Genomic DNA, 72089 nt, shown 5'->3' on the forward strand with positions numbered 1-72089 from the left:
TGTTTAGCAACACGGGTCTTAGACCACCATCTACTTTTACTCCATCCTCCCAAATGATGCCACATAAAGTTATGGCGTATGAACAAATGGTCATGGGGATATTAATAAATTACTTATCAATAAGAAATATGTTAAGTATAACATTTCTAAACAAGAAGGCACAGCCCTGGAAAGTCTGAAGACCAATCTGGACATAGTGATCAAGCCCGCCGATAAAGGCGGGGCTATTGTAATCCAGAATAGAGACGATTATAAAACAGAGATCCCTTCACAATTGTCGCTAGAAGGCAATTATAAGAAGTTACAACTTGACCCCACCAAAGACATTGCCCTAACCATCAAACCTTGACTGATAATGCATATCAGGAGGGATTCATAGCAAAGCATGAATGTGAATACTTAAATAATATCCATCCGCGTTTACCGACGATTTATACACTTCCAAAAGTGCATAAGAGACTAACTAATCCTCCGGGGAGACCCATCATCTCCGGCTGCGGTTCGATTCTCGAACCACTGTGTAAGTTTGTTGATATATTTATAAAGCCAATAGCTGAAGACACTGCATTCTATCTTAGGGACACCATGCAGGTGATCAAATTGGTGGATGACCAAACTTTCAATCGAGATAAAGAACTATTGGTGACCATGGATATTTCATCCTTGTATACTAACATCTCGCAACAGGCTGCACTTGAGGTAATTATGAAGGTATTAGATGAAAGACCTAGACCCCATAGGGTCCCCACGGGTTTTTTGATTGATCTCCTTGAAATTGCCATGAAGCGTAATTTCTTTATCTTTGAAGGGGAATACTATGTACAGACGAACGGAGTAGCAAGGGGGGCAAGCTTTGCCCCCAAATTGGCTATCATTTATATGGACGCCTACGAACACAGCTCTGTCCTCTGTGAGAACAACCCCTACAGAGATGGTATCCATCTTTGGCGTCGTTATATTGGCGACGTGCTTCTCATATGGAGAGGCACTAAACAAGATCTTGTGGCGTTCCATATATGGCTCAATGAGAGGGATAGGAACATTCAATTTTCCCTGGACTGTAGCAGCCGAGCTATACATTTTTTGGACATCACAATCAAGGAAGAGGAAGGTAGACTACATACTACACTCTTTAGGAAACCCACCGAAAAGAATACACTCTTAAGATATTCGAGCCATCATCCACGCAACCTCAGGGATAATCTCCCATACGGCCAATTCCTGAGGTTGCGGAGGAATTGTAGTCGTAAGATCGACTATTTTTCAGAATCATCTATATTGATGGAACGACTAGTTGATAGGGGCTATCCTAGAAGTGTCGTGAAAAAAGCGCGAAAAAGAGCGTGATTTTGCCATAGAGAAGTGTTGCTAGAACCTAAGGCCATAAAAGAGAAGGACAGTAAGAGAATGACATGTGTCACGACTTTTAATACCCGGAGTACAGAAATAAAGAAAATTATCAACAGCCATTGGCATTTGGTGGCAGAGGAAACTGGACTACCGGGTCCACCTATGCACGCCTTCCGGAAGGGTAGAAGTGTAAGAGATTATGTGGTACATTCTTTACTACATAAGAATAACATCAACAATCAAACAACTCTTTGGAATCTTCCGCCATTGATAGGGCACTACAAATGTGGGGCCTGCAAGGCATGCTCTATATCTGTGGAGACCAAACAATGCACACATAATAACTATACCCATACCCTACGACATCACACTAACTGCAATACCATGGGGGTGATTTATGCCATTCTATGCCCCTGTGGGTTCATGTATATAGGCCAAACTACACAGAAGGCAAAAAACACGTATCCTGCAGCATTGCAGCAGAGTACGCTGTAAGGTACAGGGGGCACCTCTGGTGGACCACTTTATAAGGTTTAAACACCAACCAGAAAGCCTTAAGTGGTGGATAATCGAGAAAGTGACGCAGAATTTACAGGGAGGTGATTTCACGAACATCTTAAGTCCCCGAGAATGTAGATGGATGCATTTTTTCGATACTGTCAATAGGGGACTGAATGAGCATGAAGAGGTTGCCAGACAAATGGCATCCATCTATAATGGCTAAATTGATTACCTCTGAATACTGTATATATATATATTGACTGGATGATTGATGTTAACATTGCATACTTCTTTCCTATATCTTACCAACGTACAAATGTTTAAGGAGGTTGAAGTATGCCCTTCCTGATGTGTAACATATCAATCACACAAATGTCTCTGTCTAAATGATTCACATATGTATGAAGATTATTGTGTATGGATTTCAGTCTTTGAACATTATTCCAATTAATTCAATTGTCATATGTTTCAGTTTGGTTCATTATTAATGCACCTATGTATATATTATTTGGATACTGAGCTCGTTAAGAGTATTTCATAATTTATTGTTAATTAATTGGGTTTTTTATTTCTGTCCCAATTATCGCAATTGTATGTCATCCATTATACTTCGTTACTTGATTTCTGCAATCAGAGCACCCGATTTAATTTCGATCGGATATCCCTTTATAAACTTGGGACTCGATCATACAAGCGCGAAGTATTGCTTCTATGTTTTTTACTTCGTGACGTCTTATGCACCACGTGACCTTACGTGAGGTGCAGACTTGCCCGATACTTTTGGGAATACGTTGGCTTTCCCGTGGCTATCCGAATTCATCGCGGCTTAATTACAATTCAACGGTCATATCCGATAAGGTAAACATGGTATCGGGTAGAATAACTAGGGTTGCTGAAGTTATTTAGTGACCAACGCAATCCGCTCCCCCCCTTTTTAAAAAATTCCCCTTTTTTCGTGACAGGACGCTGGGTTTCAATAATAGTACCGCCTCCTTCTGACCCCGCTCCCGTCTAGCGCAACAGCTCGGGTAAGTCAAGTTATTGAACTTCAGTGATAACTTACTCGCCATGTTTGATGGTCTTTAGATAATGTGCAATTGGTTTACTTGCACTTACTGTTTCTCCCGAGGCCATATGTACTTAGTCTATTCCTTTTCTTTCATTTAGGGTATTATTGGAATTCGTTCACTGTTTTTAATGGAATATACATCTGGACCAAAATAATGGAATAAGCTTGCGCACACCACTTACGGGTGAGTGCCTATTTAATTCCCTGTCTAGAGTGACAGACAGGATATGTCACATTGTGCCACTAGGAAATGGGCACTTAGCCAGTTGTTCCTTTTTTATTTTCCATGTAGGTTGCCCTCATTCAGATATTGTTGGGACGCGACCGGCTTATCACCAGTTCTCTGGTAAAGTACCCAACCATTGATTAATTCATATTGGTATTTCCCAACTATATCGGTAAATTGAGTTATTTTAAAATATTTTAATTACCTTATAGGTTCCCTTGGCTCAACTTCCCCCCCTCCCCTCCAGTCCTGAAGAAGACCCGCAGCAGAGGCATTTAACATCCCGTTATTGCGTCAGGGTCGAAACGTCGACTTTTTTTACCCTTATGTTTTGAGGCCTATACCCTATTTCTTATGTCCCCTCCCCTCCTTGGCTTAACCATTAATGTATATAAATTTGTGTGGGTAGCCCCCTGTATTTTGTTTAATGAACAGAAGTGTATATAAAAATTGACCCTTGCCTTTTGAGCTTTCCCTCTTTTTCAAAATTCACTTGAGCACCTCTTTTGTCCTTACTGCAATCTTGCAGTCTTTCTTTCTCTAAATTGCCAATTGTGTTTTTTATGAATGATGAAAATAAATTTGAAATATAATTATTGACCAAAGAGATTGGTTGTCTTTTGGATTGATATATGTTGGGTACGACATATTAATATCTAATACTGGCTTTCAAAATAGCGATATTTTCTGTGTTTTGCTGTGGATTAATTTCAGTAACTTGTAAATAACGAGTTCCACATTCATTGTTATTTGAAGGCATATCAAGGACCATTGTTGTTTTATATCAATTGCTACCCAGGTCCTTTGATTTATTGGGGAACCCCATTGAATTAATGGTTTGCTATGGCAGAGCGGGAGCCATGCGGCTCCCGTCCTGTCATAGCAAACTTGCTTTGGATTTTGGAAGCGAGAGCGGGGAAACCTGCTCTCTCTTCCAAAAACCAAAGCAGATTGCTTTTCCACACGGGGAGCTGCATGTCAGCAGCTCCCCATCTGGAAAAGCAATGCTGGCTCCTGCAGGATGCGGGGAGCCAGGGGGACCTTGGGAGAATTGGGGGCCCCCCACAGTCCTCAATGGATAGGGCTGGCCCAGGGGGATGGGGTCACCAGGGCTAGAAGTGGCCCGGGAGGGGGGCAAAGTGCCCCCCCCAAAAAGAATGGACAGCCCCAGGGGATGGGGTCCCTGGGGCCAAAAGAGGTCTCAGGAGGGGGGGCACACAGCCCCACTCCATAAAAAAAGAAATATATGTGGCCATGCCCCGGGGATAGGGTCCCCGGGACTAGAACTGTCCCCACGTGGCCCACTCTCCCAAAAAAATAAAAATAAAAATAAAGGCCGGCCCTGGGGGATTGGGTCCCGGGGGCCAATAGAGGCCTCAGGAGAGGTGCCACGCAGCCCCCCTCCTTAAAAAGTTAAATAACTCTGGCCATGCCCCGGGGGATGGGGTCTCCAGGACCGGAATTGGCCATGGGAGGAAGGCCTACACGGCCCCCTTCCCATTCAGATTAAAAAATAATTTTTAAAAGGGTCAGGCCCTGGGGGATGGGGTACCCAGGGCGCAAAAAAAAGGAAAAAGAAGGGGGTCTACACAGCCCCCCTTCTAAAAAAAAGAAATAAAAAAAAGAGCGGTATCGTGCCGGAGGCCCTGTCCCCTCCCAGCAACCCTCGGCAAACACGCCCTGTGGCGCATTTTAAGTAGGGGAATTAACTCCCCTTCAATACTGGGGGTCCCTGGGCGCCAACTAGCCCGCCACGTACCTTCAGTATTCGCCACCCATATAGACACTCATGTAGCTACTGACCAACCCATGCAGTAGCTTACACAACAACAAACAAACTAATACAGACATTCAAACAGTTTAGTCACTAACCCATGCATTCACTAAGACACATTTAGTCACTCACTTAAACAGTCAGTCCTGGACCTACTAAATCCTCCATCCAGCCACTTATACACCCACTCATTCTTCAATACACCTTGGCATATATATATATATAAAACATATTTAAACTTTAAACATACACATAGTCACTGGATGATGTCATCAGTGATGTCATCAGTGATGTCACTGACCATGTCATGAATGATGTAATATGTGACATCATCAGCAGTGCATTGCGGGGGCGCAAGTTATAGTTAGCTGAACTAATTATAAGGGCCAAATTTCTCTGTTTTTTTACGAGTGAAATGTCCAACTAACTATAACGTGCTTGAAACCTGTGTTTTTTTTCAGTGAATTTCTAAGGTTTTTTAAATGCTAATTTCTAACTATAATGTGCCTGAAACCTATGTTTTTTTCAGTGAAAAAAACCCCAATATATATATATATATATATATATATATATATATATATATATATATATATATATTAATTCAAAATCCCGACTCCCTTCTCGGTAAGGAAACACACGGACAACTTCTTGCTGAAGACGCGTTTTATTGCAGATTCAAAGCAAAAATACTCGACGCGTTTCAGGAGTTCACCTCCCTTTCTCGTCCCATAATGCTCAATTGGCGTATAATCAAGGCCACGCCCACTTAGGGCGGCGAAGCGAGAATGAAATAAAAGAAGTTTTCGCAACAGGTGAATGATCAGTGTATGTTTGGTATGCCCATGAAGAAGAGGCGTGTAAGCCTCGAAACGCGTCGGCATGGCCCAATATTGATGGTGACTGAGAGGCGAGCTAAAGCGCGAGGCAGCAGACCGGATGGTAGAGACGTCTTCGTGTGCCCTTTCAAAGCTTTTGGGCGTTTGGTGAAACATTTTGTGCACGGCTGCCCCAGCCGTGGAAAGGAGCACCATTTCATCTCAGATGAAAGGCTGTGGAGTGGAACTTTTCTACGCCGCTTGTGCAGGACGTTTCAGCGTGTATGAAGAGCCCGCCTTGAAGCTGCCAGTCCTACTAAAGGATCGTAAAATGAACTTTGAAATGATTACCAGCATGACTCTGAACCTACTTAAGGACTAAATAAATATATACATTCACCATTTAGGACTGCATGTCCCATAATGCTCAATTGGCGTATAATCAAGGCCACGCCCACTTAGGGCGGCGAAGCGAGAATGAAATAAAAGAAGTTTTCGCAACAGGTGAATGATCAGTGTATGTTTGGTATGCCCATGAAGAAGAGGCGTGTAAGCCTCGAAACGCGTCGGCATGGCCCAATATTGATGGTGACTGAGAGGCGAGCTAAAGCGCGAGGCAGCAGACCGGATGGTAGAGACGTCTTCGTGTGCCCTTTTAAAGCTTTTGGGCGTTTGGTGAAACATATATATTACCTACTGGCGGTCGCCAGTAGGTATATATAGTTAGGATTTTTTCCCTATGGGATTTTTGAAAATTCTATGTCTAATAACTTTGGCGTTTGTGGACGGAATTGGCTGAAATTTTCTGGAAAATGGAACATTTTGTTTCTGAGCAGCCCCTGGAAATTTGGGGGGGGTTCGTCAAGGGGGGGCCGAGAAAAAAGGGGGGTCCCAAAACGTGTTTTTAACATTGAGTTTTCCATAGGGCGGTCTGTCGCACTTTTAGCCCGAACGGCTGAATGGATTTGCACGAAACTTGGCAAAATTGTAGAGACTGGTAGCCCGATGTGCCTTTTGTAGGTCTCAATATATGTGCTCCAGTGGATTTTGAGAAATTAACGTTTAAAAAAAGATATATATCTGTAACAGCGGACTGGGCAGCTCCCGGTTCGCGGACCGGGGCGCGTACCAAAACTTCGCGTAGCGAAGCTGATTGGCTCTCCGGTGTCTGTCAACATTCTAAACAGTCCGGAGCGGCCGCCATCTTGTCTCTCGGTAGGATTGAGAGACAAAAGGAGGCCAAAACAAAGGTGGAAATAACCATAAGGGGGCATAGTAGATCCTCCCTGACCCCCTAGGTTTAATGTGGAGGCTTTAAAAGGGCCCCGCGGGGCAAAAAAAATAATATTTTTTTTTTGTTTTTTTGCGTGGGTAGCGCCCGGTCCGCGAACCGGGAAACGTTCTGGGCAGCGTACTGCAATGAAAAATGAATGATAGACTTTTCAAATGCTGTATGTTAATTGATTGTTGGTTTTGTTGATTATTTTTTATTTATTTTTATTTTTTAAGCATTTTTTATTGTGTTTCATAATTTATTAAACTTTCTAACGCGGCGCGTCATATGACGCATTACGCGACAACGCAGGTCCAGAATATAGTCAAAATGTCTCCACCAACCAGCGGTCGGAACACAACCCCTTTCAGCAGGCTAAATAGTTCTGTTAAATGACAACAGAAGGGACAGGCAACAAGAACCATCAGTCAAAGAGGGGAGGGCAAGTTCTTCTCTACCGGGTCACGTTGGGGCGCTACCGGAACTGATCGAATTGGTAGTCTACAGTGTTTCTGGATGTTTCAGACTGAAGCTGGCGTTAGCATGAGAGCACCACCATTTCGTAGCTCCGTCGTGGCCATTCCACGAGCAATCATGCTAGGCGCTCCCCACCAGAAGCCTGCGGGAGTCGGGGGCCCCCAAGACTTTTGTAGAATCTTCAAGGCTGAGGGGACGCTTTCGAGAATGGAGCCCAAGCTCTAGCAGACAAGCGTCCGAGTTCCAAGGTGTCGCAGGCCCATTTTAGTGGACCACGCCCAAATCTGAAGAGCCGGCCGCCATTTTGAGAGTCCTGTGGCAGCCGCCTATCGCTGCACCGCAAGAGCGGGAGCAACTCAAGTACATGGTGAGCGAGACGCTGTAGTCGAAAGAGCGGGCGGTAAACAGCTGAATAGCGGAAGAGGCACAGTGTAGCAAAAGCGGGCTGAATGGCAACTGAAACGGAAAAGGGGTGCCCCACTACAGCGTGTCTTTAGGTGAAACGGATTGTGGGACAAGGTGAAGAATGGAAGAGTCACCAAAAGGCATAAAGTTCCGCTTGACCCCGGGAGCCGGCCACCTATGTCGGGGGCGATCTCAGGCCACACCAGGGCAACACGACTTGGGGAGGGGGCCGGAGCCAAGCGCCCCCTCCGAGTCCGCGCCATGACACCGTCCCTCGGGGGCCTCCGTCAAGCGGTTCAGGGTGGCACCGCATCACAACAGCCCCCACTTACATTAAGAATAGTGAAGCTGAAGCAAGTGCAAATAGGCTTCAGACAATGTTACAAGCACTCCTCAAAACTTTGAACCTTCAGAGTGCATGAGTTTCATGCTCGATCGATTGAGCTAGCCGGATCGGGCAACAAAAAGTATAAAATAGTTATGTAAATAGTTATTTAATAAAATGTTTTACCCTGTTACTTTGCTGGTGTGTTGTATATATTTGTAATATTTGCATAGAGCTTATCGTTATTTTGGGCGGGGTGGGTGGCGGAGCCGAGCTGTCTTGCATACATCATGGTGTGGAGTTCAGTTCATCTCACTAGTTTCGTATTTCTCATGAGGGGTTGTTCCTAATGTTTCTATTTTAGCGAGGTCAAAAAGAGATCCCATTAGTGGCCTACTGATTTTGCTCGATTCTTTTTGTTTTTTTACACGATTTTTCGCTATCTGCAAAGACTAAACAGAGTATTGCGACTATGTGCTTGTTTGTAAATAGAGAATGAACCAAAGAGAACCAATTCTAAAATAGTAAATGCTTGGATAACAATCAATCAAATGGAGAGAGAAGCAGGCACGACGGATTACAACGGGGGCAAAGGCCTGCGTTAACTACCCTTCACTATCTGCAAAGAGAGAGTACTCCTAATAGAAATGAGGGGGGGGGGCAGCATTCAAAGCAGATCAGTGTGCATAAACACGAAAATGTTTTTACTTACCACGTACTTGACATTCGACAGCTTATGATATTTGCTATTAAAAAACCATTGAAATTCACTGAAAAAACCATAGGTTATAGACCATATATAGTTAGGAATTAGCATTTACAAAACCTTGAAAATTCACTGAAAAAACCATTGGTTATAGACCATATATAGTTAGGAATTAGCATTTAAAAAACCTTTTTTTACTCACACAAAACCATTGAAATTCCATATATAGTTAGTTGCACTAACTATATATCGCGCACCCGCAATCCACTGCTGATGATGTCACATATTACATCATTCATGACATGGTCAGTGACATCACTGATGACATCTCAAATGACATCACTGATGACATCACTGATGATATCTCATTTGACATCAATGGTCACATCAATGATGATATCATTAATGTGACAATACAATGCATCTCCTCACACTTTAATATAACCTCTGTTACACCGAGTGTTAAATACAGAATATAATTTTTGAAACCATTGACACACCAATACTAGTTACTACATACGCACTCACTGATTCTTACGTCTACACACACATTCACTCATTCACCCATACAATCATTCATACATACAATCACTCATCTTTACAACACTATCATATGCACTCATACACCTATATAGACACTCACACTCTGCCACTCATCCATGGAGTTACTCACACACCTAGTCAGTCCTGTAAAGAATCAATCACACTTCCATTTTCTAATCTATACAGTTAAACATAGAGCACCTTACATTTTCAAACATATACTAACACATACTTACTCTCTTATACAATCATTGATACAAGTACACATTGATCTGCACAGAGTCACACACCTCCCAGCCAGCCACACACACACTCAGTCTCCCATACAAATACTTGGACAATCAATCAATAAGCCATATAGTTACTCATATAGCTACTGATCAACACATGCAGCAGTTTACAGAACAACAGACATAATGATGCACAAATTAAGACAGTTTAGTCACTAACCCATGCACTCAGTGAGACACATTTAATCACTCACTCATACAGTCAGTCATGCACCTACTAAATCCTTCGTCCAGACACTTATACATCCACTCATTCTTCAATATGTAAGACATATTTAAACTTTACAGAAACATAAAATCACTGGATGTTGTTATCAGTGATGTCATCAGTGATGTCATTTGAGATGTCATCAGTGATGTCATCAGTGATGTCACTGACCATGTCATGAATGATGTAATATGTGACATCATCAGCAGTGGATTGCGGGTGCGCGATATATAGTTAGTGCAACTAACTATATATGGAATTTCAATGGTTTTGTGTGAGTAAAAAAAGGTTTTTTAAATGCTAATTCCTAACTATATATGGTCTATAACCAATGGTTTTTTCAGTGAATTTTCAAGGTTTTGTAAATGCTAATTCCTAACTATATATGGTCTATAACCTATGGTTTTTTCAGTGAATATATATATATATATATATATATATATATATATATATATATATATATATATATATATTCCCCACAACAAGTCTCAGTTTCACAACAGAAACAACTCAGACACTCTCCGTGCTGCAAAAAATCCAATGTTTTAATGGTAAGTAGAACAACGCGTGTCGGCTTTACGCCTTGATCACGCTTAAAGGAAGCTCATTATCACCATGTTTATATCTACCACATACAAAGCAATAGAAAGAGGACTAATCCTCCTAGTGTATTTACAATACTAACAACTGTGGTGGCCATTTTGTAACGTCTACAATTGAATCACAATATGCATGGTTTATGTTGCTCCAATATCAACTATACAATCAATTGCAACATTGTCATTGCGGACTCAAATATTGTGAAATGCCACATCATGATTTTATATACATCAACAGTATCGCCCCAGTGGGCTAATATATCCTGTGTGCATCCCGATCTATGACGTCCCTCACAAGGATAAAATGAATCATACCGTAAATGTCCTTCAACCTATTGCTACCATGTACTAATAAGGTTAAGCAAAATATATACATGCCTACCGGAAACATTTTAATTGATTATTCATCAATGAGTAAAATCGATCTTGCCCCAGTGGGCACACATACAATGTATTCATGTTGGCAAATTGCACCCCGTTTCCCAGATTAGTACAAATTTACTTCTTATCACCAGAAAGGCGATGATAGAGTCATTGCTATTCAGCTCCAGTGTGCAAAAATGACCAGCATACACAAACCATGTGCAGAGCATCAAGAACAATTTCACAACTAGTTACACAATCCATTGTATCTAAATTTGAACCAAAATTGGTACAATGCCCCATAAGTCCATAAATTCAAGGTCCACATGATTAAATAAATGAATCCCCAAAGATTCGTACATCTGGCCACAGATGGTTGTTTCACAGTTGATAGTAGATGTGCCACCTAAAATATGAACAGTTAAAATTACTGAAAGCATCTGCTGCACTGTTAAATAAAGCACCATTATGACTCATTCAGATGGATTGCCAGTTCTTCACTTGAATTCAGTCCCTTAGGTGTCAAACTCTCCAAATCAATGATATAATGTGATTCAAGGTTTCTAAGAGACAATTTCCTGTTGCCCCCTCTAGCTCCTAAATGCACTGAGTCAATTATGACCATGCGAACTAGGGATTCATCCTAAAAGTGATTTGCATAGAAGTGGCGAGCTAACAGGTATTGCTTGTTGTTGTTTCTTATAGCCCTGATATGCTCCAACACTCGCTTTTTGGCCTGATGTTTCATACTCCCCAAATATCACTTGTTGCATGGACAGATCAGCAAGTATACACAATATGTTGTGTTACACGTGAGGCTTTTCCTGATCTGAAACTCCCTTCCTGAGTTGGGTAATGTCAATTTGTCACAGTCTACACTCCCTCTACAGGCTTTACAGTTTTTACAACATCTGAATCCGGGTTTGCCTTTCAGACTCCCCCTTTCCCCCTCTGTCACATGATTATGACTCAACTCATCTCTGAGTGATCTGCTTTTTCTAAATGTGATCTGTGGGTTACTTCCAAGATCTTTCTTAAGATGTTCATCAGTCAGTAACACATGTCAGTGTTTATTGAAGGACCTACATATTTCCCTGGCCTGTCCCGAGAAGGTTGTAATGAATCTTATACAATCACTACTTTCATCTTTCCTTCTAGGATGTAATAGATCATTCGTTGTCACATATCCAACTCTTGTTTTAGCCTCAAGGATAATTTTGTCACTGTAGGGTCGCTCTTTAAACCTTTCACACATTGTAGCCTCCTCATTCTTGTAGGCCTCCACTGTGCTACAGTTTCTTTCAGCTCGTAACAGTTCCCCATAGGGGATACTGTATACGAGGCTCCGTGGATGTGCACTGCTAGCACCGAGAATACTATTGCCCGCAGTTTTTTTGCGAAATAGTTTTGTTTCAAGAGTGTTGTTTTTAAGTTCAAGTCTTTTTTATTAAGAAAGCAGGTTTTACAAAAACAAGGAAGCAGGGATTAAAGACAAGGAAATACACTGAGGTACATTTGTGAAGATAATGCACCCTAAGATACACAGCATGGGAGAAATATGTCAAAATCATATAAACAGAGGGTTTTCAATCGGTAAGCAATGAACATTGTATCCAAACAAGTGCAATTTGATCATGAAGGATGGTTGCATTATGAGAATAAAAGATAACGAAGGAAGAAGAGAAAGAAAAGGCGGGGCTAAAGGAAAGGAAAAGAAACGAGAGGAAAGGAAAAGAAACGAGAACAGCAGCAACGTAGACTTATATTAGGTAACCTGAGTCAAGACAGTGGAGTCACAGCGCCTATATATGTGTCCATATGGGTGACAGAAACGAGATATGCATCAAGGGGTATGACTACTAATCAAGCCTAAGGCAGGTCGTAGCAAAGTTCCAGTGAATCAAGTGAACTCCAGAGTTTGGTGTGTGATTTTCGCCACGGCAGTTGATAGAAATAGAAAAGAAACACTGCTTCCATAGTGGCAGAAAGACAGTGAGCATATAAGAGCAATAGTGGTCAAGCAATTCAATCAACATTGCCCAACTCCCCCCTCCCCACATTCCCACCCGGATCCCAACCCCCACCCTGCACGGTGTTCACATTGTCCAGAAACAGGAGCCTAAGCATCATGATAGCAGCGCTCAGGGGTAGTACAGACGTGGTCTATAGCAGCGGTTCGGGGCACCGGGGGGTCCAGCAGCAGGCCCCTGTAGTCTGCCCATTTCTTCCAAATTCTATAATGTTTCCTGGGGCAGCCCCTGGCCTCAAAGATCGGGCGTTCCAATCCCATACTAAAGTCCATGCCCCGCTTCCACACCCCCACCAACGGGGCCTTGGGGGCCTTCCAGGCTTGGGCTATATCCCGTTTGGCTACCGTAAGTCCCAGTAGGAGCAAGTGCCGTTTATACAGATTACCCCCCACTTGTTCCATAACGTGAAGAAGGCCCAGCTGCGGCGTGCGAGGGAGTTCCCATGCCAACACTTCCTCCAAGCAGTCCCACACACCGGTCCAAAATCTCTGCAGCCGTATACATCCCCATACTGTATGCAAGAAGGAGCCTACCGCACTGCCACACCTCAAACAATCCGGGGAGGCTATCAGCCCCGCCTTCCACAATCGTTCCCTCGTGTAATATGCCCTGTGAAGGTACTTAAATTGGATAAAGCGCAGGCGCACTGTTATCGCTGCTCCCCTAGGAGCCTCCAGGGCTTCTCTCCAGTCCTCCTCCTCCAAACTTCCCAGATCACTCTCCCAGACCGCCCGCAACTTATCAAGAGAAGGGGAACAGTGTGTAACTAAGGTTTGATATATGGTTGAGATTTTCTTCGATTCCAACTCCCCCATAAAGACTTTCGCTTCTAGGGGACTAAACTCCGGCAGGGAGGGCATGCCCGCTATTGCGGGGGCCAGGGCGTGTCGGAGCTGTAAGTACCTGAAGAATTGGGACCGGGGCATATTGTATTCATCCTGCAACGCCTGGAACGATTTGAGGACTGTGCCCTTCAGGACGTGGCCCAGCGCCGAAATGCCGATAGCATCCCAGCCCTCGAAGCCCCGGAGTGCAGCCAATCCGGGCAGCCTCCCATTATGCCACAATGGAGTTTCGCCCGTGAGCCTGTTCCACCATCCCATGCGGCGGAGCGCATCGCGCCACACTTTGAAGATTACTTGGGTGACCCTCGGGAGTCTCTTCCGGATAGTCGCTGAGTATAAAATAGTATGGAGCGTGTGCGGGTCCATCATATACCTCTCCAGGGCATAGGTCGGGTCACTGCGATCCCCGTACCACCATTCGTTGAGGACAAGTAAGTGCGATGCCTGATAGTAGGACTGGACATCAGACGTGGCCAGCCCTCCACAGTAGGTCGACAGGAAGCAGGTGCGGAGCGCCACTCTTATCGCTCCCCCGGTCCATAGGAACCGACCCAAGGCTGAGTTCACTTGTCGAAACCACTGCTGCGGAACTGGGTAGGGGTGATTCTGCAATTGATATAGAATACGGGGTAGGGCCACCATCTTAAAAATGGCCGAGCGGCCATAGACATTCAGGGGCATCCGAGACCACATCAGCATATCCGAGCGGATCCTGTCCCAAACAGGCACTATGTTACGGGACCACAACACTCCCTGCACATCAGTCAGAAAGACCCCAAGGTACTTGAGGCCTCCCGCTGCCTCCTGGAGGACCGAGGCCCAGGGACCCAAAGTCCCCCTGTCACCCAGGACCCACAATTTCGACTTCTGTGAATTAAGCCGAAGACCCGATACCTCACCGAAAATGCACATTATTTCAAGGACCCTCGGCCCCGATTTATTGAGGTCCGTGAGAAAGAATAGGACGTCGTCTGCATAGAGTGCGATTCTGTCAGATGGGCCCCCTACCCACTCTACATCGCGCAATTGGGCATCCATCCTCACCCAGGCCGCAAGCGGCTCCATGGCCAGGGCAAACAGGTAAGGTGAAAGAGGGCATCCCTGCCGGGTGCCTCGACCGATGGTGAACGAACTGGAGGTGGCTCCCGCTATTCTGACCGCTGCCGTCAGATCCGTATATAACAAATGAATGTATGACAGAAAACGTGGGCCCAAATTGAGCCGAAGGAGAAGGGCTCGGAGGTATGACCAACTCAAGGAGTCGAAGGCCCGGTCCATGTCCGCCAGCAGGAGGGCCGCGGGAATGCCCGCCGCTCGAACCGCCTCCACCACTAGGTGAGCGCGTCGTATATTGTGTCTCGTTGCCCTGTGAGGCATGAAGCCCGCCTGGTCGGCATGGATCAGGTCCGTGATGTAAGGGAGAAGACGGTTCACCAATGCCTTCGCCAGTATTTTCGCTTCAAAGTTCAGCAATGAGATCGGACGATAAGATTCCGGACTGTCTTGGGGCCTCCCCGGTTTGCAGAAAACCACGATCTCGGCGTGTCGCCAGTCCGCTGGTAGTCTGCCATGATCCCGAGCCGCCTCCAGTGCCTTCTTATAGCGCATCCCCAATTGGAGATGAAACAACTTCATGAATTTGCTGGGGAACCCGTTGGGCCCAGGGGCCTTGCCCGTGTTCAGTCCGCCCAGAGCTTCTCCAAGCTCCTCCGCCGACAGCGGGAGGTCTAGTCGGGTCCGTGCCTCATCCGAGAGCGCCCGGGGTGGAAGGTCTGCGAGAAATCTGTCAATTTCCTCCGCTGGGAGGGATTCCCGGGGGGCATACTGAGTCTCGTAATATTGGGCAAACAGCTGGGCCAGGACTTCAGGGGCCGAAATAGGGCCGCCCGCGACATCTCGGAGACCCGGCAGGGGCTGGGCTTGATAAGTATCTTGACATAACCTATATAGCATTGTGCCAGATTTGTCCCCCCCTGATAGATTCTGCTCTGCGTAGCGAGCCAAGCCTGTCGGGCTTCGTCTAACAATAACGAGGTGTACGACCGCTGAAGGTGCAGTAGCTGGTCCACGGCATCTCCACTCTCCCCCGTCAGGCATCTCGCCTCCTGGCTCCGCACCTGAGCAGCCGCCTCCTCTACTTCTAGCCTGCGGGCCCTACGATTTGCGGCGCACCACGCAATATCCACGCCCCGAAGGACCGGTTTGAGGGCCTCCCACATGGTCATGGCATCTATACTCGGGTCCTCATTCTCCGTCCAGTAATGCGCTATAGCCTCCCTCATGCGCGATTGATAGTCGTTGCGCTGTAAGTGCCACACCGAAAGGCGCCAGCGAAACGGTTTTCGCCTCACACCGAGGCTCAACGTCAGTGCGATCGGGGAGTGATCTGACAGGCCCCTCGGCAATATGGAGGTGGAGTCAATCCTGCCTATCCAGGGTTGTGGGACGAATAAGTAATCCAGGCGTGAAAAGGATTTGTGGACCGCAGAAACAAATGTATATTCATGATCGCAAGCATGTTGGTGTTGCCAAGTGTCAATCCATCCCATCCCCCGCGCCATCCTACTCAACCTCGTAGTGGCATCCGACATTTGACCACCCCCAGGCCTACAGCGGTCGAGTCTCCCATCCATCACATCGTTCCAATCGCCACCCACTACCGTCAGCACATGCGGGACATCCGTCCATACCTCAAACAGCCGTTCAATCAGGGCGTCCTGGAGTGGGGGTGGAGCATACACACTACCGAAAACCACTGGCTCACTCCCCAGTCTCCCCTTAATGAAGACATATCGACCATGCACATCCAGCCATTGTGTATCATGTGTGTACGAGACCCTACGGTGTACCAGAATTGCAACTCCCCTGGACCCTCTTGTAAACCCCGCATGGAACACCTGATCATACCCGTACCTACGTAAACTAAGGACCTTGGTGACCAAGAGGTGTGTCTCCTGGAGGAACAAGACATCCGCTCTTTCAGTCTTCCCCAGACGTAGAACCGCACTTCGTTTAATTTTGTCGAGCATCCCTCGCACATTCCAGCTCAATATCCGCATCGAGGCTAGCGGGGGGCTCGCCCCCAGTTCTTCAGCCGCCATCAATCTGCCAGATTCCGAAATCATCAGGCCACTGAGGCCACACACACATGCTCAGTTGCCTCCAGGTTCCCGTGTACACCGTGCTAAAGCCAGCCCCAACTTCCCTCCACACCATCCCCGGATCCCCCAAACCCCCACCCCCTCCCTTGCAAACCTTCCCCAGCCACGAACTATACCAACAACCCCCCCTCCAACCCCCCACCCCATACCTCAGCAACATTGAAGTACCTGTCGCGGTGCAGGCAATCTCAGCCCTCCAACGGGAGGCCCAAGACCCACTGCACCAATGGATCCCGCCCAACTACCCACAAAGTGTCTAACTACTTCCCACCCTACACGCGGGAATGAACTCCGGGAGTAGGCCCGCTCTCGTACGAGCGCCTCCCGACCAACCGTCCACCCATGAATTAGGAATCATGGAGTCAATCAGCACGTGGCATGTCCAAGAGCAGCGCCAGACCTGCTCCCGCCATCAAGGCGTTTCACCAACCCTTCAGTTCCATGTCTAGAACCAGTGCGAGCGTGTGGGTCTCACGATTTCGAGGGAGAAGGATCTGTTTCCTCCGGTGTTTCCGCCGTTTCATCCTCAGGGGGTGGGCGCTTCTGAGAGCGCGACCTCCAGTTACTCTTGCTGCGTGATCGTCTGGGCGTTTTCGGGGGTCTTCCGTTGGTTGACGAGTCCGAGCCCCTCCGAGGGGGGGTGTTCACCTTGACTCGCACTGTCTCGTCCGTCCACTCAAACACTTCCTCCGGGGAGTTGAAAAACTGAGTGCGAGATTGGAAGACCACACGCAGGCGAGCCGGGAATAGTAGAGCATAAGGAATCTTGAGCTCACGCAGCCGTGCTTTTGCCGCGGTGAACGACTGTCTCTGCTTTTGGACCAGTTTCGTGTAATCCGGGAACACAAGGATCTTATGGTTCTCAAACATTAGTGGGTCCTGGGCGCGGGCCTGCCGTAAGATAACGTCCCTATCGTGGTAGTTGAGCAGTTTGGCAATCACCGAGCGAGGGCGAGCCCCAGTGGGCGGTTTGGGAAGAAGTGCCCGGTGTGCCCTCTCCACCACAAAGCAGCACGACAGGGAGTCCGGGGGAGCCATCCCTCCAGCCATTGGGTCAGGAAGGCCCCATATGTCCTTTCTCGCAGTCCTCCGGGAAGCCTACAAAGCGCAGGTTGTTTCTTCTGGCCCTCCCTTCCGCATCCTCCACCCGCAGCGCCAGTCCCTTCTGGATCCCTTCCATGGCAGCAACTCTCTTTTTGAGATTCACCACGTCGTCCTCGACTTCAGTGATTCGGGATTCTGTTTCGGTGATACGCGCCACCGCATTGCGCAGATCCTGTCTGAGCAAGGTCACGTCGGCTCCAACCGCTCCAATTTTCGCGTCCAGCATGTCCCTCGATTGTGTGATCGCCGCCATCAACGCCGCGTTGTCCGGCCCGGTGCTCTGGGGACCTCCGGATGCCCCAGCGCCCCCACTGGGCCCCGCAAACTTGTCCATCGGGCCCTGTTTGGGAGCATTCCCACTGTTGCCCCCTCTCGTCATGTCGCTGGCGGAGTGTTGACCCCAATCGTGGGGGACCGACGGCCCAGGGGCACCCCCGGCTGGATGGGTGGACTCTGGCGGCGAGCGTCCCTGAGGTAGCCCAGGTATATCGTGGCCTCGGCGGCAACCGGGCGCGGTGCATCCCTCGATGAAATGACCGCCGTCCACCACACTGCCAGTGGTCGGGGAAGGTGCTGCACCGCGCCGTCAGACCACGCGGTCAATGGGGGGTCGCCCACTCCACAGTATAGTCCACCAGGGACACCCCAGAGCCCGCGCCACGTTCTCCGGCGTCAAAATTGAGTGGCCCCCGGGGGCTGCCTGCCGGTCTGGTGACCTGTAATAGTCTGGGGGGGGGGGTTATTCCTCTCAGCCCTCTCCCCTCGCCGCGGTCCGAAGCAACCGCCGAGTGGGTGCACTCCAAGTGTCCGGTGCCCGGGGGTGGCCCAATGGGGTCACGCTTCAAATGAGGGGGGGGGGGAAACAGGTAGGAGAGCCGGTAGTGCGGCCGCCCTCCCACTGTTCCAGCACTACTGTGCCCCGCGGCTCGAGTCCGCCGCCGAGAGGGGCCAGACACGTCCCCTCCCCCGTTTGGCTGCGCTGCTGCTCCTTACCCCACCTCGACCTCCGCTCGGGCTCCGACTGCTCTCCTCTCCAGCCGCTGTGTCCGCCTCCGCTCCGGGTGTTCGAGTACCCGCAGGGCAGCCCAGCCTTTTTCCGGCCGCTCCGCCGTGTTTTGTGGCCAAAGCGGCACTTCCGGCCGGCGCTCCCCGGCTCTCCGCTACTTCCGGGCAGACCACACAGCAATTGAGGTCCCGGCTGCGGCGTGTGGTGCAGGCCTCGTCGCCGGTCAGGCTCCCAGCCGCCGTAATTCACCGATCCCGGACCGCCAGGATGACAAAATCGTTGTCGAGGGGTCCCCTCCGGAGCTGCCCTCCGCCACTCGAGTCAGGGTGCAGGTTGGTCAGGGCGACGCAGGATTTAGGGAGGATAAAGAATCGGCGGGACGGAGCTCACTCAAGCTGCGTCCGCCGTGGTCGCCGTCTTGGCCACGCCCCATCCTGCCGAATTTTAAAAGAAACATCAGAGGCACTTTTCCATTTAGTCAAGATGACTTTACATGCAAGTGTAAGCATAAGATCCAGCAGGTATTGGTCATGTTCACTCGTTAATCTCGGGTCTATTGCCCCCAATAAGACATATGCGAAGTCCCTAGCAGTGGAAGATTCGTTGAATGTAGTTATAAATCTTGTCCCAGAAGGTTTGAAAGAGCATATGGGCCAGGTCACCTACGTGGGATTTGCAATTCCAGCATAGGGGGCTTTCAAGAAGTTTAAGCTTAAAGAGTTTGTATGGAGACCAATACGCTCTATTTATCAACATGAATTTGGTCTGAGAGAGTATCGGAGATATTTTATTGGAAAAAGGGGTAAGGTGTATCTTGTCCCAGTCAAATAGCACGCTAGAGGAGTTATGTTCATTTTCCCAAGCAATTTCGCACTTCCTATGTGCTTTCTGAGGGTTCGGGGAGAGGAGTTTGTAAATTTTTGAAACCATGTGGCCCAGTGACATGATTTGAAGTAATTTACTGGAGAGTGTTGGTTCGTGCGGTGAGATGGCTCTGGCAGAGACAAGGGCTTTGAGGCGTAAGAACCTATAGAAGTCAAGAGGTTGAAGATCAAACCTGGATTGCAAGGTGGCAAAAGGCAGAGGCGAGGATCCCTCGTAGAGATCTTTCAGTAAGTTCAATCCCTCTTTAGACCAATTTTCCCAATAAAGGTATTTGCCTTCATCTTTGAAGGCCGGGTTAAACCATAACGAGGTTAAATTGGATTTGTTTAGTTTGACTTTAACTTTACAGTGTCTTTCTAGGTTAAGGAGAGCCCTTTTAGTGTTAAGAAATATGTATTTGGAGTGAGGCAAGACTGTGACATCCATCGTCATTATAGCGGATAACGGTAAATTGTTGATGATGGTCTTCTCGATGTGAACTCATACAGGAGTGTAGTCTGAGTGAGCTTGGAACCAGTTCGCACCTTGCTTACAGAGGTATGCCGTCTGATAGCACCTAAAGTTTGGTAAACCTATGCCCCATTTATCCTTTAGTAGTTGGAGTTTCCGCAAGGAGATTCTTGGTTTCTTGCCTTGCCACAGAAAAGTGTTAAAAAGTTTGTATATCTTGGCGAGGAATTCATCAGATAGTAGCATAGGCAGCATACTTACAAGATAATTGACAAGGGGTGTGATCATCATTTTCAGAGTTTCTACTCTGCCCCACCATGACAAACATTTCGGGGACCAACCGTCCAAAAGGGAGGATATCTTTTTATGAAGGGAATGTTCATTAATTTTGAGAGTGCTAATTAAATCTTTTTCAATTCTATTTAAAGCTTTTAGGTTGCCAGAACAAGCCAGATCCATCAATAATGCTCTTGTCACCTATGTTATTGAGTAGTTTCACCTCCGTCTTATCTTTATTAAGCTTGTAGCTTGACACTTCCGCAAAGTCTGCAATAGAGGACAACTCTGCATTTTCAGATACTTCTAAAATGTCGTCCGCATAGGCCGATATTTTGACTGTGAATCCTTCAAAGCAAATTCCTTTAATTTGGTCATTATTCCGGAGAGAGTAGAGGAAGGGCTTGATAGCAAGTAGAAAAAGGGAGGGAGAGAGGGGGCAGCCCTGCCTTGTACCTTGTTCCAGGCTAAATAAGGACGAAAGGCATCCACCTGCTCGTACTCTCACCGAGGGGTTAGAGTATAAGGCCATTACCATTCGAATAAAATCTGTTCCTAACTTAAATTTATGTAGAGTGGCTTCCAAGTAAGACCAGTCGATCTTATCGAAGGCCTTCTCGGCGTCTAGAGTCACGGCCACAGTTGGGGAGGTAGTTAACTTTGCTCTTTCTAAAATACGTGCAAGGGTGCGTGTGTTGTCGCTAGACAATCTAATTTTGAGAAATCTTACCTGTGACGGGTGAACGAGTTTGGACAAAACCTTTTGAATCCGCTTGGCCAATATCATTGCATAAATTTTACAGTCAAGGTTGATCAGCGATATTGGCCTGTAGTTCTTCGGGGATGTCGGATCCTTCCCATCTTTTGGGATAACCGCAATAATAGCCTCTGCAGGGGTGCCATGGACTTGACAACTATTGGTGAAGTGTTCATATAGGTCCTTGAGAGGCTCTACCAGGGCTGAGGAGAAGCTCCTATAGAACACAGCACTGAACCCATCTGGGCCCGGAGCTTTCCCGGTTTTGAGGGTTTTGATGGTGTGATCGATGTCAGCAGTGGAAATGGGAAGGTTGAGTTTGGTCTGGTCTTGCAGCGAAAGAGAAGGAAGATTGCAGTTGTTTAGATACTTCCCTAATTTTGAGCCATCAAGGTCTTTGTTTTTACTGTGCAGTTCGCTATAGAAGTCTTTAAAGATGTCAGCAATTTAGGTGGAGTCTGAGTGCGGTATCCCTGATTTGTCTACTATGCTCTTAATAGCTGTTTGTTGTAACTTGAATTTGAGGTAAGATGCAGGGCTCATGCCTGCTTTTTTAGCGTGACAGAGCCTGAAGTTCTTGTGGTTCTTAAGCCAGATTCCAGCTCTCTCACTGACTATTTTGTTATATTCGCATTTTTTGTTCATCATGTCATTTAGGACCAGTGGATCTTTAGAAGCTATGTGTCGCTTTTCTAGTGTCGAGATCTCCTCCTCTAGACGCGTTACAGTGTTGTTGGCTTCCCTATTCATGGCTGCGCGAATTTTGATTAATATCCCTCTAACTGTGGTCTTAAGAGCCTCCCATCTTGTAAAGTCCGTAGTGTCTCCTTTTTTATTGTGAACAAGATATTCTTTTATGGCTGCCTCAATAGCCACTCTATTTGCGCCTTTCTTCAAGACCGCATTGTTGAATCTCCATAGAGTCGATTTTTTAACCACATTATGCACTGCCAGAGTCATCGTTATGCATGAGTGATCAGAGATTACACGCAGTTCAATAGAGGTTTCCTCAATGTCGGCAGAGGAGTGACCAGAGGCGAGGAGGTAATCGATGCGTGAGTAAGAATTGTGCGGGGGTGAGTAAAAGGTAAAATCTCTCCCTTTTGGATTCATCAATCTCCAGGAGTCGATCAAATTGAATCGGGAGCAGAGATTGAGGAGTGCTTTGTGTGAGCTGTTCGGACGGAAGGGACAACGAGAGTCTCTATCTAAAAGAGGATCCAGAGGAAGATTGAGGTCACTACCATAGACATGTGTTGTATTGTCTGGTATCGTATTGATGTGGTTGCATAGCTCCTTCCAAAAACTTGGATCGTCCTTATTGGGGGCATAGACGTTAGTTACATAAAATTCTTTGTTGTCCTTCGACAATTTTGTAGAGACCCATCTACCTTTGGTTTCAGCAGTACTCTGCAAAACGTCAATGTTGGCCCTTTTCCAATTAAAGTTAAGACCCCGTTTCTTTTCCCCAGGGCATCAGAACCAATTGCCTCGCTATATCATTTATTCTTCATAGAGTTAAATTGTGGCTAATCAATTTAAGTTTCCTGCAATAATATTATGTCACCCTTTTGTTTGTGTATATAATCAAGTATTATCCTCTTCCTGATTGGGTGATTGATGCCTTCAACGTTAAGTAACACTATTTTAATAGACTGTCTAGTTAGGGCCATGAGAAGGGAGGAAGAGTGATAGGTAGTGCACCACGGTTTGCGTGTCTTGAGGTGTGCTAATCGCTAGGCGCCTATCTAATGTGAGGCTAAAGGACCTCAAACTGGGCGAACAGTGGAGAAAGGTGTACGCAGGTTGGGCACTGTCACTGTCACTGAGACATAGAGCGCTGCTGCGTAAGTACAAAGTCAGGCGAAAAAATAAGAACAAAGGAAAAATAAATAGCAATGTAAACAAAATCCCCCCAAGCCCCCCCCACAACCCAATCCCGCCCTCCCCACCCCAAAAGTACACTAAGGACATGGCGACCAGGGAGAAAAAGCAACAACACCAGCTGCTCTCCCCCGTGGCAGCTGCAGGATATTCCTGCTTAAACTTTGCAGAAATTGGAACAGCTAACGTTAACGTTAACAGGCATTAACATGCATTATATACATTATGTGCATTATGTACACAACCTGGGTACATCGCTTTAAATAAACGGTCAGTACTAAGTACGAAACACAATTTACATCAGAAAATGCAAACATTACTGCCTAAATTAGTCATAAGAGCCATGAATGGAACACTGGTTTTAGCGTATTTGGTGAACAAGCAGTACTAAAGCTAGGATGTTAGCTTACATCAAAGAATGCGAGAAACAACCAAAACAACCACAGTACGTTCAAAAGCGCGCCATGTGGCAATGTGGAACACATCATAAAGCAGTGTGCAACTACAACGCATAACCATCATAGGATCTACGAGTGTAGCACTGACACATGTAGCACTCACCTCGTGTAAGTGAACAAGTGAAAATCAAGTGAAAATCAGTAATAGTACCCAAATATCGTACTGGCACGCAGTGGAGAGTGGTGTAACATTAGATCAGTCATATTCTAATGACAAGTGTGTCCTACCACACCGCAAACCACCCCTGTACCATAGGACAATTGAGACGTACAGTCGTCATAGTTCCATGAGTGAGACAACCTTCATTTCGTGCCAACTTTAGATCTAAAACATAGGGACATAAACAGCACCATGAAGTGACTATTACTCAAGGATGAGTGTCAATCGGCTCACTGGCGGATTATTATATGAACAACATGAGCCAAGTGATCTAGGTAATTGAATCTGTATTACCCCTGTGCACTCGTTCTGAATATTATGTTTTCAAAAGTTTAACGCTCTGGTTGGCACTGTGTCTGTTGCACGTCGTCAATCCGTGCCTTGAAATTTTTTTATTATTTTTTTTTTTCTCTCTCTCCACTATATTCTTGTTATTTGATGTGTTGTGCCATGTGTTTACACCGTCATCATTTATTTAGGTAGAATCGTTTAATTTGGGGTTACCGCAATGCATAACATCTTCGTTAAAACCGTTGATTTGAAGCCGTTATACCCGCATCATGTGACCGATATCACATGCAAAGGTTCTCGTCAGCTATTGGTTAAAAATGTTATTGAAGCTGTCCATCATGGCCGCCGAAGCGTTCACGGAGACGCTCTGCTCCCAGTCTTTGAGCAAATTGCACATCACGCTCTTAGATCACATTTTTGTGTTTGAACGCATCCAACTTGAATCGCGCATTTCTAATGGTTCTTATTCTTGTCTAATGTGTTTATGTTCAATTCATGAAATATGCCGACAATTCGTTTAAATAATTGCTGCCAAGAGAGAGCTTGTGTTTTGCTTCACTAGAAAACGATTAGTTTACTTTGGGTGGGACTCCACATAAGGAGGGTCCTAACGGTTCATGTTATGTCGTGTGTATTGGTGTTTCCTTCATACCATTATGTTTTTACTGTGGAGAGTTAACTGTTGTGTATGAACTTATTAAAAATGAAGACTTGATTAGATATAATGCAGGTTACTAACCTGGTCCTGTATGATTTCCTTACAGACCCCTGAGGAAGGCTCCATTGTTGTGGTGATCCGAAATGCATTGGGTTTTTTGGAAGATTGGGAAATGAATTTAATGATGAAAAAACATCAGATGAATGCTATGAATACTTGAAAGATGAAAATAAAACGTTGAAATCATAAAAAAAATCGAGTAATAATTTGGATTACAATTAGGTGACATTTGAAGGAACCTCCAGTTCCATGTGACATTGAGCGCGTATCTTGTGAGGAAATTGTTTCTCACTCCATATCACCAAGTGATCTAGGTGCCATCACCAGGAGCACTCGATGCAGCTGTGTCCATTGAAGAATCTTCCAGGCCGTCAAGAAATTTCTTCAGATGTGTTGGGTCTGTGAATATTTGCGGCACTCCTTGAATCAGGACTCGGAATCTTGCAGGGCCTACAAAGCCATATTGATAATTGAGCGTGCGGAGCCGTGATCGGAGGGCCAGGAAGTTCTCCCTCAAGTTAACAGTCTCTTTGCAGTAGTCCTGGGAAATGTATATTTTGCTAGTCTTCCACAATATGTGATTATGTTTGCGCATGAACGACAAGATTTGCTTCACATGCTGGTACCTAAGAGGTTTACAGACAATCGGTCTGGGGCCCCTTTGGCCTGGCGTGATACATGTAGGAACTTTGTGAGCTTGATCAAACTCAAACAGATTGCTGAAGGAGAGATTGGTGGCCTGCGGAAACCAGGACTCCAGGAAAGTTATGCATGATCCATCTTTATCCTCTGCACCTTCCGGAATACCAAAAATACGCATGTTCCCTCTGCGATTTCTATCTTCCAATTCAGAGAGGCGCAGTGACATGGAGGTTGTTGATAGTGAGAGCTCTTTGAGGGATTTGCTCACCTTCACCTCCAAGTCCTCAAGTTGATTGATTCTACATTCTGTCTCAGAGAGCCTGACGTTTGTGTCTTTGATGTCCTGCCTAACTGCAGCAATCTCATCTCTGGTTGACTTCGCGATATCGTGAACCTCAGCAAGTTTGAGTAGTATTGTGTCCAACGTCGCGTTAATGTCACGCTTTCCTTTGGTTGGTGATTCTGGGTTAGGCGGTTCAGCTTTCAGCCTTTTTTTCTCCCATGGTGCAGGTGTTGAAATCTGCTATAGCAATAGGCTTTACTAGGTGTGATACAAAGCAGTGGTAGCACAGCGATAAATCTTGGTGCGACGTTTGTTTTTTGTTGTACTCAGTCACATAGACGCAGACTGTGAGGCATAAACTGTGGACTAAATTGAGGGGCCTGGATAGCATAGCGAGACCGTGGCTCACCAGTGATCGCTTAAGATGTGATTACCCACATGAAAACGGCCCCAGTGTCACTACCAATCAAAGGCTGCAGAGAATGTCCCAATCGTCGGCCATCTTAGGGTCAGGCAAGGATGAAAATGGAGAGGAATCCTACCCCTCGTCTCAGAGAAGGCCAGGTAACAACAAACCACCTCATGAACTCCAGGCAGGTAAAGCAGCATGAGACATGGCACAGGCTGAGAGCAGGTGTGAGCACGTGGCATGAAAGACTGATTAGATGCGCTAAGTGGGCAGTTTGAGGCAGCAGCAGGGAGCATAAGTGTATGAAGGATCGGCCGCCGCTCCGCTATATGAGCTACAAGTGGAGGCAAAACAGATGTCCGCGTAGCGGGATCAGGCCGATGCAGGCTCAGGAGGCCGCCATCTTGTGAATGACTGCGCGCTAGACCTGAGGGGTGAGGCAAGTCAGCCATCTTCGTGGATCGAGTCAGGTCCGCAGGCATCAAGCAGTCTGTGCAGGTCCGACGCAGCGTTTAGGAAGAATAGGCACCGGGAGCCGAGCGGGCCGCTCGGGGAAGGCTCATTCAAATGTCCGGGTGAGTCCGCAAGGCAGGCAGAGCCTCACGTAGGGTCCCATGCAGCCACAGCAGTCGGACGCCCAGAATAGCAGCCAAAGTCACACTCTAATATTTAAAGTAACGCCGTTAGCTTCCACATGTATTCCGCCACTTCACCGCTCCATCAGAAGTGACAGGCAGTAGCAGGAAATCACCGAAATGTTCCCAAAATCGGCGCCACAGGAGGAGAGAAGGGCTTAAGCCACCATCTACTCCGGCGTCCAAACCACGCCCCAAGAGTGTTGTTTTTGATCTCTAAGAGCACTTTAAAAAAATTCAATGGTACTCTTACTGATATTTTCAGTGAAGGTGAGATTCAGCTCATTCACATTCAGTTTATCAATAAAATCCCTTGCCGACTTCTCATCTCCACTCCAAATGAAAAAAAAATCATCAATATGACGCAGCCACAGGGCAACATTGTTCACACATTCTTTCATCAGCGAGGCCACCTGCTCAATCCCACCAGCTCCATGAATACATTTGCGTAGCTGGGGGTGAAGCAGGTGCCCATCGCAGTACCCTGTGACTGTCTGTAGGTGGTATCATCAAAGATAAAAAAAAAATGGTTCATCAAACAAAATTCAACCATATTGACAATCATTTGTGAGTGGTGAAATATTGAGATGGAACGTGTCTTAAAGAAATATTGAATAACCTGTAAACCTAGCTCATGTTCAATACTGGTGTAAAGACTGCTTACATCGAGGGTAACTAGAGTATAGTTCTCCTCCCAATGTATCCCATCGATTATTGTAAGAAAGTGTGTGGTGTCTCTCAGGTATGAGGGTAATGCTACCACATATGGTCTAAGGTAATGGTTTATAAACCTTGAGGTGTTCTCTAATAAAAAGCCAATTGAGGAAACAATGGGTCTTCCCAGGGGGTCGTGATAGTTCTTGTGGAGTTTTGGTAATAGATACAAGATAGGGATACGTGGATGGGCACAGTAGAAATAATTGTTCTCCTCCCATTCCAACAATGCCTTCTCTCTCCACTCCACCAGTAGTTCCCTATAGGTGATGTTTGATTTAAGTATATCAGCCACGCTAGATTTGCAATAACAGTCACCATCACTCAACTGTTGATTACCTTCCACTAGGTACTTGTGTTTCTCCTGGACCACCACGTTTCCCCCTCTATCCGACTGGCAGATTAATGTGCTCTTATCTGCTTTAAGATTATCTATAAAAGTACTTTGGTTCACAGAAAAAAAAATTCTATTACAGGGGGTCTTCGTGTATCTTATTTTGTTCAAGTCCATTAGAACTCCCTTTTCAAAGACGTCTATGGCTTCACATTGCACATTCGGAAGGTATACAGATTTGGGTTTGAAACTACTTCCAGGATTAGTATCTAATTCTTCACCCCAGGTTCCCACATTGGAAACATTATCATCATAGGATGTATCACTGTCCCTTAAAGAGTTAAAAAAATTCAACATTTCAATATCCTCAATATTGAGATTACTCACTCCATCTGATGTGATGTCCCATATCTGTCTCTGTGGTTGGGTGTTGAACCATTTCTTCAATTTCAGCTTTCTTGAGAAGAAGAATAAATCAATCCTTGTCTGTGTATAATTAACATTCATAGAGGGGCAAAAGGATAGTCCCAGAGAGAGGATATCAATTTTACTCTTCAGACAGAGCCCGATTCGAGAGGTTCACAACAGTCATGTTTGCTGTTTTCTGCCCCTTGTCTCCATTCCCACAGGAGCTTTTTCTTTGCCTCTTCCTCCTCTCTTTGGCTTGCCTATTCCTCTTATTCTTCCTCTGCAGCCTCATCCTCTGCCCCTCTGCACCCCTTGATCTTGAAATTCCATCCTTGTTTGGTTCATCATTTGAAACTGCAATAAAAAATTGCTTTTCCTCTTTTGTGGATCCTGTGTCAATTCTTGATTCACAGCTGTGGATGAAGCATCAGATGGACTGCCATCCAAGACGTCACTCTCACTGACCTCTATCGTGGCTACAGGAGCATGCAATTTCACTCCTACCATTTCCATATTACTCTCAAATAAATGATCTTATTTTTTATGGAATGTCAGTGTCCGTCCCGATTGGTAATCTTTAAAATCTCGTAGAAATTTCCTCTGTTTCTTCGCCGTTATTTCTGTTTCCAGTTTCTCCATCCGTATCATTAGATTTTTCATATGTTCTTCCAAAACTTCTTTGGAAACTAATTGACTGATTTCCAAGAGGATTTTAGCTATTTCCAACAGCAGTTTCGCTCTGTCTTTAATTGTATACTTCACCAGGATCCGCATCATAGTTAATAAACATGCTGCAGAGTTATTCGACCATTCTTCTAGCATGTCATAATCTGGATCTTCATAGGTGGGGATAGTAAAAATGCGAGGGCCCCGGGGTACTCGTTTAACCTCAATGTAACGTTGTAGAGACTTCGCCTCCCACCATTTGTTAAGCTCTTTCTTATATAATTTCTCCAAGGTGCTAAACAAAGTTTTTTTTTTTTTTATATTCTTATAAAGCGCCAGATTAGACTCCCGAAGGGGTATCTCCGCGCTATTGCTGTACCACGAGTTTGTGCTAGTTACAAGAGTGTGATTAATATAGAGTGCAGAAACTGAGAAGTAATTTAATTATCAGGATACAAATACGTTTTTAAATTCTTCCGGAAACTCAGATGGCTGGAAATTGATCTGAGTTCTGGAGGCAAAGAATTCCAGAGTGTTGGGCCGGCATAGGCTAATGCACGGCCACCTTGTCTGGTCTTTTTTACTCTTGGTATCTGCAGGAACTGCTGATGACTGGAGCGCAGATGTCGCCCCGGGATGTAGGGCTGAAAGATCTTAATCATGTATTTCGGGCCCTCCCCTATCATGCTCTTGTGAATGGTGCATAAGGTCTTAAATTGGACTCGCTTCCTAACTGGAAGCCAGTGGAGTCTCATCAGCAGGGGACTGGAAGGGGTCCTGGCTGGAACATTCAGGACAATCCTTGCTGCTGTATTTTGAATTATTTGCAATTTACTGAGCTGCTCCTCGTTAGCTCCGAGGAGCAGCCCATTGCAGTAATCCACCCTGCTGATGACCAGAGCCTGCACGAGCGTTTTTCTATGATGATCCGGTATATAGGGGAAGACTCGTCTCAACATCCCGATAGCCCGGAAGCAGGTACCAGCAACCTGATTAACATGTCCCTTAAAAGTAAGTTGCTGATCAAAGAGCACTCCCAGGTTCCTAACAGAACTCTTGGGGGTGGGGACAGGGCCTAGCTCCACGGGCCACCAGTCAGATGACCAATATGTTGCCGCTTGTCCAAAACACATAACCTCCGTTTTCCCCACGTTGCACTGCAGACGGTTAGTTGACATCCAGTCTGCTATGGCTCTCATACCATCTGCAAAAGATCTTTTTATTGCAGATGTGAGAGTTTTAAAAGGGAAAAGGAGTTGGGTGTCGTCAGCATACGACACCGGGGTGAACCCGAAAGATCTAGCTAAGTTGGCTAGGGGTGCTACATACACATTGAAAAGTGTAGGGCTAAGGCATGAGCCTTGTGGCACTCCCTTATTGAGCTCCCTTAGCGTGGATTTGTGGGAGCCCAGCCTAACTTCTTGGACACGACCAGTCAAAAAGCTCCTCAACCAAGTCAGAGCCTCTCCCTCCACACCCACCTCACCTAGGCGGTCAAGAAGCACCGTGTGAGACACCGTATCGTAAGCGGCGGAAAGGTCCAACAGCACCAGAATCAGGGAGCTGCCCTCATCCAGTGCCATTCTGATGTTATTGGTCACTGTCTGAAGGGCTGATTCTGTGCTGTGGTTGGGCCTGAAACCAGATTGTGAGTAGTCCAGGCCATCCGTCGCTTCCAGATGTTGAGAGAGATAGGTGTTCACGTGCCTCTCTGTAACCTTACCCAGGTGAGGCAGGAGGGAGATAGGTCGTAGATTGGAGAGGTCTGTCCAAGGAGAGGATGCCTTTTTCCTAATCGGGTTCACCACCGCCCTTTTCCAGTCTGCAGGGACCTGGCCTTTAGTTAGGGAGATGTTAATCACATCCAACATGTGCGGGCTCAAGATAGAGATCATGGGGCCGACCATTTTAGTTGGAATAAGGTCATTAGGCGACCCAGATTTAATATGGCTGCAGAAGGAGAGGAGCTCTGTGTTGGTAATCGGAGGAAAAGATGAAAGGGTGGATGTATTACTGGATACCGATATTTGAGGATGGGGATGGCCTGTATTGGAAATTATTATAGCATCATTGGCTGCCACTATTTTTTCATAGATGTTCTCTATTTTATCCTCAAAATATCTCGAGACTTCATCACATAGGTCTTGTGAGAAGTCCTCAGAGCTATCACAGGCAATCGGCTTAATAAAATTCTGCAGAATGTTAAAAAGCTCCTTAGAGCAGTTGCCAGCCTGTGCTATCTGCTGCGTTAGATGTTGCTTCCTGGCCTGCTTGATATTTTTATAGTACTTGGATTGAGTGTTTAAGAAAGCTACTCTACTGCTCTCGGTCTTCCCTTTCCTGCAAGCTTTCTCAGCTCGTCGGCAGTTTTGCTTAGCTACCCTTAGTTCATGAGTATACCAGCTGTCTTGTTTAGACACTGGATACTGTTTGTGTTTTTTTAATGGGGCTACAATGTCAATAGCATGCTTGATAGAGGCATTGAGCTTAGTTAAGGCCATATCAGCGGTGTCAGTTGCTGAGATTTCTGGATTTATCCAGAATTCCTGGATTTTATTGGCAGTGACTTTATGCCACTCTCGTCGCCAGATAGGGGGAAGAGGAACACTCTTAACAATTTTTGCAGGGGTAACCAAAGAGAATTCAAGCATGGAGTGATCTGTCCATGCTATTTCTTTTGCCCTGGAAAAACTAACTTTAGCACAATTACTAAAGAGTAGATCTAACGTGTGTCCTCCTTTATGGGTGGGTCCGTGATTCTGTAATTCCAGACCTAAGTTGGCAAGGTCTGTAATCAGGGCAGTGGCATCAGAGTGTGTGGGTATATCAACACGTGTATTGAAGTCTCCCAGAAGAAGAAAATCTTCTTTGGATTTAATGTGAGGGGCCAAGATTTCTTGAAGAAGAAGAGCGAAATTCGTGTTAGTGCCTGGGGGTCGGTATACCAAAGCACCTTTCCAGGTGATATGATTGGTTAGAGTGAGTTTAAAAATCATTATTTCTAACTGAGGGTGCATGTGCTGCTCACTTATAGTAACTTTTATACACTCCTTATGTATAATAGCAAGGCCGCCTCCGGTTTTTATTTCTCGGTCTAGATGTTGAATTTTGTACCCAGCAGGGATCCCCATGGCAATGGCAGTAACTGTATGAGGCTTTAGCCATGTTTCAGCCAGGAAACAGATGTCAGGTTGCATAGAGTAGATTAAATCCCACACTTGATGTTGGTGTTTAGGTAGTGACCGTACGTTAAGAAAAAAACTCTTGAGACCCGAAAGAGGGGGTTTAGAAGCCGAGGGGGGGATACTGTTTCGGGATAGACGCCGACATTGCAAACAGGAGAAACCTCCCTCTACCCGGTGCCATGGAATGTTAGTACTACATGACCGAGCTGGTCTAAGGGTAAGAAGCGTTTGGGCCGAGTAGCTAATTATCCGTGTGCCCTTACCGGTCGGAGCTCGTTGGGTAGGGTCAGAGTCCATCGCCCCTCGCCCCGTCCTGTCGCGGACGGGCGCAGACGGGCTTTTCTTCGGCGCTTCTTAGGCGCGCTCGAAGGCGCCCCCTGCGCGCAACCGCTGCGCGCTTATGGGAAGGGCGTGGCTAAATAGCCCGGAGTGAGGTAGCCACTAGAGCGCTAACCTCAACTCCGGGAAACCGGAAGTGCTGTCTGCCTGGCTCTTGCCTGTCCGCCCTCCGCACAACGGCACTATTGTCGGGTCGGAACGAGGCGGGCAGGCGGCAAGATCGAGCCCAGGAGATTTAGAGGGAGAGAAGCAGTTTTTAAATTAAACACATGAGTCTGTCCAAATAAAATTACAAATATACAGATTAAAATATTACAGACTCTAAAATCAGTCCGCTGGTTATGGCGCTTCTCGCAGCCCCCTGTATTTACCACTGTTGGTGAAGTAAAAGACGCTCTCTAGCACAGCAGCGGGTCTGGGGGACACTGCCACCGTCTCCCTACCGCACTGGCTCGAGGGTCAGGACGGCCTAAATAGCCCGGAGTGAGGTAGCCACTAGAGCGCTAACCTCAACTCCGGGAAACCGGAAGTGCTGTCTGCCGGCTCTTGCCTGTCCGCCCTCCGCACAACGGCACTATTGCCGGGTCGGAACGAGGCGGGCAGGCGGCAAGATCGAGCCCAGGAGATTTAGAGGGAGAGAAGCAGTTTTTAAATTGAACACATGAGTCTGTCCAAATAAAATTACAAATATACAGATTAAAATATTACAGACTCTAAAATCAGTCCGCTGGTTATGGCGCTTCTCGCAGCCCCCTGTATTTACCACTGTTGGTGAAGTAAAAGACGCTCTCTAGCACAGCAGCGGGTCTGGGGGACACTGCCACCGTCTCCCTACCGCGCTGGCTCGAGGGTTTGTATTTTAATATCCTCTGATATACTCGTTGAAGGAGTTAGAGTATTACTACTGGCCCCACCTTGTGCAAAAAACAGCTTATCAGCAGTCTGCTTCCTTCGTGCTTCCAAAGCAGTTGCCATATCATATGCAATTTCTTTTCAGCACGGGGATGCCGGTAACAGGGACACTGTTATCCCTTGTAGCAACCAGCTCCCTGCCCCTAGGCTTCCGCGCTGCGTTGACGTGGCACAGTTGCATCGAGAACTTAGCCGTAGATAGCCCGGAATGAGGGGTACCGCGCCCGCACCGCCTGTGCGTGCACCCGTCTCCTAGGCCAGCGCCGCCTTGCTCCCAATGCTCTCGTGCCTTCAAGTAGCACTGAACTTTGTATTTGGCGGTTTTCAGGGCACAAAGCCTCACGCAACTCGATGCTCAATGCGCGCTGTTACTTCCGCTCTTACAGGACGTTACAATACCGCGTCCGTAGCCCTGATACCGAAGCCGATAGGGGGTCAGCCTGAAAACTCCTCAATTTTCGTTCCATAACCTCCGGTCCACAGTTGTCAGGCTGTCACGGGCGGTCTGAGCAGGGACACCAGTAGTCCCATGTATTCTCCACAACAAGTCTCAGTTTCACAACAGAAACAACTCAGACACTCTTCCGTGCTGCAAAAAAACAATGTTTTAATGGCAAGTAGAACAACACGTTTCGGCTTTACGCCTTGATCACGCAGATTCACGCTTAAAGGAACCTCATTATTACCATGTTTATATCTATCACATGCAAAGCAATAGAAAGAGGACTAATCCTCCCAGTGTATTTACAATACTAACAACTGTGGCGGCCATTTTGTAACGTCTACAATTGAATCACAATATGCATGGTTTATGTTGCTCCAATATCAACTATACAATCAATTGCAACATTGTCATTGCGGGCTCAAATATTGTGAAATGCCACATCATGATTGTATATACATCAACAGTATCGCCCCAGTGGGCTAATATATCCTGTGTGCATCCCGATCTATCACGTCTCTCACAAGGATAAAATGAACCATACCATAAATGTCCTCCAACTTATTGCTACCATGTACTAATAGGGTTAAGCAAAATATATAAATGCCTACTGGAAACATTTCCGGTAGCCTTGCACTTGAGGCAAGGGTAGAAGCCCTTCATGTTACAAGGGCTAACTTCTGTCTTGTTGAGATGACTATGCACCAACATATTTTTTAAAGAGATGTTCTTCCTATATGTTATGCTCAGATGGTGCGTAATAGTTTTGTCAATCACCCTATCAGACTGAAGAATATTCCAATGTTTCCCCAAAATTTGGCGGATTTCTCCAGAGTCCGTGGAATATGTCAATATCATCTGGTAACCTCCTCAGCATTGGCTCAGTGTTTTATTTAAGAGTTCTTCTCTCTTTCGTTGGTTCGCCCTTTCTACGGCTGATTGCAAAACTTTCTGTGGATAGCCTCTTTGGCCAAAGCAGCTCACAGCTTGATTAGTGGCTGTGTTGTAATACTCTTTTGTCGTGCTGTTCCTTTTTAAATGCAAAAACTCCCCATAGGGGATGCTATTAACAAGACAGCATGGGTGCTGGCTAGTATAGTGTAGAGTGGCATTGCCTGCTGTTGATTTACAGAATAACTTGATTTTCAATTGGCTGTTGTCAACATATACCAGCAGATCAAGATATGCTACGGCATGTGAACTAATGGTTCTGGTGAAATGTAGGTTAGCCTCATTGTTGTTAAGACCATCTATATATTCATTCTTGAACCAGTCCAGACGAAAAATATGTAGTCTATATACCGGGTCCAAATAGCTATTTTCTGTGACAGGACCTCATTAGTGCCTGCCCAGGCCATGTGCTTCTCCCACCAGCCAACAAACAAGTTTGCATAGGTGGAGGCGAAGCACGTGCTCATCGCAGTGTCCTGCTTCTGGATATACAACTGGTCTCCAAAGGCAAACATATTTATGTGTAAGCAAAAGGACATGAATTGAATTATCATCTGGCAATGTTCCATATATTTTAGGGGTCTAGGCTTCTTCTTGCCTGTGATTAATACATTCATTCAGGCTGTTGATGTCTAAAGTCACAAGAAAAAAGGAATATTCCGAGCTGATATTGGCAATCATCTTGATAAAATCAGTAATGTCCTTAACAAATGAAACCAAATCATAAACAAAATGGCAAATAATCATATTTCCTAAGATAGAAGTATTCTCCAAAAGACTCCACTTTGAAGACACTATAGGTCTACCTGGTGGCCTTTTGTTGTCTTTATGTATCTTAGGGATATGATAAAAAGTTGGAGTAACCAGATGGTCAATTTTTACAAATCTATACTCACCTTGACTTAAGATGCCCTTATCCCTCCAAACATCAATCACACAATAAAACTCTAGTATGCTTTGATTGTATTCTTTTTTAGAGATCTTAGTGTAACAATTATGATCGTTTAATTGTCTCAGGGCTTCATCTTCATATGCGATGGCATCTTGCAGGACAATATTTCTGCCCTTATCTGACAGTTTGATCACTATCGTCTGGTCTCCTTGCAAAGTTTTTATCGCTTGTGATTCCGCTAAGGTGATGTTATGTCATTGTTTCTTCTCTTCTTTCGTTTTAATTCGTAATTTGTCCACGTCTTTTATGACAACCTCATGGAAACTGTTGATCATATCGAAGGCTGTCCTCGGGATAAATCTTTACTTTTGTTTTAAATTACTCATCATTCCTGCTTGGGTTAGATCAATTTGCTCCAAGAACTTCATATCATCTACAGCTGGAGATTCTCTTATGTCCATAGATTCACTTCCTAAATCATGGAGTGTTCTTAGGGCTGGAAGATCACTCCCAATTAATATATCTGTGGGGCTCGAAGTTCGTTTTATATTGGATGTAAGTCTAATTGCTCTCCCTTAGAACAGTTTTTTTAACTTCAGCTTAGATGGAGATCGATACATGTTTGCACATAATCCCATCTATTGGTTGGCCAAAACGACAGTCTTTTGCGTAGCACTTGTATTTCCGTATGTTTTAGTTGTCTTTTTGATAGATTCACTATGGTCTGATCAGTTTGGTTTACTTCTTGTAGGTTCAGCTCTTGCTCCTGGTTACCCTGGGAGTATATTGTTGTATTTCTTTTTTGCTCCTTCTGGTTTTCCTTTTTTTTTCTCAGATGGTCTTGTTCTTTGTGGCAATTGTCGCCATGATTCTAGTATTATTTGATATTCCTGAGGAAAATGTATTCTTCCTCCTACATTCTCTGTTATGCTTGTGCTTGCTCTTTCTGTTTCCGACTGTTCTGTTTCTAACTCAGATTCAGATGTATCTCTCGCTTATGCTGTGTTTGTTTCCTTCGCCTCTTGAATTGATTTCCTTGGCAAGTCACATTTCTTGGCAAATGTTAGAACCCTGCCAGATTCATAGTCATTCTAATCTCTTACAACATTTTCATGCTTTTGTTTTCTGATTTCTTCCTCATATTTGTTTAATTTGTTGTCTAAGATTCTTCTCAGTTTTGTGGAATCTTCTGCGATTAGATCTTCCAATCTTTTAATTTCTTCCATCAGCTTCACTCAGTCACTGATGGCATATTTTATTAAAATCTCCACCATCCCTTTAGCTGAAGTGGTTGTGTGGTCTGACCATTCTAGTAATAGGTTTGGATCTGGGTTTTCTTATGATGGGACTGTGTATATGCGAAGACCTCGAGGAATGCGATCAACGTCCAAATACCTGCGTAATGATGTAGATTCCCACCATTTACACACTTCTTTTTCGTATGTTTTTTCTAATAGTTGAAACAGCCCTTTAAGTGAATTAGGAGCCGCACTTCCTCCTTGTCTGTTTCTCACCCCTGTAGTCTCTTGGGGCCCCACTGTAAATATCGAGGCAGCTGCCTTTATCCTCTCTTCCTCACTGAACATTGTCACAAAAATGCCTGGGACACTATTTCATATATTATTAAAGCCCGCTTTGCCATCCTCTGGCGTTCCGTTTTGCTCTTAACGTCACTCGTAGCACCCAGCAAATCAGTCCGGGAGTGCTGTGTAATGGCAGTTGCGACTTACCGGAATGGATTTTCGATATATATATATATATACATTCATTTATACACATATATTTGTTTACTCTTTTTTCCATCAAAGCTGCCGCTCTCAGCGCAGCAGGTGCAAAGGTTCACGAAGGTAGGAACTCGTGCATCAATTTCCAAACTCCACAAAGGAACACCATGCACTCTCCGAATTTCCCAATTCTTTCCTTATTCTTAATGATACCATCAAAAGAGAATTAGTGACAAATGGGTTTTGCCTCACTTGGCTTATCAATGTCAGTTTTCAAAGGTTACACATTCACCTTATAATAAAATTCATTTTGATTGGGCAGCTTACACATCATAAAAATCAAAAACTGACTTTCAATTTTTCGTATGCTTTAAATTTCTTGCGTTTTCATCAGCCATTTTTAACTGTCCAATTAATTTCATTATTACATTCATTTTGAAGTCAATGCTCTTAACCCATGGGTCATAGACTGTTTATTTTCAGTCTATGCTGTAACTGTTGTCATACATGTTTCATAATAAGCATGATTCAATTTAATTAAATCATTAATGGTTGTGCTATTACGCCCTGAATGGACAGAAGATTATATTTTGTAATACAATTAAACCTGATTCAATCTTATCACTTACATCAGTTCATTCATGGTTATATTATCACGCCCTGAATGGGTTGACGATTACTCAAATAGTTAAATATTCACCTACTGTGTCCGACTATAGATCCCTTGAAATGTATTTCTTAATCTTGCCATTGCATTAATCTAATTCATTGGTAAATGCTCGGAAATTTTAGGTATCTACATGGGTCATTCTCTTAGTTATTCCTTCAATCCCCCAAGTGTGTCCACAATTCCTCTTCACTGTTTAGACCCATCAGGGGGTTGGCGTTCTCAACTCCACTATGTACTTTGATTCCAGGCATCTTAACTGTCTAACTCTGTCCCCTCCTTTCTACATTTATATACATACACACACACACACACGTATATACACTTGTAGCCGGGGCAGGGGGGCTAGGAATACTCACAGTGGTAACAACAGGCTCAACAGACACTTGACCAGAATACCGTTTTAAACTGGGTTTTATTTTTAAAGTTCTCTTTGTGCGAAACGTAAGTCTCTCCCTCGCAAACTCAATATTATCCGTGGTGGTGATCTTCGGGACACGCAGTTTTACAGCATGGAGTTTCCAGGGCACGCAAGATGGTTCAGCGTCGGGACCACTCCAGGTTGATTACGGGCTGTAAGTTGGGTCTCGTTTCTCGGTCCGGTAACATGGAAGAGAATGAACAGAGGGAGGCCGTTAGTCGCTATATCTGATAAGTGTTTGCACCCAAAGGATTCCCGGGGTTGTGAGGGACACCGGTGTATTTACAAACACTTCTTGTGCGAATACGTGATAACACTTAGGGTAGGAGTGCGGTAAGGAAGAAGGTATGGTAAGAGTAGTGGGGAGACGGAAGAGAAGGTAGGAAGGATACACAGGGAGCAGAACGTACAAGGGCTTTTTACACTATTCACTCGGGGCGCTCTTTCTCCCCACCCAGGCTGCCCAACGCCGCCGTACCTGGTTAAGCCATACTCCTCCCCCGGGAGTATGGCACGGCGACTCGCAGGAACGTTGGCCTCCTGGCTTTCCGTCTGCTTCTCGTCCTCGGCTTTCTCCCTGCTTTCCGTCTGCTTCTCGTCCTCGGTTTTCTCCTACATCTTCTTCCTTCCGTCGGTGTGCTTCGCGTCCTCCGTCCGTTGGCTCTCCGATGACGTCACACGCTGCGTACAGGGCTTCCCCTGTTTTCAACCATTCCGGACTGTCGACGTCAGCAGAAGGCGGTCCTTCTTGGTAGTCGTCGCCCTCCCACTTAAAGGGACTTGAGTACGCTTCTTCAGGCTGCTCTACCTCCCAATCGTTCTTCAGAGTCGCAGTCTGTAGATTAGAAGAGTCACAGTCATAGACACAGTCAGGGTTCCACCATTCCTTCCTATCACGCAGCCCGACCCTGTTACAACACTATATAAATATTTACATATCTAACGTACCTTAGAGACTATCTGGGAGCAACAGAGATGTAACCTACAGGCACGTATCAGAAGAAGTAGCTGGAGTGAATAGGCCAAGTAAAGTCTAGGAATTTAGCAACAGAAAAGACAATGCATGGCCTGGTATCTGACCTACAGATACTCAAGGCCAGTTTGTAGAGGAGTCTTCCCAAATATTTGCACAGGGGCACAATCCAATGTCTTTCTTGTCTCTCATATCTAGGGAAGAAACAAGGGAACGACCCTACAGGCAGGGAAGAGTGCACTGACCTCTTGACGATGCCTCCAATTACTAGAAAAGAATGCCAGCGGTAGTGTAGCCAGTCTAAATCTTATATACAGCGATCTAGCAAATGGAGAGTCATTCTCATTGAGACATTTTTCGAACTTTGGATTGTACTTGTGGTTTAAAAGGAACTCTGCCATCCTACCAGGGCTTGTGAAAGGGATACATTTCGACCATTCGCTATCCCAAAACGCAAATTTAACTTTTTGAGCAGATGAAAAGGTTAATAGACTAAGTGCGTTGCCAGACTTCAGGCAATTACAATGCATAGAGGGACTCTTTTACATGCTTCAACTAAGGCAATACAGCAGTACTTCTAGGTAAGCCAAAGATTTCTTTCAGCCCAATTCTATAGGGATCCAGCTCAGGGGTCACCCGAAGTCTAACCCAATACAAGATTGGTTTTAGCTGGACTTGGGCAGTAATTGGTTGAATATGCAGGTCCACTCTAAAGAAGACCAAGGGTATACCATGGGGGAGTTTCAACACAGCCCTCAAAAACATATTTTCAGCCACCCCTTGAGCCTCCCCATTGCTAAAACCCCAGAGCTCTGAGCCGTAGGTAGCAGCAGCCACTGCTTTGGCTCTCTGAATTTCCAATAGGGGAGACATTGAGTGGAACGTATTCTATTTGGCGAAGCTTATGATGGCGGCTGCTATATGATTCCTAAGAAGCAAACTCTGGTTAACTGGCTACTCAATGAACTACAGCCAGATAGATACACAAGTAGTCAAAGTCTGCTACTCCTCCCAACTGTTTCCCCCCCAGCGTCACCATCCATGAAATCTATGATGATGATGTATTGCCATGAATTTAGTTCTGTTGGTTTTGATGGCTAAACCATTATTAGTGTAGAAGAGATTACATCTATTAAGCAGGGATTCCAAAACCTTGGGGGTGTTCAACACCAGAAGGGTATTTGTCCACGAACAACGGTGCAGAGGTCTTTATGCCACCCAGGACCGGGGAATCATTTTCACAGTCCATCAGGAACTCAATGCAGTTGTTTATAAATAGCAGGAAAAGAGTTGGAGCTAAGACGCATCCCTGTCTGACACCCTTGTTGACAGGTATGCAGTATGTTGTTTTTCCATTAGGGCCCCATCTGATTAGGGCGTAGTTCCTAGAGTGGAGTCACACTATGATTTCGAGTAATCTAGGGGGGAAGGACCAGGTCCCTCAGGACTATTCAAAGTCTGTTTCTGGGTACCAGATCAAATGCCTCCGTTAATATCCACAGTCTTCCATTTAAGCATTAGGAATCTGAAGACTTGGTCGATGGTACTATTTTTAGGGCGAAAACCCGCCTGAAATTGGGAAAAGATATTATTGTGTTCTATCCAAGAACTCAGGTGGGACAGAATCTGTTTGACAATGGATTTTTGGGTTGTATTGATTAATCTTATGGCCCATTAATTGGCTGAGCCGTTTTTCAAGCCTTTCATGTTGATGGGAACTATTTCTGTACCCCTCTTTGAGTGGGTAATTGGCACGCCAGCCAAGATAGCATTGAAAACTGAGCAACTTCATGGTTGTTAACGATGTACTACATGAAACACGGTCCAGTTTTCGCACTGGTTTCAGTACTGAGACGGAGCTATTGGAGGTGGCCGAATCAATAAGAATGGAAGTAGATGGCAGAGCCTCAGCTATGCTGGTGCTGCTAGACCTGTCCGCCGCCTTTGATACGGTGGACCACCCAATATTGCTGGCCAGATTGAGGAAGGCAGGAGTGAAAGGGACGGCACTTGCTTGGATCAAGTCCCATCTTAGCGACAGCACACAAAGAGTGAAATTACACCCCAACAAATCAGAGGCCATGCCCCTCTGGTACGGGGTGCTGAGGGGCTCAGCGCTGAGTCCTCTACTTTTTAATATCTACCTAGCCTCTTTGTCTGCGCTCATTTCTAAATGGGGAATTAAAACCGTCTCCTATGCAGATAACACATAGCTGGTGTTTGCCTTTAAGGACTTGTCGGCAAACACCTTCGAGAGGTTCAGGGGCTGCCTGTCTGATGTCTCTAGGTGGATGAATAACAACAAACTAAAATTGAACACAGAGAAAACCGAGGTGCTGTTCTTTGGTAAGAATTCCCCCCCGACATCGGGTCTGTGGTGGCCGGAGGAAATAGGTTCTCCACCCTGTCCGTCCTCTACGGTAAAAAACCTGTGTGTAAAATGGGACTCAGGGATGACTTTTGCTTCTCAAATTCGTTCCATTACATCCACTTGCTTTGGAATTCTGAAGGGATTGAGGAAATGTCTCTTTCTTCTGCCGGAAAGCTGTCGAAAATTAGTCGTTTATGCTACGGTGACTTCAAGGATTGATTATGCCAACAGCCTGTTCCTTGGTCTTCGGCATATTTGATAAAAAGTCTGCAGATGGTGCAAAATGCAGCAGTGAGACTAACTAGAAGAGTGCCTTTCAGACAACACATTTTTCCACATGTCAAACAGCTCCTTTGGTTGCCAGTTGCACAGCGTATAGAATTCAAGGCCATGACAATTGCTTTCAGGGCCCAGAATGGGAAAGGTCCCAATTACATCAAAAAACAGATCCACCCTTATCAGCAAAGGTGGCTGTTACATTCTAATTCACATAATCAGTGTGTGTTCCCAATTCGTAAAGGCTCGCATTGGAGGAAGGGCTTTCTCAGTTAGAGCATCCAGACTATGAAACTCACTTCCGGTAAGACTTTGGCGGATACCGGATGAAGGGGAGTTCAGGAAAGCCCTAAAAACATGGCTCGGTAGCCGGGACCAGTGAACTTTTCCAGTTGTGGAGACCCAGTATCTTTGTTGCAGGATCACGCTAGCGCCGGGACACCTCTGTTTGAGGTAGCTGCTGCGCTTTACAAATGATGATGTATTTTGTGTATTGTATTTAAAAATGGCGCCCAGATGTTTGGCTCGGATTTGTACAGGTCCCCTGGAATCTTATTCGGGCCTGGGGTCGTGTCGGCTTTCATCTCGCAGATAGCTTCTGTGTTTCTTCAAGATTGAAGGACAGTATGGAATTACACAAAGGCCCCAGAAGACCAGCTAATTGAGAGTTTAGCTCTACAGTCAGCTTCTACCAGTCAGTTGAATCAGGGCCAGCGTTAGGGGCTCTGGCTATACCATTAAGAGATTGAAAGTGGGAGACCCAGTCCTCCATGACTAAATATGTGCCAAAAAGATACCTGGTTCTTATTCCGGACAGCATCTAGTATATCCTCCAAAATGAAGAGTCCCAGGAAATGTTATCCTGTATTTATAGTCACTTTGTATCTAGCCGTAGCTATTTGGATTTGGGTTTGAGAACCATGTTAATGTTTTTTATCAAAGCAGATTTAGCGACTCTGCATTCCCTGTCATACCAGAATTGATTATCTCAGGGTTGAGAGCTGTATCTGTGGATAGATTTAGTAAACCAGTTTTTTCTCAGTGTCACAAATTAATTATTGTATAAACTCAAAACAGCTAGCTTAGGGAGATCGTGATCACTTAGTGCAGTTAAAACAGGGTTTAAGCTATGGTATGGTTGGCCAAAAGTGGGTTTGTTAGTAAAAATGCTAACCTATTTTACATTCCTCCTGTTATTACTCGTGGTCAGGTCCCCATTGGGCAGACCAGAGCCAAAAGCAGTAGGGCCTAGGCTGCCCTGAAGGGTTAGGGGCAAAGGGAAAGGACCGCTTTCATACCTAGGACTGGCCTCCATATCAATGAGAGCTGACCATGAGTAGATCTAGAAGGAATTAATCAATATTGTTCCTATACTGTCCCCTCCTAAATATGTGTTTCCTGGTTATATCTGACATAGTATGGCCATTGCAAGCACTCAAACAGCATGACAGAGAGAGCTCAATCATTTGTAGTACGGCATTAGAATTAATTGTTATAAAGGGGCCTAGTTGCTGGGGAATACCCCATTGCTCGTCTTCCCTACTCCCTATGTCCCTAGTAAAAGCTGAGGGCTCAAAGCGTGTGTTGAAGTCACCTCCAACTAGAATAACCATAGTTCTGCTGATCTTTACTGAGCATTCTCCCAGCTGTGCTACAACCACTGATTCCACACTTTGTGTGGTTTTCTTCTATAGACATTATGTAAGAAATTTTTTGGGGAATTCCATGAGCGAAGTTCTACCGCTAGAATGTCATGTGAGTTGACTTTAGTTCTTTTGCCTCACAACCTAATGAGGACCTAACTCGTGTAGGTAGGCCCCCAGAGGGTCTGTTCGCGATTGGTCCCAGTGCCGGCATCAAGCACAGTCCGAGCAGGTAAGAGTGGTGGGGGCAGTAGTCGACAGAAGACGATGGGGCAAACTTAAATATATAAAAAATGAAAACCACTTACCTTGCTCTGCCCGCATCATTGAGTCAGCAATGTGGCGAGCTCAAGGTAAGGTTTTTTTTTTTAATTATGTAAGTTTACCTCTTTGTCGTATGTCGACTCCCCACCCCGCCGCTCTTACCTGCACAGGCTGTGCCTGGCCGTGATGTATAAAACCTTGAACCATTCTTCTCAGTTGGCACTAGATCCAAAGTCTCTTGGAAGATAATTATATTTAACTTGTTGATGTAGTCCCCCTCTGGAGCTAAGACCAAGGCAGTGATGCTGGCCTGCTGGCAACAGAGCAGTTCAAAGTGGTAATAGCTCAGAGCAGTTCATGGCGCCTTGGGTAGAAACTCCAAAACAACCATGCAGGTTACTGATTAATGGATGTGTTCTTGCATTGCTGTATCACTGTATATGCCTTTGTAGGGATAGCGTAATCATTTACCTCCATCCTCGAGGTGGGGAATCCATTTCAGCTTGGACCAATGAGTTCAGCCCACCCCAGTAGTAGCATTGAGATGAATAGGGGACACCTGTAAATAAAAATTCAAAGGAAAACAAAAGGAACAAATGCAGTCATGTGTGTTCCTGCACTAGAACTGAGGGTCAATTTGTTTATCAAATGGTATAAGGTAGTTAGAAATGAGTGTCTCTAGTTGGCAAGGGTTTGCACCTTTGTCCAAGTAGGGACCCTTCCTTCTAGTCAGGATAAGGGAGTTACACTCCTAAATAACCCCTGCTCACCCCCTTGGTAGCTCGGCACAAGCAGTCAGGCTTATCTTAGAGGCATTTGCACATAACCAACAATAATACAGTGAAGACACTACAAAAGGACACCACATCAGTTTAGAAACATAGCCAATATTCTTATATATCCAAAACCAGACCAAAAACAATAAAAGTCCACCATACAGTTCTCAGAAGTCTTCAAAAATCAAAAATGTACTTGAAATACAGTTCCTTCAAGTCAATAGCACTGTATGGGGCTGTCACAGCATTGTTAACAACAAATCCAAACAGTTCTGGCTGACCGCGGCGGCGCGGGCCATCTATGGTGTCGGGAAAATCTGCAAAACAGTACCTTTAGAAATGCAGGGCGTCAGCGACCTCTTGATGAGCCCCGAAGTGCCGGCATCTGTAGGCATCGGTTCTGGAGGTCAGTGCAGGTGTTGTCGGACCCTGGAAGTCACACATATTGCAGATCAAACTCCTTGTGGTTGAAGTCAGGAGTGCCGGTGTCGGCGGGTGTTGGGGCTGCAGTGCGAAGTGCAGCAGTGTGGTGTGTGGTGCCCTCAGGTTGCGGTGCAGGCAGTGGCGTCGGTATGGTCATCCAGCGGCATCGGTGAGTCCAGGGATGCGGGGCGAAGTGATGCAGGGCTCGTTGTGGTGCTGGCAGGTCACGGTGCAAGCAGTGGCATCGTCGTTGCTGAAGCGTTGTTGTCGGATGATGAACTGGAGCCGATGGCGGCGGTAGGCCAAGGCTGCGGTGTGGGATGAGGACGTGTGTCGTGTAACTTTTTAGCAGTCCCCTCGAACCACGGTGCAAGCAGCACCTTCGATGTTGGCATGGAGGAGCGTTGTCGGGATACCAAGGTGGCATCGTGAAGCGAGGCGGTGAGAAGTGCAGTGCCGACATGTCGAGGTGCAAGCAGCAGCTTGGTGGCGGCGTCAGGTGGGGTTGTCAATGAGACCAGGGTTGAGGTGCGGCAGTACCCTCAGCGGTAACTTCAGGACGCAGTCGGCAGCACAAAACACACAGTCCCCAGTGCTGATGGCAGAAGAACTTGAATTATTTGCTGTTCTTGAGACTTCTTGAACAGGGGGCAAGCTCTACCTCAAGCCCTTGGAGAAACTCGCAAAAAGAAAGTTGCTGAAAGTTCAGTCTAGTCCTTTCACTGCCCAAGACAGAAGCAGCCACTGCAGGCCAACACAGCAAGCCACATAGCAAAGTGGTATTCCCTCCTCACAGCTTCTCCAGCTCTTCTTCTAGGCAGTCTTCTTGGTTCCAAAAGAGTTCTAAAGTTCTGGGGGCTGGGCCCCAATATTTATATCCCACATTCCTTTGTCCTCAGGCAGAGAGTGTCTATGCTTAGTCCAAACCAATTCTGTCCTCTCTGGCCCAGCTTCCTGGCAGGGGGTGGAGACAGTATTGTGGAAGGCAGGCCAGGCCTATTCAGGTGCAAGGAAACCTCCTACTACTACTCTAAATACAGCCCAGTTCTATTCAGCCGAGCCCTGACCCATTAGACTCTCTGGAGCCACTGCACATCCCCAGCCCCTGTCACTCCAAAGCCAGACAGTTAATCCACATCCTACAAGAGGCACATAAGATGGCTAAGTAAGAAAATACCTACCTTCTAAAAGTGGTATTTTCAAACACAGAATGTAAAAAATCACCTTTACTAAAAGATGCATCTTTAGAGTCTGAGTTCAGGCACACTAAACTTTATTTTCCTATCTGGTCCTAATGGAAAGTCATATTTATAAGATGTTATAAATTAACTTCCATGCTTTCCTATGGGCCAGATAGCCTTTCAATAGTGAAAAACGAACTTGGCAGTATTTCATTATCAGGACTTGCCACACACATCAGGGCATGTCCTACCTTTCACATGAACTGCACCCTGCCCACAGGGGTACCTCGGGCCTACCTTAGGGGTGGCTCACATGTAAGAAAAGGGAAGTTTAGGGCCTGGCAAGTGGGTGCACTTGCCAAGTTGACATGGCAGTACTAGACTGCACACAGACACTGCAGTGGCAGGTCTGAGTTACCTTTGAAGGGCTACTTGATTGGGTGGCACAACCAGTGCTGCAAGCCCACTAGCAGCATTTGATTAATAGGCCCTGGGCACACACAGTACATTATACCAGGGACTGACTATAAATCAAATGACCAGTCATGGAAACACCAATCCATAACAATAATTTACAACAGGAGCACTTGCACTTTAACACTGAACAGCAGTGAGAAAGTGCGCAGAGACACTAAACCAGCAAAAACAGAGTCAAAACCGGGAGGTCAGAAAGCAAAAAGATATGGGAAACATGCCAAAAGATGCCAGGTCTAACAGTATCACAAACTACAAAAGAAACATTTCTGTTATTCAGCAGCTTACTGCAACATGAGGAAATACGGCATATGCAGGAGCACAAGGTGCCAGTCAGCAGGGCACTGTGTTCAGGACATGATGTTTCTCTCCCACATTGCCGAAGGACAGAAAGTTTCTAACGTAATGTGCTTGTTTTCAGTGCTTAATTTAAGCCGGTTATTGTAAGTAGCACCCACAGGCACTCATTTTTGGGACCTATTTTTCTTCAAAAGACTTTGATCCAGAGCAAGAGAGAAAAACACAGAACGGAGAAAGAATCAAGAGAAACACGGAAAAACAGTAACAAATTGAGAAAGCAGGGATGAAAATGAATCTGCAAGTATGAGATAAAGGAACTAGAGGAATGTTTTGATGAGTGAAATAATCATGAGGTGAAATCAAGACTATGCAGCCTTGCCATTTGCTAACCAGACATTCAATACCACAAGCTGTGGGCCTCTGAGCAAATCTTTGGGCGCCAGCAGCTATTCTTACAAAATAAGCATTGCTTGTTCAGAATCCTATTACGTAACTTCTAGTTCAGTACATTGGTAACTGTAACATTACTGTTCTAAATGTATTCCTACCTTCGAGACAAGGGGGGAGATTTACCAAACCTCCACGTAACGCAGCACAGCCCCCGCAAGGCTGCGCTGTGTTGCGCGACAGGGAGGGAGCAGGAGACCACCATATTTTCAAAGATATGGCTTTCTCCTCCTCTTTCCCTTGCGCCACCGCTGATTACAGCTGCTGTGGTCCCCCCACACACCTTAGTGCCATAGCACTAGGGTATGTGTGTGAGTCCAGCATGGGTTTTATACAGGAAGGATAACCTTCCTGTACAAAATATTATGCCTAGACACGAGGGAAAGCTTTTCCCACTTTGAACCCAATCTACTGTATTTGATAAATTGGGTTTAGCATGAGAAATCTTGGGTGGTCGCATTACTTTTACGTTATTTCCACCGCTGGAAAGTAAATTTGGAAAAAAAAGATTTTGCGTCACTTTTTGTGATGCAATCATGGCACAAAATCTTAGCAAATCTTCCTTAAAGTGAATACAAACAATACCTGTGATGTACACATAATAATGTTGTTTTAATATCTGTGTCACAAGATAGTTGTCTTTGGTCTGCAGGTAGGGCTAGGAAGTTGTAGGCAAGGAGTGCACGCAAAGATGGAGTGCACAAGATTTCTTCAGTATGTAACTCCTTCTCTCTTTTAAGAAACCCAAAGGATATTTTATCTATTGATAAATACATAGCTACCAAGTATTACAGGTCCATGCTTCACTAGTTAGGCCAGTCCCGTATTTTTCCTTAAAAATAGGGGAATTGTAGTTTTAACTAACCCTGTCTAAAAACAGGACTACAACTTCCAGAACTCTAAGGAAACACAGGACTGGACTAACTAGTCACATATGGACCTGGGAAACTTGGAAGCTGTGAAAATAACGAATACTTAATTTCACCGGCCGCGCCTAGATAGAATGTTGAGTGGACACTGATATTAGAATTCTAGAAACAACTTAATATGTCGACTGAACCATCATCCCGGTACCAATGTTATTCCTGCACTTTATACAGGAACCTAGAAATCATGGTTTCTTCCCCTTCCAGGATTCTGATCATCTAAAACTCGTGTAGTAAAAGAACAATGATAAAAATGTTTCCTTTAATCCCCCCACATGAACAAGAGTATGTGTAATTTATTAATTTCAAGAAACTGAAAATAATTTTATTTGGAGCAAATTTAGTGATAAATGCAGATTTGGACATTTATGTCTACAGTACAATAATCAAATTCCATATTCTTCTCCACAGTACAAGGGAGCGACCTTAAATCACCATGCACATGATGGTCACTTATTCACAGTATAAGCCTATTTAATGAGATTTTACCCTGGGATTTGTTAAAAATCTATGTTATCAGCATGGCATCAACCCAAAAATAATTTTTGCAGAGAGTAATATGATATTTGTTACTGAATCCACTTTCACCCCACTTACATTCACAAACACAGAACAGTAAGCTGCTCATTCTCCTACATTGCACCCAATACATAGAACGACCTCCCTCAACACATCAGAGCCTCCTCCTCACTTCTTGAATTCCACAAGAGACTGAAGTCCTGGCTTTTCAAATAACCCTGCGGGTACCACAAGCCTAAACACCTGTTAAGTGCCTGGATACCCCCACAGGTGATTAGTGTGCTATACAAATCATCATAACACAACATTACATGTGTAGCATTGTTGATGGAAAGGAGGTGCAGCATGACCCAGTTGAGGCTTTGGTATTTGTCAGTCATTGGCTTTTCCTACCCACACCCAACAAAGGCAATAAGTATCCTATTACACTCTGTGCTTCGGTGTGTATATGTGTATAAGTAATACAAAGATGGTGAAAGCAACAGCTTAAATCCATTCCATTGTTTTTGAAAATTTAGTATTAAGAAAATGTGTCAGATGGACTTTGAAGGCTTAAATTAAGGTGATATCTAGACAGTTACTTCACAATGGTGCTTGGATCTATCTTTACAGAAAGTCTTCAGACCCAATCAAAAACATACAGCTTCTCCCCATTGAATAAGGGTGTTTTAAGCTCCTGTCTCTCATATCAGGACAGTGAACCCAGAGCTGAACTCGCAGACCACCTCCACTGCCATTACAGAACGTGTGGCTCTGTCCCAATATCCTGAAAAAAAATGAAACAATACGGTACGATCTTCTTTGGAAGCCTCACAACTAATATTTAATCTCCCTAATGTAATGTTCTGTTTTCAAATGTAGTCTTTTAAATGCTTTTGCAATGTATATTGATTTTAGTATGAATACTGGTTTAGTGATGTTAATGTTCGTATGACAAAGAATTTATGGATTTTTTTAATGACTTTAAGGAATGATATTCTAAGTTTTAAACTGAATGAAATTGTTTTGTATTCGTGATTTGGAACTCTTCGGAGTTCCAAATCACGAATACACTTAAACGAAAAACTTGTATTTGTGGTGGTTTACATAATGCAATTATTAAACATTTGTTTCAGTAGTGTTTATTGTGCAATGCAAAATGTTTATTCCTTCAAGTTGTTCATACATCAGTAGTTTAAATATATTTGTTTTGTGTAAAGCTGTACCATATTGAGTGTGTTGATCATGATAGTTATCATAAATGATGTGATTATAACCCGTGTTTGAAAAATAATCACTAGCTGGTTGTCTTGTAGTGTTGTTTTCTACTAGGCAATTAATGTCTGCACTCATGAGATTAGTACAAGATGTCAAGGATGTGAAATTGATTTGACTGAATCTTATGTTGTGGAATACAATTTTGAGTTGTGTGTTGTATGCGTTTAACTGTGTAATGATTAATTGTAATATCATGTTTGTTCTTAATCACATTATTTCTTTTTTTACATTAAGATTAATTACTTTTTCAGTAAAGTTTTAAAGGCATATGTTATTAATGGATTTTGCTTAGCTTAAGGCAACCTGGTGTAAATTATGTATTTAGGTATTGTTAAAGTGTATGTACAGTGGTTCTATTGTATTACTTTGTGCTCTTTGTATAATTCTAGCTGATGCCTGAGGTAAAGGAAATTGTTTACACATTGCGTTAAATAATTTTGTTTATGAACTAAAAGTGCCTGGAAACAGCTTGCACTGATGTTCAATCTTTAGAAAAAGACGAGAGGTATAAGTGTTGGTTATATTGTCTTATTATTGTTCCTGAATTCACATTATCAAATTAAAGCTGAACTGTACTGGATGTGTTGTTAAAAGTATCATATATCGTATTATCCTTGGTGCTCCATTTGTAAATCCATCATCTACTGCTACATTTCAATTAAAATCATACCATAGTTTGACAACAATCTAGAAGGTGTGGTAGAACCCATTGCTTTACATGGATTTTTTGGTAGTTTATTGCATTACGTTTTGTTTGACATCTTATGAGTTATCTGAAATGAAAGTGCCTTGTGAGTTTGCTGTAAAATATATATATATATATATATATTTCTATATATTGTTGTAAAAGAGTATCATTAATTTGATTTGCTTCATTCTTTGTTGGCATGATATAAGGGATAGTTTTGATAATGTTGGCATTTGGTTTGATTTTCTGTTCTGTAAGTCTAGAAATATTTGTGTATGTCTGCCTTCTAATAATCTGTTTAGCAATTTTTCGAAAGTTATGACATTTTTTTTAATTGATATATTTAAAAGTCCATACTTTGTTACTGATTGGTTCATAAGAGTACTTAATATTTTCAATCATGTTAAAATAAAAACAGGTTTTATTTGGTACAAACTGCCTATGGCTAAAATAGAAATGCTACCAAAAGGTTGATTTGAAGATTTTAATTCCTATAATCTATTATGTATGAAATTTAAAATATTTGTATCAACCTTAGATATTTCATCAATTATTAGTACTGTTAGATGCATTAGTTATTTGTAAAGGATAGTTCTTTGTTCATGGAATAGTGGTTTGTAGTTAACACTTTGTTGAGACTGGTATTCTAAAAGTGCTGTGTAATGGTATCCCGCTAATATTGTGGGATACTTTACCTGTTGGAGCTGTAGGTTAGGTTATATATACATATTATCTGGGTTTTCTCCTGTTTGTGTATTGTAGTATTGTAATAGTGTCTGATATGCAACAGTAATTTGGATGTTTTTTCGAAGTCCTGTACCATCAGTGCAGAATGTATAGCATGGTGTGTCTTTGGCTTTGAACCAATGTAAATGGTTGTATAGAACGCTTAGTTGGGCTTCAGTTAAAATATGCATTATATTATAGTATTGTTCATTGGGTAGAATAGAGTTTGTAAAGATTTATTCAACATTAGTGCTTGTAATCCCTAAATCTAAAGCTAAATCATAATATTTTAGTTTTTCTTATGTTGTTTTAATAATAAGTGCCATGTGCATGGCATTTGGTGATATTTATGTATTAATATTCACTGGTGAGAGAGGATGTGTTAGTATAAGATCACTATGATATTTTTTCCAAATGACTAATGATTACTTTATTGAAATTATATTAGTTATGATTCTGATCAACAATAGTCTTAACTTGCAGATATGTTTCACAGTATGTGTTTTAATTTCCAGATATTTTATGTTCTTCTCTTTATGAGAAGAAAAGCATTAGCATTTCTCTGTAACAGGTTTTTGTCTCATTTTCTTTGTTAAATGGGCAGTGTTGTATTATTTCTTTAGATTGCCTTGCTTATAATTTGCCTGTGAGCAGTTTTTTATATTGTGTTGATATTTGGCCAAGTTTTTTATTTCTAAATCTTCCTCCTCGGAACTGTAAAAATTAGTTTCTGGAAGTAAATGCTCATTGTCATTTTTAATATTTGTCGTTTTTGTTTTTCTTATATGGTTATAAGAAGATGATTAGTCCGCTAATGTACACGGATCTAATGCTTTTGGGCGTTTTATGCATTTTCCTCTAATATTTTCAAATTTCATGTTAGCTGCAAAATCTGGTAATGAATGCATGGTCTCCAACCCCCTTACTTAATGTGTCTGTTTATCTGGTGGATTACTATTGCTAAATAGAACATTTGCAGTATAAGACAAATAGATTCTTATTCACCGATTTTTGTACAGTTTAAATATTTAATTCCAGTGTATTTTAGTTGTAATTTTATATTTGGATTTTAGTGTACTTTATTTGCAGCTGGAGTTATTTACTTACAAATGCCTCTGTAATTTTCAGATGTAAGCATAGACATCTAAAATTAATTTTAAGTCACTGTTTGCTTTTCAAGCTTGGAATTATAATTGTTAATAAAACACGCTGATGGCTTTCTTTTTAGAAATATTGTAGGTTTTTCTATCAGTGATCGTAGCATATACTATGTAGGTCCTGATTTAATTATGCTCTTCAGAAGAATTGGTCAAAAATTAAATTATTAAGTTTATTATTAAGAATTGCTTCTTCAATTTCTTTAACATGGTTTTGCAAATCAATGTGTGTCATTTCAACAGCCAATGGCTCATGTATAGTGGTGTGTGCCATCGAATTTTTGTATTGCATTTCCTCAATATACATTTTGTAGTTTAAAGAAGATGCTAGTAATTGATTTTGCAACTCTCAGCACTACCTTGTCCACAGAATATTGTTAGGAATCCTAGAAATGTTGAGTCTTTGTCTTCATATAAACCTCTTGGTGTATTATTTTGCAGGTGTTATGCATAATATGCTAAGGCTATTACTAGTAATTGCTTCAATTGTTAACAATGTGTCTATATGTTCTGCTGGTATATAGTCTGAAGTGTGTGAGCTGTCAGATATTTGTGACGGCTGTGCATTGTCTTGTAATTACTGTGATATATATGGCCAATTTGGATTAACTGTTATTACATATCCTTGAAATAGTTTGCTGCGTAATGCTAACCATTGTACAGCACAGTTGACTTAATTAGTACAAACAATTTGGAAGAGTGTATAAGATGTATATTACATTTAATTGGAATAGTTATTTCTTCATTTATTTATCTTGGTAAAATTATAACAGTTGTCATGAGATCAGCTGGCACATTAACTGCCCATGATAATAAGAATTGACAACCTCATGGTAAACTTTTAATTTGTACATGCTATGATTGGAAAAACGAATTATAAGTCTTTGGGCCAGATTTAGGTAGGCATTTACCGGTCGGTAACGGCCGAATTCGGCCGTTACCGACCGGTAAATGCAATTTGAGATGTAGGGCCCTGTATTTTACAGAATCGGTAAATTTACCGATCGGTAAATTTACCGATTCTGTAAAATACCGAGTCGGTATTTTTACTGATTCGGTAAAATTGATATGTAGGTGGGACTCTTCTGAGTCCCACAAGCATTACAAAATCGGTATTTTACCATCAAATCCTATTTGATGGTAAAATACCGATTCCGGTGTGCATGCACATGTGTGCATGCACACCTGTGCCATATGACAGGCAGACCTGCCCTTAGGGCAGGTATGCCTGCCACATGGCACTCGAACCTGTTTTGGGGGTGCTAGAGGGTGTCAAAGTGACACCCCCTGCACCCTTGTGAAATTCGGTATTTACCGATTCGGTAATTACCGATTCGGTAATGCCCATTCATTCCTATGGGCTTTGAAGCCCATAGGAATGAATGGGCATTACCGGTCGGTATTTACCGAATCGGTAAATACCGAATTTTTCCGATTCGGTAAATGCACATCTGGATTTACCTACATCTCGGTACTTCTATTTTACCACTTCTTAAATACCGAATCGGTATGATTCGGTATTTAAGAGGTGGTAAAATAAAATTACCTACATCTGGCCCTTTATCTTTTAAATGTAAATAAGATAGAATTATTGATATTTAATTTTTTCTTACAAAAGAACAGGGTGGTATTTTATTTTCAAGAATGTATACATAACATGTTCTGCATATATATGTGGTTGTATTTGGTCAAACTTTACACTGTATGGGGGGCATGGCCTAGCGGTCCAACATGGCTGAAGTGCCTTAGGCGAGCTCCCGTAGTCCAATACATCTGACAAAATCCTGCTGTATCGGCATACATTCTCCTTCTGTCCCTGTTCACCATTTGCGAAGACCAACTGCTGCCAGCAGGGAAGGAGTGGCGATTCCATCTGCCGCCGAGAGGAATCTGAATTGTTCGCTGCAGAGATGGCAGGCGGCCTCGCGGAGGTGAGGCCTGTGGACATCTGAGGAGAGGCGGGTCGCCCACGCAATGCCTGTCGCGGATCCGCTCTGGATCTCAAGCGCACCTCGGAGACCAGACACACCCCTCTGGGGGTCATTGACGAGGGGGCCAGGTAACCAGAGGCCCCGGCCACACACTAATATGGCGATGGTGACGATAGCGACAGGGTTGGTGCTCAACACACCAATACACAACAGCAGGTCAGCGGTTAGACTCCGTTAGACACCAGTACTGGTGAATTTGGCAGCTGGGTCAGGCCGCGTCACCCCTGTCTGTGGCTGAGGAAGATTTGAGCTATCACACTACAGAGACGGTCGGTGGCTTTATGAAGGTGAGGCCAGAGTGCGTCCAAAAGAAAAGTGGCTCCTCTGCCCGAGGCCTGCTGCGGGCCACGCTGGGATCCTGGCAGAGACCAAAGGAGAGGAGGCCCTCCCTGAGGGATTTACAGCAACTTGGGTGGCCTTTGGATGGCCCAGGTAAAATGGGTAACCGGCTACTGTAATCTGGGAAAAATTGCCTGTGTTGAAAAAAATTGCCTGTGTTGGAAAAAATTGCGCTACACATACAGGCGAGTCGCAGTGACAGCCACCAGTTGGAGGTGATGTCACTTGCCCATGGAGAACTGACTGTGTAAACTTTCAGAACAAGAGGCGAGAATAGAACTCGCAGCTCCTCTACAGATGACGGATCGCAGTAATCCCTTTGCACTTTGCGGCTCGGGCCAGTGGCGGTGACAGGCACTCGCAGCTCCTAACAGATGACGGCTCGGGCCGGGGCGGTGATTAGCTTCTCAGCGTTACCATGATTACACTGCAGGGGTTCAGTGCCGTCACAGCTGGCTCAGACACACGGGCACAGCAGACCATACGGCGGTCTCAGGTTGCAGAAAAGCACACACACACAGCGTTGCTTAGACGATGGGGGAAACTTTGGTGTCCCTGAGTTTTCACAACAGGAGGCCAGCCCGCTCTGGCCCTTGGAAACTTTTCTTTTTAGTTACAGATGGACACAGCAAACAGCAAAGTCTTTCTTCAAGCAGGGGGACACAGCACACAGCAAAGTCCCTTGTCCTCGCCTTAGCAGAACAGCAAACTGCAGGCCACCCCCAGACACACAGCAATGGCAGTACTGCTCCTCAGTCTCTTCAGCTGTCCTCTTTGGCAGCAGGTTCCTCTTGATCACAAAGTTCAGGGGTTTCAGCTCTAATATTTATACCTCAAAATGTCTTTGTTCTCTTTGTGTAAGGCGTCCTGAACCCAGTCCAAACCAGTTCTGGGTGCACACTGCCAGTGCACAACTTCTTCCTTTGTCAGTGTAGGTCAGGGTCTTCAGACACACCACAGGAGGTGGAGCCAGTCTTTTGTGGAAGGCAGGCACAGCCCTAGCCAGGTACAGGTGCTACTCCTCCCACCACTCCAAATGCAGATCGGTCTATTCAGCCAAGGACTGACTCACCCAGACTCCTGGAGCCACCCCAGCCCATGTCACTCCAAAGCCAGACAGTCAATCCATAAACAGGCAGAGGCACACAGGAAGGTTGGAAAAGAAAACAGCCACTTTCTAAAAGTGCTATTTTCAAACAGAATTTAAGAACCATCCTTCATAAAAGATGTGTTATTAAATTCTGAGTTCAGGGATATCAGACTCAATTTTTCTATCTTACTCCTATGGGAAGATATGCTTGTAAAAATGTTACAGAGCATTCCCCATTCTGTCCTATGGGCAAGCTAGCCTTTCAATAGTTAAAAACAAAATTGGCAGTATTTCACTATCAGGACATGTTACACACACCAGTATATGTCCAACCTTTCCCATACACTGCACCCTGCCCCGGGGGGACCCTGGGCCTAACGTAGGGGTTTCCTATGTGTAATAATAGGGAAGGTAAGGCCTGGCAAGTGGGTACCCTGGCCAGGTCAAAATGGCAGTTAACAAACTGCGTGCAGGCACTGCGGAGGCTGGCCTGAGACATCTTTTCCGGGCTACTCATGTGGGTGGCACAATCAGTGCTGCGAGCCCACTAGTAGCATTTGATTTACCAGCCCTGGCACACTCAGTGCACTTTACTAGGTACCTACTGGTAAAACAAATATACAAATCATGGATAACCAATCACAATAACAATTTACATAGAGAGCATATGCACTTTAGCACTGATCAGCAGTGGTAAAGTGCCCAGAGTCCTAACACCAACAAACACAGGTCAGGAAAAAGTAGGAGGGGGAAGTAAAAAGTTTGGGGCTAACCCTGCAAAAAGGGCCATTTCTAACAAAGACAGTTTAAAATTATTAAATAAAGATTAGTAATAGAAGGGAGTGTTTTAAGGTGCATATAAATTATTTTGTAGATGTTAATAAAAAATATTTGGCAACTGAGACAAGTATACATGTTACATTTTCAACAGAAGTAAATATATGTAAAGAAGTAAATGTATTACTAAATAATGAAAGATGTTGAGGTATTTTTGTTTGATAAAAAAGATTAAAAAATAAATGTAGGGGCAGTAAGGAAAGATGAATGTTAATTTTAGAGCACTATGAAAGGGATGGGCAAAAGCAAATGGCTGTAAACATATGAGCTAACCATTGTTTAGGTAAGGGTTATTAGAGCAGATGAATATGTACTGTTTTTTCCTTAGATCGTTCTAGAGAGTCTATTGTTTTTAAAGGTAATTTAAAGAGCAAGATTTGTTTACGACTTGTGTAATGATAGGTCATTATTTTTATACAGTTTATAATTTTGGAATTTTTTGAAACAATTTTGACTGATATGTGGGAAATACTTAGCACCTAGAGATTACATTTGTTCTTTGCAAATAGATGTGTATCCAAAATGGGGTGATCACTTGTTTCATAAAAAGGGGCTGTAATTATTTTTTTGTAGTTGTTGACAGATAGGTTTGCCATTGTGGTCTTAATAGAAGAAAACGTAATACATTAAGTTGGGTTGTGTTTCTTATGTTGTTTTCCGTCTGTGGAAATGCAGAAAAGGAGACAAATAGAGTAGCTAAAAGCAATTGATAGGAAGAAGTTTTATGGCCTAATTTATTAGTTTCTGATTTAAGGCAGCACCGCTGGTTTTCCTGCTGAGCTACCCTACAGCAAAAGAAAAGGGCGGGAATGCGCCATAGCTATCAGAAAGGGCGCATAGTATCATTTTCGCCTGCGCCAGTGCACAATGGACTGCTGTGCCCAAACGCAGGCGCTTTTGCACCATGGTGCAAGGATGCCTGCTTTGAGGGGATGATTGTTTTTGTGCAGGAAGTGAAACCTTCCTGCACAGAAACAATCACTAGAGGCTTTTTCCTATTTCTATGTGTGCTGCAGACTGCAGTACACATGGAAAAAGGACAAAACGGGGATACATGTAGATATTTCTTCTCGTAAGTTTTGGCACTGCCTCAGATTTACGATTTCTCATAAATCTGGGGCAGTGTCAATAAGTTATAGATGTTGCTGGGAAAGCTCCCAGCAGCACCCATTGCACGCCTCTTTATTGCAGAGAACTCAGTTAAAGGGAACGATATTTACTAAGCAGCATTAAGTCAAAAAACGTGGCTTAGTGCTGCCTGGTTTATATTGTGCAGGCTCCTGCGCCACAGAACATCACAAAAAGTGACGTTCTGGTGGGTGCAAGGGCCCTCAGTGTTCATGAAAGAAATAGAGGTTGTAAAAGCATGTGCGTTTTGAAAATGGTTCAAGAAGTTTAACGGTGTTGGAATTCCGAAGAGAATTGTAAGCAGTGGCGGATCGGAAATTAAATGATTGAAGGAGGCAAATGATGCCAATTTTCTTGTTGCCTGAAATTGTATCAGACTGCATAGTGAGCCCATCTATTGTTGGGCGAAAAGTAAAATCTTATGAAAATTGATAAACGTGTGGATGAAATAATGAGCAGAGAAAATGAATGTAGTAGATGAAGTGAAAATGTGAAGTTGGGACAATGCAGTTTACATGAGTGAGTTTCTGTTTGTTATTACTCAACAAAGGTTCATAAGAGAGTCAAGGGAAATGAAGTAAAGAAAATAGCTACTAATATTTTGGAGGAGATACTGAAGTGTATGTAAGAGCTCATGTAAAATCTACAAAGAGGAATAATCCTTAGTTTGTAAAGCAAACGAAAATCTAAAGTGCATATAAAAAGCAAAGTATTAATATGATGTCAATGCACTGTTAAAGCCTAAGAAGTGTACGCAAAGAAGTCAGAAAATGTTTCATATAACAGTTCACCAATATTATATCTGAATTATTACATTTGTAAGTAAAAAGGGAAAAGAAGGGTAACTTTAAGAAGAGACTTTTTTGTAAATTGGGTACCATTTGGCTGAATAAAAACAGAGGTTTAGAGGTGTGAGTATAGATGTTAGGAAAGCAAGCTTCTTAAAGAGAAGCATAAGAGTGGATTTTTTAACTGTTGGAACAAATGGGATATTTTAGAAACAAAAGGGATATGTCCCTAATAAGGTGGTAGGTGATAGTTGATAGTGAGGAATCGTAAGTTGATGCATCTATCGCACATCTGGCCAAAATAGAATAAATGATAAGTATTGGTATGCAATGCGCATTATTTTAGGGTGTTCACTAATAAAACTGAAGCGTAAGCAAGAGCAGGAATGCAGGTTATTTAAGCAGAGGAGGAGGAGCCAGTAGTGAAACTGAAATGCTGAGAAAGATTCTGGTAATTGTATGAAATTAGATCAAGTAAGTCTTGGTGAAGCGGGAGAGAAGTGCCTTTAAACTAATGATTAAAATTGACTGGGAGGCACAGCCGTTTTCAAAATTGGATTAAAAGTAAAACGGTAGACCATGTGTTAATGGGGCACAATGAAAATATTGGTAGTAGTGGAGCAGGGCCCGACCATCCAGCATGATTGTTCGGAAGAGGAAATTATACGGTGATTTAAATATTATATGTTTCTGCATTTGTGTTGTTAAGGCTTCCTGGATAGACGCATGGAAAATAGGGCAAAACGAAAGTGAGTGGTGGTGTAGAACGTTGTGATAATGTAGATAATTGATTTGTAAACACAAGCTACACGGAGTGCATAGCATTGTGCGTAGCAAAGAATGAAGTGTGGAGTTTAAAAAAACAGAGCCATTACTGTGTATAACAGCATGACTGAATATCATTACTTTAGGGAGATTTTGATACGGTACTAGTACAAGTAAGTAACTGAACAAGGTAAGCAAAGCAGTAGAAAGCATATATTTCAAATTGAAAAATGTTGCTGTGACTTTTGAATGGCCTCTTAAGGGAACAGGGGAGATTTAAATCAGCAGGATTAGCAGGATGTCAGCATGTGAACGTTCACAGAGGAGAGCAGGTGTTAAAAATGAAGGGAATAGAAACAACAGGAAGGAGGTGACTAAAATATAGGGCAAGAAAAGAAAAATGATGTGCTGTAATGCGTCATATTGTTTTTATTACAATACTTGATTATGTTGCCATTTCATCACATGCTAACACCTCCTGTGTAAAGATTACACATTATTATCAATTCAACACCCATATATTTTAATAAGCAACTGAAGAGTGACCATTTAACCTTGGTGATGGGGTTTTCAAAAGGCGGGAGCATGTGTAGCCACATTCTAGTAACTTTTGGTCTGTTTGAGGTAGAAACAAAATTTATCATTTGTTAAAATCTGCTGATCATGCAGCATATTATGGAATATGTTGCAAATGGAGCAAATCCTTATTTATGTGGAAAACACAGAGCCTGCATAATTGTAGTGGCCGTTGTTATGCCACTTCAAAGGATGCCTTGCTGCAATAATTTGGATTCAGTTTTACTTACCGATACAACATTTTAAACCTGAATTAAATGTGTTTTCAATAAAATAAGAAATGCAAATCAATTGATAAATGTGACTGTTGTCAATGGTGCTACAGGAGTAGGGGCACCTAGGCCTTACTGTATTATGGAGCACTGTTTCCCTTTAGTAAATGTTAGAAATGGGATCTCTGGTTCGCTTAGGCTGGCACCAAAGCCATGCAGAGACCACCACTCTAGTCAAGGCAAGGTAGTTACACGCCAAAGATAACCCCTGCTCACCCCCATGGTAACTTGGCACGAGCAGTCAGGCTTATACCGGAGGCAATGTGTAAAGCATTTGCGCAACATGCACACGGCAACAACTTACTAGGCACACCACAAAAGGAACTCCACACAAGGTTATATCAAAAATAGCCTTTGTATTATCATAAAACACATAAGAAGAGTAATCACACAATATACACTGTGCCAACTGGCACTGGGCAATATTTACAGGGGATTGTATACACAGGACAGGGTCACTTGGACCACTGTCAGAACCATCACTTAGTAAAGATAGTAAATTTAGAACATATAATAAACATAGAACACAACCAGTAATTACTGGCAAACACTGCACTCAGCATCATCCTGTAACATAAATCATATTATGCACAGTATCACATTTAGGCTTGAAATATATTCTGCGCCAACCTCATAAGCCTAAACATATTAGACCATAACTTCCTAAGCATAACTCATGTTAAAAAATAATCTCACTAGCATAAACCACAGTAGGCAAATAACCTCATACCTAAACCATAGTAGAAAATAGCTCAAACATAAACACAGTATGCAAAACCTCATATTCATAAAACCACATTTGAAGCATAAATCAGGGTGCGTAAATTATAGCAGATAAATCACATTTCCTAGCACCACATAAATCACATTACACATACCCTCCTAATAAAAACCATTGGAAAGGCATAAATCACATTAGGGCCTGGCAACCTACAAACCTAACAGTCTCCCTGGCCAACGGGCCTTTTCAAAGGGGCTCGAATGCCCGGTGCCCAAAATGTCAGGGCGTGCTGCCAATGCAGCAATATCTAAAAGTGCATCATTGCGCTGGGGGCAGGAGTGCATCTCACTCCTATCTCTCACAAAGATGCCCCCAAAGGCCTGTGGCCTAAACGTAGCAGCTGGCACTAAGTGCTGCGCAGCTGTGAATCACACATGAAGGCCTGCATGCAGGGCAGCTGTAGACAAATGGCCACAGGGGGGAAAGCAAGGGCCCCGCTGGGCCCTTTAACAATAATCATGCCACTCATTGGAGCCACACGGGCTCGTAAACTAAACATGTCCAACGCTGGAGTGGCCCGCAACGGCGGGTCAGCTCAGGAAGACAGGCATGGTGTCCTCACTTGGCACCACACCGCACCTCTTGAGCCCCCACTCGCCTGGACTCGCTGGGCGGCATCACTCTGTCTCCACTCACGGCGCGGGGCTTCCCTCGCTCCCGGGAGCCCCACTGATCAGCTGCCGCACCTCTCCTCATGCAGCGATCTCCTCCTTCACCCGGTCCCCCTTCCGGAGACCAGGACTTCAACAGGGAGCCTGCGAGGCTCCAGGAGGCTTCTCTGGCAGGCAGCGCTGCCATTGGCCGGCCAGCTGCTTCCGGAATCGGACCCGCCCAGAGTCAGGCGGACTCTGCCTGGCTTCCGGGTCGGGAATAATGATCGGGCCTCCATCTTAAATTAAAAATATAAAGCGGGGTGGGCACCTGCTATTAAAAGGAAAAAGCAAGGCAAAATGCGGGGTTTTACCCGGTATTAAAGTAGGAAGTAAATACAGCATGAAAGTGGGATGGCACCCGCCAATTGCCATGGCAATGCAGGGGAATCCCTACGAGGGGGATTCCCTTTAAAAGGGCGGCAGCTCAGCGCTGCGCAGCCCGCTCCTCTACTTTGGAAAATAAAAGGAAAACAAGCACACCACTCTCAGGGTGCAAAATGCAGAACAAGCTCCTCCAAGGTCCTGGGGGATCACAAGCAAGGTAAAAGTCCCAAAAAGTCTTTAGAGAGGAAGGGGCAATGCAGGGCCCAGGGAGGTAAGACCTCATGGCAGCCCCCCCCGGGCCCCAACAGCAGCACGCCCTGGCAGGATTCTGGAACAAGAACTGAACAGCATCATGGGATCACAGCCCCTATATTTGTATCACACAATCTCTTTGTCTTCAGTGCAGGGCTAGGGGAACCAGATGCAATTGGTTCAGGGGGAATTTGGAGCACTTTGTGTTTCAAGCTCCTCTTCCCCTTTGTCAGGTGGGGGCTAGGTGATCAGACACACCACAGGGGTGGAGCCGGCATTCTCTAGGGCAGGCACCATCCTATTCAGAGTCAGGGAATAACCTCTCCCACTACTCTCAGCCCAGATGTCCTATTCAGCGCTGACTCATCCTGCCCCTCCTGGAGCCACACATACCTCCCAGCTCCTGTCACTCACAAGCCAGACATTAAATTCACATCAGGCAGGCAGAGACATAGCACACAGAAATGCCAACTTCTAAAAGTGGCATTTCTAAAATAAACACAATAAATCTACGCACACCAATGCGCAGCATTTATTCACACAATTTGATATATTCCAGTCTTGACCACACTGCTCCTCTCATAACAGGAATCACCACTGACACACACTGATCTGGAAATCCCCAATGCATTCCTATGGGAGGGCAGGCCAACCTTACAAATGTAAAACAGAGAGCGCACGCACTTTACCCTGGACCACATTGCTAAAGTGCCCAGAGGCCTAAAACCACCAATACCAGGTCACAGAAAAGGCAAAAAGTTTATGGGTGAACCTGTCAAAAAGGGCCAAGACCAACAGTAAACAACTAACGCAGAGGATATGTAAACAGCATTTCCTTGTTCCCATACGGAGCAACAGTACATTTACCACTGAAATTATTGCAGGAGTAAGATGTGTGAAATGCAAAGTAAGCAAAGAACAGGGGCTGGGGGGAGTAGTTTAGTTGGAAAGGCAGACAGATGTGTGAAGGTACAAAGAATGGGGTGATGCAGGAGGAGGGAGTAATGTGGCGCAAATGGGGATTAGGCGTTGGTAAGGGTTAACATTGACACATATTAGAGAGGAGAAACAGAAACGGTCTACTGAGTTTGACAATACAACTTAAAAGGAGTTATGGAACACACTTTGGAACACTAGAAACACAGCGCACCAAGTTGTTGGAAAGAAGACACATAGGCAAGAAAAAGATAGTGTTATTACAGTAAATAGGTTTTGGACTGAAAAGCGTGAATGTTCGATAACGCTTGTACATCACATTTAAAAGAAAAGCTCTCAAGTGGTACCTGCACGCCTATGTTAAAAGACTGCTTTTGATGTACCCATCAATTCAAAATCTTGTTAGCGTGCAAGAAAGCAATACAAGGACCCTAAAGTTATAAAATGTGTCATTGCGTCTCAATGCATGCATCGTTATACATATTGACCTGAAAAGGGTGAAGGACTGAGATGAAATGTAGACACATATTTTTGTATTTCAGATTTGAAAGTGGGTTAGAAAAAAGTGAGAGGATGGGAGTATCACATCTTTGTGGGTTCTAGCATTTGAAAAGGTGCTTAGCACAAAACGGACCCTGCTGGGCTTCAGGACTCCAAAGTCCATAATCCAGTGCCAGGAGGTGGAGGCGGGAACTTGCCTGTAGCGGTTCTTACCGCATTCTAGAGTCCCGCTGAGCGGGTTACAAAAAGACTGTGTGGGGCTTGAGAACTCCTAAATCTATGATCCAGCACCGCGTTCTAGAGTCCCGCTGTGAGGGCGCACAGTAGTGTAATGAAACTTGAGGGGGGGTCCCCTGCAAAGTACACGAAAGGGGAACCCCAGGCTCGGACCCAGTCAGGAGCTTGCTGGCCGTGCCGGAGGCCCCTGCGGGACATTTTAAGGATTTTGGGGTTCCTGGGCCAGGTGCATTTTGGTGGGCCCCAGAGTTGCCAACTGTCCCGGTTTTGCAGGCACAGTCCCTGTAAGTTGGAGACTTCCCTGGGTAACTTTGTTGCAGAAACTGTTCATCTTTATGACACACAGGTAGGCAAACAAGAACATTCTATCTGCAGCAGCACTATGCTGCAAAGTGTCCCAGGATTTTCTTTCAAATGTTGGCAACTATGGTTTCCTGTTCAGAACAGCTTTGAATTTATGATCCCATTTCAGCTCTTTCATGCCCTTAGTGGCTATGTCACTGATAGTGCACAAGCACACTCGTCCAAATTCAAACTGTGTTTACATCTAATATTCAGAGATAGTGAACTGCGATTTCAATATTATAACACAGCAGCAGCTCACTAATATTACAGCAAATAATCTCTGTGACACCCTCCCACTTCTTATATGTGAGATCCTATTTTGATCCAAAAGAAACTTTCTTATGGATGCCGCATGAAACAAATACTTTCTCTGCAAAAGGTCTGTAATAGACTCTCACACATCAAACATAAACATAAATGGGATTTAAAACAATCCTTTTAAGAATAGTTCAATGTCATCAGGGCAAGACTCTCTGCACAGCAGAGCTGTCTCTGTCAGGGGCCCCCTGAAAGGCTGGGGCTCTGGGCCAGAGCCCACTTTGCTCCTGCCTTAAAACGTCTCTGAACCACTACGCAGCCCCTCGCAGCGCAGGGGGTGCGGGGGCTCATTTTACGCCACAGACGTGACCCGGGCAAAGACTAGGCCCGTCTGAGCCCAACCAGGGCCAAATGAGGCTCGGGTACCCCCTTTCATGCTGAAAGAAGCATTTCCAATGCAATAGCTCTCGCATTTGCGAGAGTTTAAGTTATTAGCATAGCAAATGACAATGCCTTTTATTTGTTTTAAAATCCAAAACATAAATAAAAGACATTGTCATTTACAATGCAAATAGCTCAAACTTACGTAAATGCGAGATCTATTGCATTGCAAATAGTTGTCTGTTATTGCAACTAGACGTGTTCCCAAGTTTACTATTTGAAAATGAGCAGAAAACAATGAAAACGTATCATTTAGGGAAGCCATAATCTGAGGGAGCAGTAATTGATGCTCCGTTTAACGCTGCTGATGCAGTATCAAAGTCCCAACAGGAAAAAAAGAGTCCCTTCTGCCACCAGCTACAGGCCTCCAGAAAGGCCGACTATCATGCTGCCAAGAAAAGCGGCCCACTGTCGCAGCTCCTATGCCAGCCCATTGCCCACCCTCTAATCCGACCCCATCTAGAGCAGCGGTTGCCCTTCCATTTTGGTACATCCACCAGACGCACCCCGATTCATGGGGGGGCTAATAAACATTTCAGGGGGGGTTAATTCGTCCAGCAATCGGCAGAGTGAAGATGCAGGGGCTCTAAGAACAACATAGCCTCGTTAACAAGTAAATGGTCTTTGAAAGACCTGTGAAGTACTCAGGTGCGGGTGTGTGTGTGCCCGGGAAGTTGCCTCATTCTGGTCGGACACACACGACGAGGGAGGGGGGGCTGAAGCCCTTTGAGCCCAATGGGCGTTGCGCGCCTGCAATTAGGCAACCCATTCGCTGGGAAAAAAGCAGAGCAAGCAGTTCCACACCACCCATACTCAAAGGGCAGATTATGGTGGCCACATACATCCCTCGGGAAGGACCCGCCCCATGAGCAAACCCGCATTCACAAGCAAGCTCAGCAGCAAAGAGTCAGGAGAGCAAGCGATTGGTGAACGTGGGATATGCAAAAAAAAACATCAAATGCCATAGTCAGTGTAACATGGGTAGGTGTCCCCCAAACCAGGCAGTCATATTTCAGCACAGAGGAGTCTTTTTCTGTTGAGCCTTTAAAGCCATGCAAATAAAGCAGTATTTTAGTGATTTACTTGGCCAGCTCCCTGAAGCCCTAAGGTCTAGGCAGCCACTCATGCGGGATCCAGACCAGGTTCAAATCAATGGCCAGGGCCGAAGATGAAACGGAGGTGTACAGCACCGCTCTAATCTTGTCCACGATCACACAGGACGCACGCGCCTCGGGGTGGTAAGGCGCTGCTCATACAGAAGGCTGCGCAAGGCAGCCTCTCTCTACTGCTGGTCCTGCTAGGGTTGCAGAATTCCACGTTTTGTCACAAATCATGTCAACATTTATGATGCAGCATTTCCAAATATAAAACTAGGTGGGGTGGAGAGACAGTTCATTCCTGGAGCCGAAGTGCAGGAACTGGTCCCATAAATCTCTTGTACACGAACCGGCAGCTCTGGCCATTAGGCTTTTAAGAGCTCAGGCAGAACGGCGTTCCGGAACATTTGTTCCATATCAATCAATCAATTGGTAAAGCACGCTACTCACCCGTGAGGGTCTCAAGGCACTGGGGGGGGCGGGGGGGGGGGGGTAAAGCAGGGCTGCTCCGGTCAGTCGAAAAGCCTGGTCTTGAGAGCCCGTCTGAAGGTCTGCAGGGTTGGTGAGTCGCTTATTTCTACTGGGAGGGTGTTCCATGCTGTAGTGTAGTGTAGTTCCTATATTCCCAATAGGCTCTGCGCATTGGAATAACATAAACGATAGTTTAGACGTAGGACGGAGGTCGACTAGGTCTCTATTGAATATGTTAGACTTAATTATGAATGCCAGCTAGCTCAGAGGTCACTAGAAACTTTCTCGAATTCACCAGAAGGGATTAGTTTCTGACAACCGCAGAAACATGACAACATTGCTCCATCCAGAATAAGGAGTATACCTCCAGAGTCGCGGAAACAATAGATAACTATTTTACTCAGTCAATCGTGCATGCTTAGTTTCACCAGAAGTGCAGAGAAACAGAGACGGGAGTTTTCAATAAAAGAGGTTATTTATTGAACAGTCTTCTTTCTCATGCAAGAGAAGTGAGTTGCTACAATTGCAATACTTGTCAAAGTAAAGTGCGTACAGTAAAAGGTATTATAAAATAATACTATAAAAGCATGGTAGGGTTTCTAAGCCATATGGTGTTTAAAATGGATAAAATATATACAATGATAAAATCATGACTAAACATACTCAACTGGTGCTTCTAAGATACGCCTACCCCGGTGTACCTAACCTAAGCCTAGTACATGGGAAGGAGTAAGTGAGCTGTAGTTTGAGTTAAGATAGTTTCTGCCAAGAATCTAAATCAAGAATTCTCTGAGGGTCTAATCGGCTCTGTACCTTGGTTATAGAATGAAGGAGGTCTTGTATCTCTCTCTCAGGTCTCGATCTCCCAGCAATCCGCAAGGGTGACAGGGAAACACTGGAGCTGGATTTCTCGGCAGGAGAAAAGACAGCGTCTCTCTCAGTGCGTCAGCGGGAGGGTCGGCTTCCTTCGGCACTTGCTACAGCAGGGCATCGGGCAAGTAGATAGTCGATCTGCTCCAAACCACCGTGTGATTTGCTAGGGCAGATGCTGGTATATTTATACCTGGAGAGTGCCGAGTTTGACGTAAGATTGGACATAAGACGTCACTAAGAACTCGCAGTTCTTTCAGGACTCCGGGAGTTCTAGGACAAATCAATACAGAAGCAGGGGGAATTCCCGGGCTGCTGGAGGCTTGGTTTGTTTAAGAACACGTTGTGGGTTCTAGGAGTCTATGGGAGTAGCCTTGCCGTATTTGGACTGCATTGGCTATGTCTTAATATGGGTATGATTCTTATGCCTATATAAGGATATGATTTGATATAACCACATAAGGGCATAAATCGGGAATATTTACTAGAGTCCTAGATTCGTCTACAACACCCACTCCACGTATAATGTTCATCATTACTAAATACTAAGCAATGTTAAACATATCTATGCATGTGTTTTCCATCCCACCCCAAAATACATAAAATGCATTTGAAATTATATATACACGAAAAATGAGTATTATACTGTACGTTTTTGTAAGCAGTGGTATCATTCAGATAATGCATATATTGTACATTGGAATGTTGACTGAATGAATCACGAAAATTACATTTATGAAATGGCCCTTAATACAGAAGAGAAGGTCAAGACCATTTCATCACATATTTATACAAGACTGTACATGTGCTAGAGGCTAAGTCAAAATATTGTCTCTAGAGTTTTCAACAAAAAAAAATCTTGTTCTCTAAGAATAGTTCTACTTTAAGCAGAGTATCATGTGCCAAAAAGTAAATATTTTGGGAACGTGGAAAAAATAATTTCGCTTTCAGGGAAAAAATAGTTCTAGAGTTTTTAGAAGTTCTGTTTATCAAGACTGAAGGTCGAATTCTGAGTTCAGGGAACGCTGTGTGCTCGTGTTTTCAAAAGCTATTCTCGCTGTTAGGAGAGAACATTAACTCAGATAGGCTGGCAAAGAATTCGTCTACAACAGTAGGTGAAAGTTGGACCATGTCTGAAAAAGTAGAAATAGTGCATATGTGAGAAGCATTGCCGTCATCGGTGTCTAGATCAGCAATGGTCACAGAAGGTTGTACCTGTGTGCCGCTTTCATCTCATACCTCACCGCCACCTAATCGTAATGGTGAGGTCTCAACGAATGCAGTCATCAGAATAGGTAGCCGCTGGGGACAACACGTTGCATGAGCCGTTACCGAACCAAGCAAAGTACTGATATCCATAGGTACTACTGATGGGAGTGTGAGACAGACGTCAAACACTCATTCTTCTCCACAGAGCAGGCATCGTAGAACAGGTAGGATGCAATCTTGCCAGATTGGTCTGAACGAAAGAAACCAGGTAGTATTCAGATCTCTTAGCCGAGCCGAGCCAAGCCGAGGACTTTAGTAATCCGATCTCGGTATCGCATTGCTAGGAGCGTTTCTTCTGAGTTTTGTCTGTGGCTGGACTTGCCATATCGGAGCAGAAAGAACAAAAATAAGATTCCTGCTACGAGTCCCAAGATGAGAGGCAGGCCGCCAAACACAAAGTGCACGAAATTCAGGAAGATGCTCAGGACTGCTTCAAAGGGTGCTAATAGTCCAGAAAAAATAGTCTTAAATACATATGCGATGCCACTGGTATCAGACATGTTTAAGATTTGACTTAACATTTCTACGAAATGTACGGGGCAATTTGTTGATAATAATGCATGTATCTCTGCTGCTGTCCTTGCGACTTGCAGATCATACGTTTCTCTAGACGAGGTTAAAGGCACAGTTGTTTGTAAAAGAATGGATTTCATTCTGCTTAAAGTATCAATTCGAATAGAAGAGATATTCTTCGAAGGCCATATCGTTGCCTCCTTGTCTGGTTTGCTGTTTGGATACAATACTTGCATACAGCAAGTGACCCTGGATGTAACACTGATGAGATAGGCCATTCCTGGCACCATGCCACAACAACAACTTAACATATTGTAACTGCCATTGGAAAGTTGTCTGAAAAAAGGCTCTATTTGTGTAGCAGAGGTGCCGAGCAGGTGGCATGAAAGGTTATTTGACGAACCTTCGCAGGCTCCATGCAAGTTAATTCCTTGACACAGAAGTGTACCGCTCAGTGAGTTTTTACAGTTGTTACCACTAAGGAATACCTCTTTTTTTCACTCCACTCCAACATCTGTGTGTAAGGTAATTTCCAGGTTGACTTGATGTACCCTTTACCCAACCTTTCATACAGGCCCACTGGTATGTGCTTTTGGCAATATTGAAACTGAAAAGTCGTTATCGGAATTATAATTGTGCCATGTATTATCCATTCAATGACAGGTTTTTCGGAGACTGTCAATGGTAATCTTTCTAGTTTTTCAATGTTCAGCACCGTATAGTCCGCCCCTCTTTGCGCCAAAGAGATTTGCTTATCTGTAAGATTAAAAACAGAAAATAATGTTGTGTTGATTAGACGCCATGGCACGTAGCCTGAACGGAGATTTTGTAACGTCCAGCCTAACTGTACAATAGAACGTAATTGGGACTGGCCATGTTGTAACATTAGCATATCCTGTTCTATTATATCAATAGCAGATGATACAATGCTGTCAAGTGAATACATTCTGGAGGACAGAGTCTTTAACCCATTGTCCACTACAGACAGTGTTTTTTCAAAATGTATACGATCAATTTCTCGTATTTTTTCAGCAGTTTCAATTTGCGTTATTTTCCAAGCTTCTTTGTAAGCAGCATATATACCGGCGTATATGAAACGTTTTTGACGCTGTTCGCGAGGTCCCAATAAGAAATCACGCAAGTCAGCACCTTCTTTAAGTAAGGTCAAGTGTTGCTTAATTTCAGGTAGTGTGGATTTCTGTAGCCATTCGAGGCATAGTTTTCCTACATTGTATGTTATTATCCCTGGATGTTGTCTCTGGGAATATCTTGGGTATGGCCTGTTCTGTTTGAACCCCTGTGTTTTGTTCAGGAATCTATCTTGACAGTTATTCGTGTCTGTGGGCCAAATCTACCATTTTCTCCAAATCAGGATTAGTTCTGTTTTGGTGTAAAATATGGGATACATCTATCTCCACATCTGTAGTGCTATTACTGTTAGGTATGGGCTTTGGTATAGATGGTTTGTTGAAGTCCTTTATCTTGGCTAGGCCAAGACAGGTTGTTTGTTGAATGGTGTCATTCAGGAACATTATCTGTTCTGGGATCATGCAGGCTCTAAATAATGATTCTAAACCTTGTACCTGCCAGTCTTTTGTACCCTAGACAGTTTTTGTCTCAATGTTGTTTTTCCAAAATTCAAAACCAAATGTAAACAATTTCATAAAATTTTGCAGAATATATCAGTTTAGTATTTGTCAACATGTTTCCCATTCCTGTCTTATTTATAATCTTAAAATAAAACGTTTCTGGATCAGTGTTATTAAACCCTGAGAAGTATGGGAATTTCTCATAAAATGTTTTCGAGCTGCCTTTTGGCGGTGTTGGACAATGTTCCCATTGATTATAAGTGAAAACATTTCTAGGATTAGCAGATTTATGCAAATAGTGGTGTCCATAATGATTAAAGCAATACATTTCTTCATAATCTGATGAGCCTTCTAAATAATCATGTTCTGTAAATTTTGCTGACATTTCTAAATCTGACATCATATTATTAATATTTTCAAAGTCCCAATCATCAGAGAAAGTACTAGGTGATGCAAAGTCACTTAATGAAACCTTGAACTGGTGTGGATATTTCAAGAGTTCAACCGGGCCATAGATGTCGTAATCAGTAGCGTCCCATGCAACACCACCTGGTATAGGAATGGCTGTGATGTTTACTGAGGATAGTTCTCTTTTTTCAATGTGAGAAGATCTGTGAGGCTTTAGAACCAAGTTGATGTTCTGACTTGCTGTGTCCATTGTACTGTATTTTCCATCAATCATTCTTCCCAAGCTCAAAACCAAAATGAGCCAGAGTAGGAGGAAAAGTACACCTAACACAATCCACAATTCAATCCATGGTGAAATCAGATATGTTTCTCCGAGTTGATGAA

The sequence above is a fragment of the Lissotriton helveticus genome, chromosome 4_1 (genome assembly GCF_964261635.1).
Source record: "Lissotriton helveticus chromosome 4_1, aLisHel1.1, whole genome shotgun sequence".
NCBI classification, from domain to species: domain Eukaryota; kingdom Metazoa; phylum Chordata; class Amphibia; order Caudata; family Salamandridae; genus Lissotriton; species Lissotriton helveticus.